This window comes from Antechinus flavipes, chromosome 4 (assembly GCF_016432865.1).
Source record: "Antechinus flavipes isolate AdamAnt ecotype Samford, QLD, Australia chromosome 4, AdamAnt_v2, whole genome shotgun sequence".
NCBI lineage: Eukaryota > Metazoa > Chordata > Mammalia > Dasyuromorphia > Dasyuridae > Antechinus > Antechinus flavipes.
In genome coordinates this window covers 218,050,651-218,122,739 of record NC_067401.1, presented here as the reverse complement: position 1 = coordinate 218,122,739, position 72,089 = coordinate 218,050,651, and the positions used below count along the sequence as shown (strand labels likewise).

The window sequence follows — 72,089 nt, the reverse complement described above, 5'->3', positions numbered from 1 at the left end:
TTCTATCTATCTATCTATCTATCTATCTATCTATCTATCTATCTATCTATCTTTGTGAATATCCTTCTTAACTATAGCCCCTCTATTGCAATTAATTGGGTCCCACACCTCCAATTTTACTTTTGGGCAAGGAAGGAGAATCTGGGGAAACGTGGTGAAAGGTCGAGGGAGAAGGGAGGGGATCGGGGAGAAACAGAATGAAGGAATGGGGAGAGGAGAGAGACAGGCAAGGAGATGAGAAGCGAGAAGGGGGAAGGCAGAGCCCACTGAGTCCCTACGAGACACAACATGGCGCTGGCAGTCCGGACTGCCCGCTTTTCCCAACGCTGGCCATGACTACAGAGAAGCAGCTGCAGCAGCCGCTGCGCCAGAGGAGTGACCCTGGTCCCTGCCCGCCCTTGCCAGGTACGCAGTGGGTGCCTGCCCCGCCCTTCTGGTTAGATCTTAGCATCTTCCCTTCCCCGGTAGTTCCCCGGTTCCCCTCAAAGCTCCTACATGAGACTCTACTCAGAGCTTTCTCACTCCTCACTCCACGCTGCATTTGCTTTGGCTAAAGGCTCTGGGCCACTGCTGCCTTCCTTCCCCGAGCCCCACCTGGTGCCAAGACTGGCTCTGTTCCACGCTCATGCTGAGGGACTTGGTTAATCCTTCCTAGAATGCCCACTCCACAGGGAGGGTTCCTCACTTCTCAAAATAGCAGGCACCGCAGCAGTTTGCAACTCTGGGCAAGTGACCTCACTAGGTCTGGGGGCTTAGTCCCTTTAATAAGCCTTCGAGTATGGGTATGGGGCAAGAGTGTGCGCCTACCCATGTGTGGTTGTTTGTCCTTGGGGGGACAAATGTCAGAGAGGTGATGCTACGGCATGTAAGTGAATTGGATTTAAGCGAGGGAGGGCTGGGCAGGGCCACCGACCTTTTTTCCCTCCAAAGCCATCTGGGTCCAATGGCCAGATATAGATCAGGAAAGGGAGGGTGTCAGTGAGGGGAGCCACAGGAACCATTGGAATTTTCTTGTCCTACTTTGTATTTTAAAGAATATTAAAAACGAAAACAAAAAGAAGCAAGCAAACAAAAAAACCTTCAGAAGCCCCTTGTGCCTTTGGTGGATAACTAAGTGATGTGATTTAACGAGATCCTGGATATGCGTTCATGTTTCTCCTGGTCCTTTGGGGAACCCAATGTTCTTAGGAAAGTGGGAAGAGAGGGAAGGAGGCAAAGGTAGAGCAAAATCAGAAGTGTGTGGATATGGATGGGGAAATGCCTGATACAGATATGTAAAATTTTGCTTTGGTGGAGGTGGAAAGTTTGGGTTCTGACCAGTCTTGGTTGTGGGTCTTCCAGTTAGGTTAAAAGGGCCTACAGCAAGGGGACAGCTAAGTAAGTCATGTTTGGAAACCTCCAGAACCAGACCCACTGAGGTGCTCTGTATTTTCTAGGATACATCTAAGCAGCTCCAGGTAGGCAACAATCTAAGCAGATGAGAGAAGTGCAAAGAGGAATGGTTTTTGATCTGTTTAGAAATCCACAATTAAAAAAAAGAAATTTATTCATTATTTTATTTATTATTTCATTCATTATTATTTATTTTATTTATTATATCATTACTAATTTATTTGTTATTATTTTTGAAAACCACAAATTTTTAATGCCAGAAGGCACCTCCAGAAATCTAGATCCTCACGAGAAAAGCTGAGACCAGAGCAATACGACAGACTTTATGAGCTCTGAGATGTCAACCTGCCAGCAACTTGGCTGAAAAATGATTAAAGAGGAAAGGGTGATGACAACCAACTTCACCTATTTATAGGGTGTGAACTTTCAGGAACAGGAAGGGTTTTTAAATCCAGGGCATAAAAATGGATTGTGGGATTAAAGAGTTGAATGAGGCAAAAAAGAATTTAGAAATGAAACAGTGCAGAAAATATTTCCTTCTGGTCAGTGGGTATAGAACAAGGAATTCTACTCAAAAGAAAATAAATCATGATGATGAGGATGATGGAAATGCTAATAATGAAGTTATTATTATATTATATTATTAGCATTTTAAGGTTTGCAAAAAGTTTTACATATTACTTTTTTGATTCTCAGGAAAACTCTGTGAAGAAGTGACTGCTTTATCTCAGTTAACCTCCCTAGGTCTGAGTTTTATAGATGAGGAAGTTTTATAGATGAGTCCATTTTATAGATGACGAACCTGAGATTCACAGAACAAAATAAGGTTATAACTAGTAAGTATCTGAGAAATCATGAAAACTCATGAGTTTCTGACTCCAAGACGATTTTCTAGCTATACTGGAAAAGTACCAGTAAGATGATGATGGTGGTGATGATGATGATGATGATGATGATGATGATAGCCTTTACTTCAAAATTTACAAAAGACTTTACAAATGTTATTTCATATACAACAACCTTGGAAGGTAGATACTATACTAGAAGGAAACTGAGGCTAAGGTAGTCCAGGGTCACATAATTAGATGTCTGAGAATAGATTTGAATTCAGGTCTTCTCAAATCTGGGTCCAGTACTTTATCCACTGCACCACCCAGCTGCCAGAACTTTACGACTATGAAAAATGAAGCTACATAGAGTAGAAATAGAATTCATTCTTTAAATCCTGAGGGTAAGAATGGGACTGATGATGGGTGGATGCAATTCTAGGAACTATGCCTAATACCCTAAGAACAGAGAAGAATTGCTAATCAAAATCCAAGTTACTGTATTGGTGGGGAACCCTGGTTAGAGTATTGGGTCCTAAAGTCAACTCATCATGTCAGAATACTTACTAGACTCAGTCATTTATCCTTTTTGTAAATTTACCTCATGTGTAAAATGAGCTAGAGAAGGAAATGGCAAATCATGCCATTATCTTTGCCAAGAAAACTCTAAACAGGGAAAAAAAGAATCAGATAAGATTGAAATGACTGAACAACAATAGCTTACAATTATCAAGAAGATGTCAAATAAACCTCATTATCTCCATCTCTTTTGCTGATACATAAAATGGTACTTAATATATCATGACATATTTTAGTCTAAAGAGCTAATATTTCCCAAATAGTTTAGACCTTACCTACAAATCAAATAGTATTATATCCATTTTAGATATCCATATATCATTCCTGAGACTAGCAGAGGGTTCAATTCACACCCTGAATTATTGGATCATAGCTCAACTTCCTCATTTTGCAGATGAATAAACAGGAAAGAAAGGTCAAATTATTTATCAAGCATCATACAACTACTAAGTATCTGAGGTAGGATATGAACCCAACCTTCTTTTTGCCAAGACTAGGACTCTATTAGTCACATCATACTCTCTCATTAAACATTCAGATTGAAGCTTTGTCAAGGATTCCTGTCTTTCCTTATTGAATATTTTAGCATTAATTATGGAATATTTAAGCTAGAAAGGACATAAAAAAATCGTTTGGTTCAACCTCTTTATATTTGGGTGAGGTTACTGAAGACCCAGAAAGATTATGCTTTGCCTAATGGTAACACAATTAGTAGCAATGTCTACAAATAGCACAACCTTTGTGCTCCTTCCCACTCCTTTTGCTTTGGGTATGATGTTCATCTGGAGCAAGAAATAGTACCAAGGAAAGGAATTGATGGGAATGTGGTATAGAGGAAAGAGCCTTGATTCTAGAGTCAGAAGATAATGGGATGTAGAGCAGGGGAGGACCTAGGAGGTCCTTGAAATCAATTCATTAAAAAATAATAATTTGTTATTAATATTTTCTATTTCTCATACCACTATGGTATCCTAATTATAGTTTGTGTCTCTAAAATTAAGCAGTTGGACAGAATGACTTTTAAGCCCCTTTCCTTTCCTAAAAGCTAATTCATATAAACAATGTTTTATATTTTTTTTTTGAGAGATTGAAGAGAGAAAAAGAGAGATAGAGAGAGGAAGGGAGGGAGGCAGGAAGGAAAAAGAATCTACATAATAGATTGTAATATTGGGCAAGTCTGGAAACATGTGCAATATATAACTTTTGTGAAGAGGTAGTTTGGGATTTTCATATCACTTCATTCAAGTCCTGCTTGATCTTTATGATTTTGTTACACTGACTTTTGACTTTTTGGTATGTGTTTTTTTTTTCTTTTCCATTTACATTGCTGCAGTTATTGTGTATGTTGTTTTCTTGGCTCTGTTTACTTCATGCTGTCTTAATTCATACAGGTATTTCCATGCTTTCTGTATTCTTCCTATACATTATTTCTTATTGCATAGTAATATTCCATTATATTAATGTACCAAAATTTGCTTAGCCTTTTCCCCAATCACTGGGCATCTACTTTGTTTTCAATTCTTAATTGTGATGTGATAAATATTTTAGAGTATGTTGAAGACTTTTTTATTGATGGCTTTCTTGGGATATAAGCCTTGGAATAAAGTCTCTGGCTCAAACAGCATGGACAGTTTTAATCACCTTATTTGCATAATTTCAAATTGCTTTCCAAAATGGTTGTACTATTTTACAGCTTTGCCAATAATGTATTAGTGTCCTTATCATCCCTCAACCTCTCTAACGCTGACTATTGCCATTTTTTTTTTTGCCAATTAGCAGGGTGTGGAGTCCAACCCATTTATTTTTATAGATGAGAAAATCAATTCTCACAGAGGTTAAGTGACTTTAATAAGATTACAAACATAGTAAATATCTGAGATAGAATTCAAACCTAGGTTTTCCTGATTCCAAGTCTAGCCCTCTATCTATTACATTAATATAGTCAAAGCATAATATAATAATAATAATATCAAAGAACCAGTGTTCAAATTCTACCTCTGCCTGTGTCATATTAAGAAAGTCATTTAACTTCCCTGGATTTACATTTCTTTATCTGTAAAATAAGGAGTCAGTGACTTGTGAAGTCTAACTCTATGAGGATCTGTGTTCAAATTCCTGTTCCTGATACTTATTACTATATAACCTTGAATAGATCATTTAAATTCTGTGTGTCTAAATTTCTGTGTCTTTAGAATTAAGCAGTTGGACAGAACGACTTTTGAACTTACTTTCAGCTCTATTTAGATAGTTATTATTATAAAAATATTCCTCTCGGCACTTCGTAGATCTGCAAGCATGTAGATCATTTAATAGTTTAAAAAAGATTTATTGATAATAGTCATTGGCAAACTGGAACTTATAGTTAAAAACCTCATTCCCTGATATAGCTTTCATTTTGAAAACTCCAGTCTCTAGGCTGCTCTTTTTGTTCAACTCTTGTGAAACAGGTGAAGAGAAGATATCCTGTCTTCTCACAATTGAAACCTAGTTAAAAATTCATCTAAGAACCTGAAAACAGATGTAAGGAGGTGACCCTTGACAGAAAGGAATTGTAAATATATCTGAGAAAAGCATGTTAGACTGGTTGGTCAAGTTTTATTATTATTTTTTTTCATCAACACTTCCTGATTTGGAGAATAGGAAGAAATTTCCTCTATCTTTTCGCTAGTATGTCTGCTTTTTTTTAAAGGACAGGAAAAGGGGGAAATGCCTGCTTATAAGTAGAATATTTAAAATAAGGAAATATCAGTGTGTGGAAAGGAAGGCAAGCCTATCAATCTGTTAGCCTATCAATTATGTCATTTACTTCAACTGTCTCTTTAGCTCTTTCAACAATGCCAGTAAGAAGATGGAAAAGAATATATATGTATTCACGAGGGTAGAGTTACTTTAATAAGGTTCAGTGGAAAACCAGTTAGCCCCATCCCAAGACTTCTGCCTACCTCACTTTTTATTGGGAGACAAGAATTAAGTTGCCCACCATCTAGAAAGGTGCTTCTCATCTCCAATGTCTTCTGTGACATCTAAATTCTATTTTATGGAACAAGCTCAGCAAGGTCTACAGCTTCTTACAGAAGCAGCCCTGCAAATGGCAGCCATTGCAGCAACTTTTGTAGCAGAGAGTGGGGAAGCTGAGAAGACTGTTGCTCTGGCCCAGACCATGCAGGCCAACCTGAATCAAGCCATCTTCCACACTCAGAGGACCCTAGAGCTCATCAACTCTCTGCTCACAGAACCCCAGATGCCTGCCATGTTCCAGTTGCTTGAAAGAAGAGTCCAAAGGGGCTCAGCCTTCCCCAGCTTCTCCAGACTCTAGAAGGATCTCAGGGCTGGCAGCCAGACCCTAGTGCTGCAGCAAACCTTCCTGATGTCTCCGGAGCTCTTCTATTACATCTGTGACCAGCTGGCCCTATATCTTCGATGTGAAGTCACCCATAGGAAGCTCCCTCTCTTGGGACCCTGCAAGGTAGCCATTGACTTGTACTGTTTGGCTTCTCCTGTGCTTTTTTGGTGTGTTGCTGAGATCTCTGGGGTGAGGAGATCTAGTGCTAGACATGCCTCTCATGAAGCTGTGGATGCTATTTATATGGGCTTTTGACATGGAAAACCAATCTGATCTTAGGAAGTTTGTGGAGATGTTCTGGGCTAAGTACAGTTTCCCAATGTATACAAGGACCGTACAAACACCCGTATTGAAGTGTGCTGCCTCAAATGATGGAAAAAAAAAAACCTAATGGAACTAGCACCATAATTTTTCATTCATCCTTCAGCTGGCTGATCCCAGATTCCAGTTCAGCATCTGGACTTTGTTAGTTGCCCAGGTTTCAGCTATGACTCCCACATGTTGAAAGCAAGTTGGATTTGCCAAAAAGGGAGACACGGGCATCCTCTTCCCACCCATCCATAAAGAAATTGGAGGCCTGTTCTGGTGAGTGATGAGACTTACCCTCTTGAGAATGGCTGATAGTTCCATGTCACTACCCAGAGGAAGCGCATGTTAATCAGAGGCTATCTATTACTCAAAGAACAATTGACCAGGCAGCTGAGAGGATGGTGGCAGTGTCTCTTGGCCAAAGTGCCTTTTCAGGCTGAGAGCATTGGGGAGGTTCTCGCTGGTGGCTCTTTACTTCACAATCTATATATTGATTGAGGAGAGGTCTTCCACCATGAGTGGGACAGGGGCTTCCATCCCTGATACTGCCTTGAGTGGCCCCAGACTGCAGAGTCGCCAGCTAATGATGAGACACAAAAGAAAATGAGGCAGAAAGTGCATCCAGCCATCATTCAACATATAACCCTAGAGGCTCAGCAGGATAGAGAGTAAAATCTCCTGCTCTGTCCTTTTTTATTTCTTTCCCTAGCATCTCATTAATAAATCTATGCTATTAATATTTACAACACTGCTGGTGAATAACCTTCCTCCCTCCTCCCCCATTCTTTTGAGCATCAAGAGTAGCTGCATATATAGTAAAAAAAAGGAAGTATATATTGTTTGATGTATTATTGACAATACTTGTAAAAATGGATTTAGGGAGTAGATTTATAGTTTACAAGAATTTACAGTTTATAGTTTCCAAGAAAATTACAAGAATTGCCATAATCATCTAACAATCTATTCATAGTGGAAAGGCTTGGTGCTTATTATTGCTTTTATCCTAAACTTCCTACCATCCTCACTCTTTTTTTTTTACTTGCAGGACAAGAATTTTGTTTTACAGAAAGATATATACATATATCATATTAAAATATGTATATGTATTTTGTATATGTATATACACATTTGTATTTATGCATGTATATATGTACAAATGTACACATATAAATAGGTGTACACATACACATACATGCATGTATGAATGAAAACATGCATGCGTACATAAATGTGTATTTGTGTCTACTGGACCTGTGATTTTATTGGCTGAAAAGTCCCATTGAAAAAAAATCCTTGCTTATGCACCAGACCTGAAACATAGTCTTGGAGTTGCCTGGGGCACTGAGAGGTTCAGTGATTTACACAGGACTACAGTGTGTGTGTACCCCAGGTATACTTGAAATCAAATCTGCTTGACTCTTAGACTAGCTCTTCCTATCCACTGTCATGTGCTTTTTGGTATATGTGTATGTAATAAATATGTTGCATGTGAAATATTGATAATTATATAGATATCAGTAATATATCATATATATATATATATATATATTCCTCCATATGTGTATATATGTATGCATACTTATATATCCACAGATTTGTGTATGAGACTTTAACTTACTCAGTTCAATACTACCTGAAACCTACACACACACACACACACACACACACACACACACACACACACACACAAAAGAATATATGTATGTGTGTATACACACACACAAAAATATATACCTGTATAGACAATATATGTGTTTTTTTATTGTGTAGTATTTTTATTTTCCCAATTAGTATTCCCAATTATATAATAATATATATATTCTCAGTATTTCTCAATTATATTTTAATTTGGTTGAAAATACTCAGGAGTTTTTTTTTTTTTAACAGTATTTTGTTTTTCTAAATACATGTAAAAATAGTTTCAACATTCATTTTTATAAGAATTTGTGCTTTAAACTTTTTTCTTCCTTTCTCCCTTACCTCTCTCCTCCCCGAGACAGCAAACAATGAAATAATGTATATATTAGACACATATATTTGTATATGAGGCTCTGACCTTGATTCAAACATTAATAGAAACCTCCAGCATTTCAGTATAAAGATACCACCTTCTTTCAGGTTTTATCTTTCTCCTTGTGCTCCTTTCACTTTGTAAAACACATGCACATTTTAAGAATAGGAACTGGATCCTAGATTTCATAGATGTTGAAACTGCCCACTGTGGAACATCTTGTATCAATGCAATGTACAATCTTAGAAAACTGCTTTGATGATAATTGTGGAAATATGTATAGAAGAATTCCATATGTTTAACATATTGGATTACTTGTGGTCTAGAGAAGGGGATGGGGGAAGGGAGGAAAAAAAATTGGATCACAAGATTTTGCAAGGATGAATGTTAAAAACTCTCTCCATATGTTCTGAAAGTAAAAAACTTTATTTAAAAAAAGAAAGAAAATTCTCTATGAGGTTGTGACCAACTTAGGGCGATGCAGCCAGTATATGTCAGTGATGGGTACTAAATCCAGGTCTTCAAGGCCCCGCTATTTCTCTATGCACATTTTACCTACAATTAACTAGAAAACTTTTTAACAAGGAGTAGAACACAATAAGTAGTATACAGCAGATTTTTAGGAAATGTTTATTGGATTTGAGAGAGATGATCTACAGGGACTGTGTATTTCTAAAGAGATTAAAATTATTTGGGCTGGGGAAGAAGGGGGAGGGAAGAGTCACTATCTAGCATTCCCATGACTATGAGGAAATGACATCTTGAAGAATATATGGAGTCTCAAAGGGGATTAAGTAGCCATCTGTTTGGAGCCCCACAAATGCTAATAGGCCACCTTGGGGGGAACCAGTATGAGCATATATGCAGAAATGGGAAAGACACAGGGTATATGTGGGTCATAGTGATGAGTCTTCACAGCAGAGGAAGATTCACTTTTGAAAGAAACGTTTAGAATCATCCCTTTCAACATTCTAGCATGGGTAGAAATGACCACTAGTTCTCATAGTAACCACTTCCTTAAAGTTATGATTGAGCCCCAGAGGGTCATAGCCTTTGCATCTTCTCTATTGGATAGTAGATCTATAGTCTCAGTCCTATGGAATTCCAGGAGATGTAGTTTGGAGGAGGGTTCTCCTTTCAATCTCCTTTTTGCCTTAAGTTCTTTTATGTCCTTCCTTCAACCCACCTTTCTCATCTTCTTCTTCCCCTCCCAAATTGAAGGTTGGATAATAGTCTATTTTCTCAGAAAGCTACAATGATCAGAATAGCCCTGGAGTGAAAGAAATCCAGATGTATTAGATTTCAGTAAGACTAGAATGGGTTACCTTCTCCGCAAGTGATAGCCCCCAAACCGAGCTTTTATTTCATTTGTTTTGTCTAATTATCCTCCTTCTTCAATACTTCCTTCCTGCAAGGTCCCTTAGCAATGAAAAATTATAGTAGACCAGGGTTTATATTTTTTAAAATATCAAACCCAAGTTTTGATAAAATGCTGTTTGGACAATTTGTTTCCTCGAGGATGAATGATGATTCCATGAAGAGAACTAGATTTGGAATTAGAGCTTTAGTCATGTCAGACTCTTAGTGACCCCATAGGCTATATTCTCCATGAGGTTTTCTTGGCAAAGATACTGGAGTGTTTGTCATTTCCTTCTCCAGTGTATCAAGGCAAACAGAGGTTACAAGATTTTCTCACACAGCTTTTCCCCACACTTTCACATAGCTAGGAAGTGTCTGAAGCTGCATTTGGACTCAGTTCTTCCTGACTTCAGACCCAGCACTTTATCTGCTGAGTCACCTAGCTGTCTTCTGGAATTGGAAGATCTGAGTTCAAATCTCTTCTCTCTTGCCAGAGGTCACAATCCTCAGAGTTACATCTTTGACTTCCCTTAATGGGTTAGAGACTATATTTTAATTTTTTAAAAATTTTCATAATAGCTTTTTATTTTCAAAATACATGCAAAATACTGGTTTTTTTGTTTTGTTTTGTTTGTTTGTTTGTTATTTGTGGGATCTTTAAACAAGGGACTTAGTATCTCTGGTTTCCATCTATAAAATGAATGGGTGGGATTAGATCATCTCTGAGCTCCCTTCTAGCTCTTATGTCTATTACTAGTAAACAAACATTTATTAAGCACCTATTATATATACATATGCCAGAGACAAGTGCTGAGAATGCAAAGAAAGAAAAAAAAAGACAACACTTAATACCAATTATCCTAAAACACAGTGTAGCAGGAACATAAATATACAATCAGAAATCTGGTGTTGTGGTAAGAATGCCTCATTTGGAGTCCAAGGACATGGGTTCAAATCCTGCCTTTACCATTTTCTACCTGTGGGATTTTAGTCCAAGGTCATTTAAATTCTCTGGAACAGAGCTTTCTCAAGTATAAAATAAGAGGCTTTAACTAAATGTCCTTCTCAAGTTTCTTTGTTTTAAAGCTGTGATCCTACAAAGTAAATTCTGGCGATGGTGAATATATTTTCCCCTCCCCCCCAAGCAAAAGCATTTATTAAGATAACATTGGAAAAACAATAGTAGTAAATCATTTTCCCTATAAACTTGGGGCAGGTTTTTCCATTGATGTGCACAATGTAAGTGAAGAGTGGATATACAAATCAAATACACTATTTGAGAGGTATATACATAAGTAGTATAGATATTCTAGGCAATTAATACTCCTGGCATTGCTGGGTCTTGATATCCTTTCCCTTTTTGAGTTATCCTTCAGAGTATCCCCTGCATCCACTAGGGATGCATTTTCTGTACCTCAGTTTTCTGATCTGTAAAATGAAGTAATTCAACTAAATCCCCTCCATTCTCTTTCTCTAAATTCTAAAAGGGATTTTACCTTTCCTCTCCGGTAGCATTTACTGTTTAGCAAATAATTCTGCTGTAAGAAGTCACAGCTAATCGAACAGGAGAGAGAAATCCCTTGCCTCTAAAAAGTGATGCTTACAGTCTACTTCTATAATTCTTTTCTTCTCTCTTGCCAGCGATCACATTCCTCAGAGTTACATCTTTGACTTCCCTTAATGGTTAGAGACTATATTTTAATTTTTTAAAAATTTTGATAATAGCTTTTCATTTTCTAAATACATACAAAAATAGCTTTCAACATTGGCGAAGATAAGTTAGAGAAAAGAATATTGAATTTGAAGGCAAACAATCCAGATCTAAATCTCAGATCTTACCATCTATGTGTTTTTAAGTTTTTATAGTTTCTGGTACATATTGGGCATCTTTAGTTCCCACTTGGCTGTACTCCTTTGAATTTCTCTATTATCCCCTGGTATCTGGTAAATTTCTCCCTTCTCTCCCATTCTTTTTCAGCTTCCTTTTCTGGAGAGTTTTCCTCCATTAGACTGTAAGCTCCCTGAGTCTTTTCTTTGTATGTCCAGTGCTTAACATAGTGATATATAGTAATAGTTTAATTAATATTTATTGACTAATAAGTGCTTATGGATTGATTGGTTTTATCATCTTCAAGAAGTCAATAGATTCTCAATTTTTAAAAATGTCATCTCATAGATCTAGGTGAAGCCATAGTAGATAGAGTGAATTGCCTGGAACCAGGAAGACACTTTTACTGTGACCTCAGGCAAGTTACTTAATCTATTTGTCTCAGTTTCCTTATCTATAAAATAGGGATATTAATAGCACCTATCTCCCCAGGTGATTGTGAGGATTAAATGAGATAATATTTATAAAGTGCTTAGCACAGTGTCTGGCACATAGTAGGTACTATATAAATGTTGGGGCATAGAAATATATCTTCTAGCACTTTGGATAAGTGGGAAGTATAAGAAGAGGTCAGGAAAACTGGGATACCAGATCTATCACTCACAATGGGATCTTAAATATATCTTCTAGCACTTTGGATAAGTGGGAAGTATAAGAAGAGGTCAGGAAAACTGGGATACCAGATCTATCACTCACAGTGGGATCTTAAATAAAGTTGTTTCCTTTCCTGTAAAATTAGATGATGTCAAAAGGCCTTTGTAATTCTGAAATTAAATATTTTCCAATATGTAAAATCTGGATCTTTACACATTCCCTTTTAGAATTTAGAGAAAGAGAATGGAGGGGATTTAGTTGAATTACTTCATTTTACAGATCAGAAAACTGAGGTACAGAAAATGCTATAACTTGCATAAGGTCAGAGAAGTTAATAATAGAGCTGGTTTCTCAACAATGCAGTGAACCAAGACAATTCCAGTAAGCTTGGAATTTCTAATGGAAAATGCCATCTGCTTCCAGAGAGAGAACTATGGAGAACTATGGGGATTGAAGTATCCTATTTTCACCTTTGTTTGTTGGTTTTTTTTTTCCTCATGGATTTTTCCATTTTGGTATGATTTTTCTTGACAACATGACAAATACAGAAATACATTTAAAAGGATTGCACATGTTTAACCTTTATCAGATTGCTTATTGTCTTGGGGAAAAGAGGGAGATAAAGGAGGAAGGGAGAAAAATTTGGAACATAAAGTCTTACAAAAATAAATGTTGAAAATTATCTTTACATGTATTTGGAAAAAAATGCTATTGAGGAAAAAAAATGGGAGGGCTGAGATTTTAATTCAGGACTTCTACTCTTGTTACTCTACTCCCTGTCCAAAGATTAGAAGAGAAATGGGGTATCTAAATGATGCCCAGAAATTTTTCCATCTTCTCCTGGAGAAAAACCTGCAAGCAAAAAGCAAAGAGGCAGAGCATTTATAGATCACAGAAGTACAGCTAGATGGGAATATAGGGGTCATTTAATCTAACTAAATTGTTTTACAAATGAGGAAACCAAGGCCCAGGGAGGTTAAGTGATTTATCAGAGGAAGTGGAATTTAACCTCAAGTTTGTTAACTTCGGTCAGTGCTGTTTCTACTGTTTGTTAGCATTGTTGAGTCATTTTCGTCATGACTAACTCCTTGTTGATCCCATTTGCAGTTTTCTTGGCAGAAACTGGAGTGATTTGCCATTTCCTTCTCTAGCTTATATTACAAATGAGGAAACTGAGGTACATTAAGTATCTGAAGCCAGATTTGAACTCAAGAAGATGAGTCTTCCTGTCCTTGGGTCTGGCACCTCATTTATTATGCCACCTAGTTGCCCCTTCCATTGTAGCCTAATTCTTAATTTCCTAAAAGCTAAGAGGCTAGGAATAGAGTCAGGGAAATTGTGGGGCATTTTGGAATGAGAACAGTTTTTGCCCAAAGATTGGTAGGGTCAATAGTTTGATGAAAGATAAATGGTCTTCATGGCAGTTGAAGAAATTTGGTCTTACCCACTGATAAAATTTGATATAAGAGTTAACATTCTAAATCCAACTTCTGTGAAATGATGTTTTGTGCTTTCCAGATGAGTATTTCTCTTTATGTTTTTATCTCTCACTGAGACCCACAGCTCCTAGACAGCTCCCCTTTCTAAAGGGAAGACAGGGATTGTTGAGGTATATGATGATAATGATGATGATGTGCATATGTGTGTGTGTGTGAGAGAGACAGATAGAGAGACAGAGCCACACAGAGCAGGGAGGGAGGGAGGAAGGGAAGGAGAAAAGGAGAGAGGGAAAGAGGAAGAAAGGAAGAAAGAGTCAAAGAGATCAACATAGAGATTTATGATTTTAGGTCTCACAAGAAATTTTTAAAAAGAGGTCAGCTATTTTTCAGTGGATGAAATTAATGTATAATTACTGTAACAATTACAATAAAATATATTACAACAATAAAAATATATTGTCCTTAATTTACTCCTTTGATTTCAAGGCAGCTCCTTTCCTGTCAGTTTCCATTTCTTGGGAATCAAGGTTGGAAGTAAAGATGAGAATAGGAATGAGTTGATGTATTTCAGTTGTGAAACTAGTGACATCTTTAGGAACACTGATGCTATTATGAAAGACATGATGGGATCAGTGACTTAGAGCCAGAAGGTACCTTAGAAACTATTGAATTAAACTTCTTCTTTTTATTTTATTTTTACAGATGAGGAAACTGAAGTTGTGTCTTGCCTAGAATCATATACCTATTAAATATCCCAGACAGAATTTGAACTCAAATTTTAAGCTCAGCATTGTGTTCAATGTTTATCCTCGCTGCTGAAGCATAGGCAATACTTTTAGCTCCCCATCCCCTTTTACTTTTTAGCTAGGAGGCAAAAGAATAAACTTGGGAACAGGAAGAGCTAAGTGGTACAGGGGATAATGTTGAGCCTGGGGTCGAGAAGACTCATCTTCATGAGTTCAAATCCTATTTATTAGCTGTGACCCGGGCAAGTAATTTAATTCTATTTGCCTCAGTTGCCTCATCTGTAAAATGAGTTAAAGAAGGAAATGGCACTCCAGTGTCTTTGCCAAGAAAACCCAAATGGGATCATCAAGATTTGATCATGATTGAAAAATTACTGAACCACCACAAAAAAGAACAAAGACTAATCTTTTAGTGCCTTTTGGTAAAAACCTCTGCAATCCAAATTTACTATAATCTAAACCCTCAGATATGATAGACCTTACAGATTCTCTGGCATAACTCTCTTGTTTTATAGATGAGGCATGTGAATCTCAGAGAGGGCTAGAACAAGTGATGTGCCCAAAGTCACACAGGTTCACTCTGCACTTACTTGTTGCTTGTTGGCAAGTGTAGGTTGTTTTAAGAAGGCTATTCAGCTTGGTGGGATGGAATAAAAGCAGAAATACACATCTAATATGGTCACACTCAAGCTTTTCTAGTGTCTAGTTATTCATCTCTGTTGCTGTTCAGTCATGTTTCTTCAGGACTTCATTTGGGATTTTCTTCACAAAGTTACTAGAGGAGTTTACATTTCCTTTTCCAGCTCATTTTACAGATGAGGAAATCAAGATAGATAAATTTAAGTGACATGCCCAAGATCACATAGCTAGTATCTAAATCTGGATTTGAATTTAAGACAGTAAGACTTCCTGACTCCAGAGTCAGTGTTCTATCCACTGGATCATCTGGTTGCCCTACTCATCCCTGAGCTCCTACCTAATAGAAACTTATTCCACGTTTGTCTCTTAGGCTGAAGTAAATCTGAACACAAAGAAACTTTGAAAAAAATACTCCCAGAAATCCCTTTTTATTTCATTGCCTCAAATCTTTTTGCCTTAATAACTTTAGTCTTGGTCCTCATGCCCTACAACTCCCTATTCTTCTGCTCTTCCCCAAGCTTTTCCATTAACTTTCTCCTGAAAGAAAATTTTTTTTCTCTTGTAAGGTAATAACTGAAAAAAACAAAACAAAATAGAAAAAAAAAGTCAATTCCCCCAAACTCCTTGGGATGCCAGATGTGCTGGATAATATGGGAAAGAGCCCGAGGTCTGAAGGACTTATTCCTTATGACCCAGGTAGTCAACAGAAGACCTCAATAGTTTTGCTACTCCTTCATGGACATCATCTGCAACATCTTGCAAGATAGCCACTACTTCTTGGTGCTGAGCATAACTGTCTTGTGCCATCTGAACCAGGGCTGCCATGTGTGCATTGTGCTGGTCCAGAAGGCACTGCAGTTGAGTCGCTGACTCCCGTGCCAGCTGACTGACCAGGCGGCGATTCTCGGCCATTTCGGAGGCAATCATGGCAGCTACTGTTTGGTGCTTCCTGAAATTGCGGTCCCTTGGTGGAAACTGGTGGACCCGGCCAGATAGTGTTCCATAGAGGATGGGGGTCACTACTGGGGCTGGTGGGCTTGGTGGTGATAGTATCTCCCTTTGGGACAGACTTTGGTCCGGTTTTCTCTGGAAACCTAAAGAAGTTCAAAAAAAAAAAAAAAAGAAAAAGAAAAAAACGTTGTTCTTATCTTCCTGCCTCCCATTCGTCCTCATCTTATTCTGGAACCACCTTTGTAAAAAATGCCTGAGTTTAAATACAGACTTGGATACCTCCTAGCTATATGACTTCTTTCTTCCTCAGTTTCCTCAACTCTATAATGGGTATAATAACAGCACCCAGGGGTGTTATGAGTATCAAATGAGATAATATTTGTAAAGTGCTTAGGACAAGGCCTGACATATACTAAGTATTTAATAAATGCTTGTTTCCCTTTTTTTTTCTTCTTTTCTTCATATAAGTAGTTATAATTCCAGTAGACACCATGTCAGAATGGAAAGAAGAAAAGGGTATAAGTATTTATATAAGGTCTACTATGTGCCAGATACTATGTTAAATGCTTTGTAGTTATTATCTCATTTGATCCTCACAACAATTCTGTGAGGTGGATGATGTTATTATACCCATTTTACAGTTGAGGAAACTGAGGCAAAGATTTCCAGGATCACATAGCTAGATTTGAATTCAGTTTTTTCTGACTCTAGACCTGGTGTTCCATCTACTGCTTCACCTAGCTGCTTAAAATGAGAGGATTCTGTCATTCTAATCCTTTAGTTATATTTACTTTTAAAAAAAATTAAGAAAACAAAACCCCACATCAAAACTCTAGAGCTAAATATCAGTATCATAAGTGTTGGGAGGGATTTTGGAGCTGATTTTGTCTAAAACAAAAGCACACCAAAATTCTAGGTCTAAATCTCAGGATCACAGAATGTTAATGCTTGGAAGGGACTCTGGAGGTGATTTCCTCTTTTTACAGATGAAGACTCTGAGGTCCTGTGAAGGGACTTGCCTTCATTGGGGAGTAAAGGGCAGGACCTGAATTGGTTCTTCCATCTGCGGGCATTGACTCCTTCTGTGGAGGCCTTCCAAGCTCTCTAGTTCTCCTCAGAGCATTCTCACCCTCAGGGGCTTCAGGACACGGGACTACTTACCAGTCTCAGAGTTATGACTGCTTTTGCTACAGTCATTTCCTGCCTCGGCTGGAGATTGGCTTTCTGGGTTTAAATCACCTGGCCGCTCTACTCCCTCGGCCTTAAGCAGATGCTCAGTCTCGGGCCGGCGCCGCGGCTGCTGCTGCTTGTAGGGCTGAGGTGGACACCCCTCCGGGACTCCCTCCTGCTCCTTCCTAGTCTCCCCATCTCTACCTTGCCATTTGGAATAATTCGGATCACCCTGCTGCTCTTGCTCCTGCTCTAACGGGTGCTTAGGGCTGGCAGTCGCGACCTGGGTCTGTAGCATCCGATTCATTTCTTCATAAAAGGGACATCCTTGAGGGGCCGTCCCAGAGCGCAAGACTGCGGCCTGAGCCTTCTTGTAAGCCACCTTGAGAGCCTTGAACTTGGTGCGACATTGGTGGGCGTGTCGAACATAGCTTTGTTCCTGGAGGCGCCGGGCCACGTCTTCATACACAGAAGTGTTACGGTGGACCGTCTTCAGGTGTCGCCTAATGGCTGGCTTCTAGCATCAAGGATTTAAGAGGAATGGGACAAAGTTAGGTGGGGAGAATTATTGCACACATCTCTGACTCCATAGAAGGCACTTTCCAAAATATCTCTAGGTAACAACAGTTCCTAAATGGGCCAGTGTAGCATCTGTCCATAAACTGGGCCAACAAACAAGTATCACAAGGCTTGTCCTAACATCATATCATGAGATCCAGGCCAGTATCCCACAAGTGAAATAGAGAATCTTACTTATAGAACGAGAAAGCATAACAACTAAAGTCCCAAGCCCATGATGAGATTTCAGAGCCCCAACCACTGAATCAGCAATCAGTTAGAGGTAAAAAAAAATGCAGAATGATCAGATAAAACTTGGAATGAGACATAAGGTCGTCCTGGGAGCATTTAAGGATGAGTTTGGAAGGAAGACAACAACCATATAAAAGATGTAAAAAATTTATAAATGTTATAGCAAAGTGAGGGGAGCTACTACATTTAGGTTCTAACATCACAATAATTAGCATCAATAGTCTTGAGGAAGATTTTTTATATCAAGTGAGGTATAAAACAGGAACATGTATGTTCAACAAAAATGTTCCCAACTGTTAAGAAGAAGGTAGAACAGAGGATCCAAGTCAAACAAGAAATCATTAAGGATGGTGAAGAGCTCTTCTCTTCTCCTCCTCCCTCTCTTCCTTTTCTCTCTTTTCACTCGCTCCCTCCTTCCTTCTTCTCTTCTCTTCCTTTCCTTTTTCATTCACTCATTTCCCTTCATCTCCCATTTTCCCTCTCTCTTTCTCTTTCCCCATTTCCTCTTTCCCTCTCTTTCTTTTTCTCCCTCCCCTTCTTATTTTCTTTCCTCCTTCCTTCTCTTCCTTTTCCCTTCCTCTTCTTTTTCCTCTCTTTTCCCCTTTTTGTCTTCCTTTTCCTCCTTCCTTTTCTTTTCCTCTTTCTTTCTACCTCTCCATTTCTCTCTGCCTCCCTCTTCTTCCTGGTTATATTTAAAGAAGGAGGCAACAACTATGCTAATGCTCTGGATGGGCTGAGAACTAACACTAGCAATCCTTTCCCCGCTTGAGTTAACCCAAAGTCATGAGGACACAGACCTGGTGTAGCTTGTGTCACTATTGTATTCTTTCTTTCCTTAACTGAAGAAGTATGGAATGGACCAGTCTATGAATCTGTGAGCTTTCAAAATTTAGAAGAGTGAGCTTCCAAAGGTCCAGAGATGGTCTGTGCCAGATTTTGCAGGAGCAAATGAGGAATAAGGCACAGAACAGCTTGACCCGGCAAAATAGTGAAGGCAGCCAAGAAGTGATGACATCAGCTATGTACATGGGAATGATCTCAGCTCATCCATTGGTTATGCTACTGCAATTGCAAGTGAATTTGGTGGCTTAAGGCTTTGTAGGAACCACTTTAATTTTGAGCCCACTCTCTCCAGGGATTGAAGAGTTAAAGAGGAGAGTGCTTTCTCCTCTGCCCTGCCCAGTTCAGAGACTGGTTTGTATTTCTGTTCCTTATAAATCTTTTCATTAAATATACCATTGTGAAAACTAATTCATCTTAATTGATTAAATGATACTAAGATGCTAGTCACTGGAGGGTATCAATGCTATAAAGGAAATAGGAACTGTAATTGATGGTTGATATTGGGAAGAACACACCAGAACGGAGGCTCCAGTTAGAAAACATTAGAAAGCCACTTTCAACTTTAGATCTACCATTGAGCCTTTGAGAGAGAGATGCAGCTGACCTTATTCTGGGAACCCACCTTCTGGGAACCTGCTGGTATGTATGTGTATTGGAAAAGTAAGTTCAGAGTCATGCTGCACACATAATACAAGTGGTAAAACTTAGTTCTAGGGAAGTTAAATGTTTTATCCAAAACTACATTATTTTCACTTCTACAGAAATCATGTAGTGAAAATAACTCAATTCAAATCCTGATTCTGACACTTACTAGCTATATGACTATGAATAAGTTACTTAACCTAGCCTTTTCATTTTTGAAATGGGGAAAATGATACTTGTATTTATTATAATTGTTGGAAGTATTTATGAGTGCTTTTAAATTCTAAAAGAACACAAATGAAGGTTGCTATTAGCATAAAGTATATAATAGTGCTTTGGGAAATATAAAGCACTATATATATACATATGTGTGTATAGATGTATATATACATATATATTCTATTAAAAATTCCCTAAGTAGTTATCATTTTATAATATTATAAGCAATATTATATATATATATAATAGTGCTTTGGGAAATATAAAGCACTATATATATACATATATATACATATGTGTGTATATATGTATATATACATATATATTCTATTAAAAATTCCCTAAGTAATCATTTTATAATATTATAAGCACTATTATATACTTTATGTTATTAGCAACCTTCATTTGTGTTCTTTTAGAATTTAAAAGCATTCATAAATACATAAAGGTTATTTCACTAGCCAACTAGATGCCCAGTTATTCTTTGATCATTTGGGAGGTCTCTTTCATTTTAGATGAACAAGATGGCTTTGAAGCTTGTAATAATAAGTGACTACTTGTAAATGCCCCTTCTCTGTGTGATTCTTTCTTCTGCCAGCTCTGAGAGATACAAGATGGACAAAAGCCAAGAAAATGTTCAATTTGAAGTCAAAATCAGATCAAAGATTTTTTTTTTTGTTTTAGCACCACATTTTTTAAAAAGTTAAATACTTTGGAAAACAGATAAACACTCAATGGTTAACCCTCCAGGCTGGATCCTATATAAAAACTATATATTCAGAAAGGCTATTGTTGTTTTCTCATTTTTCAGTTGTGTCCTATTTTTCATGAGCCATTTTGGGATTTTCTTGGCTAAGATACTGAAGTGGTTTGCTATTTCCTTCTCCAGATCATTTTACAGATAAGGAAACTGAGGCAAACAGGGTAAAGTGACTTGTCCAGTGTCACACAGCTATTAATTATCTGAGGCCAATTTTGAACTCAGATCCTTCTGGCTCCAAGCCTAGTACTCTATCCACTGCCCACCCAGAGGCCCCTTATTAGGTGCTAAACACTGTGCTAAGTGCTGGAGAAATAAATGTAATAGTAAAGACCATCTTTGTGCTCAAGAAACTTACTTTCCAATAGGAGGAAATTATATTTTATTACAGGTGACTTTTAGCCAAGAATAGATTTTCTGAAAGTTCTGAAATTGACAAGGATGTTGAGTAGGATGATAGCAGAATAGGTTGAGAAAGCCTTTCTCAGAGTAATGACAGAGTTCCAAAACTTGGGGGAGGTTTGGAGAAAAGGATGCAAGGACATGATTCCTTGGTGGTCAATTAGATGGCTGGAGAATAGGAAGCAAGATAAAACACGGTTAGAATCTACCTAAAATAATGGGACAGGTAGGGCAGTCACCAAAGGTTGGGAGGCAAAGAAATTATGGGGATTAAAGGTCAAAATAAGCAACATATCCAACTATCACTAGCTTATTGTTCAAAAAAATATAACTTTATGTTACTGCCTATTTGTGCATCCCTGGATTCAGATCAACACGTAATACGATATTGAAAGGCAGTGATATAGAATGTGAGAAGTTGGGTTGGGATTGGGAATGTCATATATATGTCATATACAGGAAAAGCTGAGATCTAGAGATTTCATCCCATCCCATGTCCCAAACAGATTCTCCATTACATCTATGTTGTCAAATGCTTGGTGGGCATCAAAGACAACAATGAAGCCCCCTACCAAAATCTGCCTTTCTCAAGATGCCTCCTGTAAACCAGTTTCTAATAGCATTATAAATATGGATTCAGACCTCTGAGACAGATGATATGGAACCACATTTGGGATCAGAGTTTAGTTAACATTAATATTCTGATTATCAAATATACTCTCTTTTTATTGTAATAACTTTATTTTTTAATACACATTGCTTTATGAATTATGTTGGGAGAGAAAAGTCAGAGCAAAAGAGGAAAACCATGGGAGAAATAAAAACATAGAAAAATGAAGTCAACATAGCATATGTTGATTTACACTCAGTCTCCTTAAATCTTTTTCTGGATGCAGATGGCATTTTCTGTCCAAAGTTTATTGGGATTGTTGGATCACTGAACAGCTGAGAACCAAGCCTTTCATAGTTTATCACTGCACATTCTTGCTGTTATTGTATATAATATATTCTTGGTTCTGCTTGTTTTGCTCAGCATCAGTTCGAGCAAATCTTTCCAGGTCTTTCTATAATCAGTTTGCTTTTCATTTTTATAGAACAATAATATTCCATTACTTTCATATACCACAACTTGTTTTAACTATTCCCCAATTGATGGGCATCCACTCCTTTTCCAATTTTTTGCTACCACAAAAAGAGCTGTGGGCCCTTTTCCCTCCTTCATGATTTCCTTGGGATACAGACCCAGATATGACACTGCTGGATCAAAAGGGTATGCAGAATTTTATAGACCTTTGGGCATAGTGCCAGATTGCTCTCCAGAATGGTTGGATCATTTCACAACTCCACCAACAATACATGAGTGTACCGGTATTCCTGTATCCCCTTTAACATTTTTCATTACCTTTTTCTGTTATTTTAGATAATCTGAGAGGTGTGAGGTGGTAATGATTTAGAACATTTTTTCATATAACTACAAATGGATTTAATTTTATGATTTGAAAATTGTGTATTTCCTTTGACATTTATCAATGACTTGTATTCTTATAAATATGACAAATTCTTTATATATTTTAGAAATGAGAGCTTTATCAGAAATATTGTCTATAAAATTTTTTTCTCAGCTTTTTCTTTTAACCTAGTTTTGTTTGTGCAAAACCTTTTTAATTTAATGTAATCTAAGTTGTCCATTTTGCATTTAATAATGTTCTGTAGTTCTTTTTTGGTCATATTTTCCCCAAGTTCTGATAGGTAAATTATCCCTTGTTTGGTTATGGTATCATCCTTTATGACCAAATCATATATCTAATTTGACCTTATTTTGGTATGGGGTGCAAGATGTAGGTCTATTTTTTAACATATTATTTTCTAGTTATCCCAGAGATTTTTGTCAAATAGTGAGTTTTTATTCCAGAAGCTGGAGTTTGGGCTTTTGTCAAATACTAGATTGCTATAGGCCTTGATTATTGAGTTTTGTCTCTCTATTCTATTCTACTGATCCTCTGCACTATTTCTTAGCCAGTATCAAAGGTTTTGATGATTGCTGCTTTATAATATAGTTTAAGGTTTGGTACTAAGCCACCATCCATTGTATTTCTTTTTCATCAATTCCCTTGATATTCTTGACCTTTTGTTCTTCCAGATGCATTTTATTATTATTATTTTTTAGTTCTATAAAATGTTTTGGCAGTTTAATTGGTATGGCACTGAACAAATAGACCAATTTAGACACAATTGTCATTTTTAGTATATTAGCTCAGCCTAGCTATAAACAATTGATACATTTTCCCAATTGCTTAGATCTGATTTTATTTGTATGAGAAGTGTTTTGTAATTGTGTTCATATGGTTCTTGGGTGTGTCTTTGCAGGTAGACCCTCAAGTATTTTATTTTGTCTACAGTGATTTTAAATGGAATTTCTCTTTCTATCTCTTGCTGATGGGCTTTGTCCATCTAATAGGCTCTCAATAATTAGAGTAAATGAAATAGAAGCAAATTCACGATGTTTTTTTCTTCTGGTTTGCATTTATGGTTTGAAATAAAGAAACAACTTTTTAAAAATATTTTCTTTAATACTGGACACAATTTTGAGCTACATGGCAAGATTGTATCCTTTGCCTGATTATAAAAGTTTACAGGGATGATCATGGGAACTTTCAGATCTACTAGAATGGAGAAACTCCTGTTCAACTAAGCAAGTCCGCTTGATTCTATGGTAAGGAAGGACACATATTCTACCTTTGCTAAAGGATAGGAATGATTGATGACAGCTAGATAGAATCCTGGGCCTGGAATCAGATCCAGCTTCACCAGCTGTGTGACCTTGGATAAGTCACTCAATTTCTGTCTGCCTCAGTTTCCCCACCTGTAATAATAATAGTTAATATTTACATAGCTTTTACTATATTCCAAGTATTGTGTTAAGTGCTCTACAATTATTATATCATTTGATCCTCACAATCACTCCTGAGAGGTAGATGCTATTTTCTCCCCATTTTACAGAATGAGAAAATTGAGGCCCAGGGTCTCATAACCAGTAAATATTTGAGACTGGATTTGAACTAAGGCCTTTCTGAATCCAGGATCCTCACTCTATCCATTGTGCCAGTTAGCTTCAATAAAAAAGTAACTATTGTAGGACCTACAGCCAAAGGTTATTGTGACAATTAAATGAGATAATATTTATAAAATATGTTGGGCACATTTGTTGTTCAATTGTTTCAGTTATGTCTTTGGGACCTATGGTGGGGTTTTCTTGGCAAAGATGTTGGAGTGGTTTGCCATTTTCTTTTTCATCTTATTTTACAGATAGAGAAACTGAGGCAAATGTGGCTAAGTGACTTGTCCAGAGTCACCAGTTAGCAAGTATCTGAGGTCAGATTTGAATTTAGGAAAATTAGTCTTGCTGACTCCAGGCTCAGTACTCTATCCATTGTACGACCTAGTTGCCTACCTGGAACATAGTAGGCATTTAATAAGTACTATTTCCTTTCTTCCTTACTTACTTCCATGATTTGTAGCCAGAGCCTGTTATTTAAAAATAACATCTATTGCTAATTTGGTTAGAACCTATGGTAGTGAACTCCGCTGCACAACTAGAAATTCATCACTCAGGATCTAAGAAGAATGGAGGGTCCCTGCCATATAAGCTAGTTGGACACAGGTAATTGACATTTGTTTCACGGACACCCAAGACATAAAAACTCAGAGTAGGAAAAGTCAGCACTCCTTAGCATTGACAGACTTACTACTACTGCTGTATACTCTTTTTATTTTATTTTTGTTTATTTATTTTTCAAGTATTTTATTTTTCCAAATATATGTAAAGATAGTTTTCAACATAAATTTTTGTAAGTCCTTGTGTTCCAAAATTTTCTCTCTCCCTTTTTTACCTCCCTCCTCCCCACTTGTATTCTTCTTGACCAGGCTTGCCATCATGACAAAAGTGGAAATGAGGGAATCTGTGTTACACTAAGTCAGTACTGTTTCAGTCATGAATCAACACTGTTGCTTATTCTTTCCATTCTATTATTGAATAAAATTCCTTTTGTCAAAGGTTTTGTGATCAACTGTTACCTCATTTTGCTTTAATCCTGAGCCTGAACCATCAAAACTTTTAGTATTGACAGCAGAAGATAGTTATAGAATGACCTTCTGAATTATGTGGCTGACTTCATGATTGAAGAAAGCAAAGAACAGTATGGAGAGAAGACAGTCTTGAGCCATAGTGTGATCTGACAATCTGTGGCCACAGTGCTTTTGGTGATATATGGCAAGCCTTCTCAATGGGACAGGAAAGAGATCTCCACAACTCTAACGGGGTTTTCTATGCAGGCTGACAGGATAGCTGACAAGGGAGAAAGATGTGGCCAGGGCTCATATTCTCTGGATGTCAATTCTTACACTTCGATTTAAAAAATCAACTTCAAAACTACAAGATAGTTACATAGTAGTTTTTCCAGGATAGGCATGAGGCTTTTTAGTGAACCAAAAATCAATCATTCAACAAACATTTATTAGTCACTTAAGTTTGACAAGGCATTTGCACATCCTTGTCAGGGTTTGAAAAGTGTGTCCCCTGTCTGAACATCTCTTAGAAGCTGTAATCCACGAGACCTTAAGTAATAGAAAACTCATAGATGCACTTATCAGATACAAGGGCTTGTTTCCATCCACTAAGAGCTTTTGTAGCCGCATGATGGGGTAGGGAATGAGATCAATTAAGAAATCACTAGGGGATCAGGAGAAGTTTCATCAACTGAGTCCTTAGCTACCAAAGGAGGGATAGAGGGGGAGAAATACATTCTAGGCTCACAAACATGAATCACCAATGGGATATGGCCACTAAAAATGCTAATGGTCTTATGTTGGTGTCCAAGAGTGGGGTGGACGGGTAGGATAGTCCTAGTATGTACCATCCTATTCAGATTGTTCTGGATCATTGTCTTTAGTTTTCAATGCATAATTTTGAGAAACACATTGGTGACCTAGGAACTCTCCGAAGAGGAAGGTGATCATACTATCTGAGGACTAGTTGAAGGAACTGGAAATATTTAGCCTGGAGAAGAGACTTAGGAGACTTAGGATACACATGATTGCTATGCTCAAGTTCTGAAGGGCTGTCACATGGAATAATAATAACAGCCAATATTTATATAAGCTTACTATATGCCATGCGCTCTGTTAAATGCTTTATAATTGTTATCTCTTTTTATTCTCACAATAGCCAGGGAAAGTAGGTGCTATTATTATTCCCATTTTACAGATGAGGAAACATAGTGATCACATAGTGAATATTTGAAGCTGAATTTGAATTCAGGTATGACTCGAGGATCATCTCCATTTGATACACATTTTTTTAAAAGTTTGATTTTTCAGAGCTAAAGTTCAAGAAATTATAAATTAAAACTTGACAGAACAAAAAATAAATAGTTCTAGCTTTAAAAAAACAAAATAGACACAGATTGTGTGACTCTGGGCAATTCAGAGCACTATACAGGTCTAGTATCCCTTAGATAGGAGAGATACTTGTTCTAGGCAATTCTGTAAGACTAAGGTGAAAATCAAGTACCTAAGAGGTATTTTTCTCATCTGGGAAGCTATACCCAGTTCCTACGCCTAGGCTTTCTCCTTCCCTGAGAACCCTGAAAAACAGGGTTACATTATCATCAATTTTCATGGTATCCACGTCTTCCTACTTAATATTGTAGGCCTTAAAATAAAGCAGATGATAAGAAATCATAAAAATGGAAATTGGGACATTTAGCAATACATTTTACTGTCCCTTCCTTTTCCTCTGGACATAATAATCAAATCAAGAGTAAATAATCCATTTCTGCCAGCCTGTTTCCTCATCTGTAAAATGGGGATAATAACAGTACCTAGAGTTGTTATAAAAATAAAATATTTTCAAAACACTCTGCAAACCTTAAAGTGATCTATAAATAAGTAGCAATGGCAACAGCATTGCTTCTTAAAGAATGGGCTAGTTAATTGCCCTACAGATGAACCCAATGTCCCTGAGATCATTTTCCTGACCAAAAGGTCCCTTGGCCATCATTGCCCTATGTGTGTTTTTTCATGATATTACAGGGATTCTTATACTTTTTTTGTGTCATAGACCCCTTTGACAAATTGGTGAACTTTATTGAACTTTTCTCAAAATGTTTTTAATATATTAAAATGTATGGGATTATAAAGAAATCCAATTATATTGAAGAAAATATCATTTTTTTCTCATCTAAATTATCAGATTCCCTGAAATCTATTCATAGGTCCTATAGGAGTTTGTAGAACTCAGGTTAAGAATACCTGCCCTATTCAGATATAAATTCCTTGAGATCAGAAGCTATTTCTCTCTTTATATATTTGTATCTCTAATGCTTCTCCCTGTTTCTGGCCCATGGTAATGACTTATGGTTTTTCATTCATCCAGAGTCTTACCTTGTATAAAAGTGTAAACAGGATCTTGATTCATGAATTGTTTTTGTTTTCCAGATTACAAATCAAGAACCCGGTTCTGGTTAAATTTTAGACTTTTAAACCATGTCAAATAGCAAATCAACAAGATTTCAAATATGTGTGCATATAGCAAAGTTTTTACATATTTTATAGAAATTGGTTCACAGGATCCTTACACCTCTATGAGGTACAATAGATATAATCTGCTGCTCAAAGGCCATTTAGTAGAGTTTTATGCAAATACCCTTCGAACCACAGGTTACACAGCTATTAGCCCCACTGACGTGAGCAAACTTTACTTAGAAGTTACTTAGGAAGCAATAGGTAGTGAGTAGCAGAGCAAGGACTTGATTCTGGTATCCTTTATGTTTGAACTTTGAAGGTCAAAGGTATTTATCAATATATAAATTCATCAAGACTGAATTTAAATTTAAATTTAATTTAAAATTTAATAAATTTTAATTTATAGATCTCAGAGCAAGATAATATTTGTTAACAGGGTATATTACCTGTCAATAAATGGATCAACAGATTGCCTCCATTAATACCAAAGACCTGGAGCAAGAGGACAGTTCTCTTTATATAGGGGAGTACAGAACAAAGAACAAATCATGGGATTAGGGCAATATGATTGGTCACAGAGTTGAGATGCAAGGAACATGATGAGTTGAAAGTTTGGCAATGGGGGCTGGAAATGATCTTCCCCATCCTCTCTCATGAAACTAAGAGTGCAATGTGAGATACTGGTCCAGACTTTTGGATAGCAAAAGCGTCCCTGAAGGTTGGCTTGGTGCAGGAAAGGTATGAGGCCCAAACTTCCTTATGTTCTCATATATTCACCAATATCAGTTAGATTCCTTGAGCTAGGAGAGCCATATTTCTAAACTCAATCCATTATGGACCAGCTGAACACTGAACTAAGTTCAGAGACAAAGAACTATGATATAATTATAGGACAAAATCGATTAATTATAAATAGTACCAATAAAAAAATGATCCAATATAAATTTTAATCTCCTTAATTTATAGAAACAAATAACAAGAAACTAAGAGAATGCATATTAATGAATCCAGGTATACAAAATAATAGCTTGCAACATCATTATTATCATTATTGTTAATAGCTAATAATAACTACATATAGTGCCTAATATATTTCAGCAATTGTGCTACATACTTTGTGAATATTATCTCATTGTTATTCAATCATGTTTGATTCTTTGTGATCCCATTTGGAGTTTTCTTGATAGAGATACTGGAGTGATTTGCTATTTCCTTCTTCCCATCATTTTATAGACAAGAAAATTGAGGGAAAAAAAGGTTAAGGGACTTGCCTAGGCTCACACAGGAAATGTCTGAGACTAAGTATGAACTCAAGAAGTTGAGTCTTCCTGACTCCAGCCCTGGCATTCTTTCCATTGCATCATTTAGTCCCTCATTATTTCATTAGATTGTCACAAAAATATAGCTGCACCATGGGATAGCTTTTTAAATTTCTTACTTCCAGAATTTATTTTTGTATGTTAAATACTTTGAAATCATAGATGTAATAACAATGACATGCATTTGTTGTTGTTTTCCCCTTGTTCTGGAAAAGGACCATGACATCTAGAGTAATGCCATGACATACAAGTTTATTGGATTTAAGTGAGGGAGGCTGTGCAAGGTCACCTGCCTCACTTTCTCCTCCAAAGCCATCTGGGTCCAGTGGCCAGATATAGATCAGGAAGATTGGAGATGACCCTAGATGCAGTGGGAAATTTTGGCTTTTTTACACTAAGTTGTAGTTTGATTAAATGCTTTAATAGTAGTATAGTGCTTTTAAAGGTTTGTAAAGGACTTACAAATATCATTTCATTTGCTCCTCACAACAGCTCTCAGAGGTAGGTTCTATTCTTAGTTTCGTTTTCCAAAAAATGAAACTGAAGTAGTCAGTAGTTAAGTGATTTGTCTTGGGTCACATAGTAATTTTTTGGCAATGGATTTGAAATCAGATTTTACTTGATCCTGTCCAAATGCGCCACCTAGCTGCCTCTACGTAGAACTGGGAAAGACCTTGAAGACGATTGATCTAATCCCTTTACAAATTCAGGTTTAGAGAATTTGTAATTTGCTTGTGTACAAAACTCCTAAGTGTTATAGGCAGAATTTGAATCTTGCTTTCCTTACTCCAAGTCCAGCTTCTTGTCCAAGACACTACAGAGAGAAGCTGCTGATAAACGTTAAAAAAAATATTTGTTTTGCATTGATCTTTTTAATCAGAATCTAGTGACATAGAGAAAGGAATTTCTACCTTTCTTATCGGCTATAGAACTATGGGCAAACCACTGAAACTCCCAATGCCCACTGAACTTCCCAATGAAACTCTCTAAGAGTGCAAATTATAGAAATATTGCCCAATTATCAAGTAAGGGGAGTGCCTAAAACACGAAATCCCAGGTGAAACAGGAGTGTGTTGATAAATGTTTCACAATGTATGTATAATGTACACATTATGCACTTTTACCTTAAATAGGCATTGTTAACATTTCCTCCATTACTTTCTTAATAAATCAGAGACAAAATAACAGACAAAACAATAAATCAAATCCTGATTTGGAGCATTTGTCGATTTCCAAGTTATAAATGCTCACAGTGAAAATATAATAACCGGCTCTTCGGGTAAGGAGTTCGCTCCAGCACACCCTTTGGGCCTGTCTACTTAATTAAAAAAAAAAAAAAAAACACAAGCAACAAAACCAAAATGAATCAATGGCCACGTTTTCATATCATCCGTTACTTCATCTGCAACGTAATATAACACCATTCCCTAACTATTATAAACGAAAGGCACAGAATAAGGGACTAATTTTCCCAACCACAAAGTGGGTATAAGAGAGACAAGACGACGCGACAAGAATGCTATTTTTGTATATTCCTCAGAAGGAAAACAGCTTTTTAGAAATCAGACCTGAACATCTAGCCTCAGGGAGCATGAGGTGCTCCAGACTGTTTGTTAGCGTTCTATCCTATGGACTACAATACCCAGAAGGCAAGGCGAAGTAATCTCCGGAGATGAAAGTCACAAGGCGCTCTGCTCATGGCACCTTCTTGATTGGCCAGGGTGCTCTGGAAGGGCGGGGGAAGTAGCGAAACATCTGTAAGTTTCCCGCCGTGGGAGATGTATCAGAACGCCAAAGGAGGAAGAAACTTCCAATTGGATGTCTGCTTTTGGCCTTGTAGGTCACAGCCAATCATAATCTAAAGTTACTTCCGGGAGCCCCTTTGGAGGTAACTTAGTGGCGGGAAAAGTGAAGTCGTTTTCGCGCCAGGGGAGGAGTCAGCGCAGGGTGATCCAAGAACTAGACTCCATTCTGCCGCTTGGAAGCATGGCTGCTACCACCGTGATTGACGATGTTGAGCTCCGGGAGGCTCAAAGAGATTACTTGGACTTCCTGGACGATGAGGTGAGGGTACTAGCTTCCTCCTTCCGAAGCTCTGGATGAGAGATAGAGGAAAGCCAGGGGGCCTGTTGGTTCCGGCTGAGGTGTGTGCTTGGGAGGAAGGGGGGCATTGATCCCTCTAAATACTGTCGGAGGAGAAGGAGGGTCCTTTTGTCCTGACTCTTGGCCGCTTTGGTTTATGGGAGCGAGGTCGGACTGTTAATAAGAGCCCAGGCAGATGGGGATAGGTGGGGAGGACTTGTTGGAGTTCCCGGGTGGTGGAGGTTTCGTCAGTAAGTTAGTGTCATGCAACTCACCTAGGACCTTGTCCTATATCGTGTCACTGTTAAAAATTGCTAATGGAACTAGCGTAAATTGGAGCTGAATTCTTGAACTTATATTGGTTCAGGGTTGTCAAGATATTTTAGTTTTCTTTGTTTTCTTGGGGGTGGGGGCTAAAAGGAGGGGACAAAGTAGGGCAACTTTGGAAAAGTTTTATTATAATTTTTTTTTTGTGGCAAAAGGAAAAGCACTTTTTAAAAGCCTTTACTAAAGTAGTAAAACATAATAAATGTTTAATAACTTTTGTTGAGTGGCTGAGTTAAATTCAAGTGGCATTTTTTTTTTTTTTTTTTTTTTGGCATAGACAGTTGTGAATATCATTTGGATGTAAGAAAGGAAGTATGGACAAATAAGATGCTGGTCTTATTTGCAAGGTTGTGAGTTTTTTTTTTTTTTTGCAGGGAGGCAGGGTTGAGGGAAAGATGCCTGTCATTGGCTGATCCCTTTTCTCTACTTAGTCCAGATAAATAAGAGCAGAGTGTGTATCTGTCAAGTTTGTCATATTATGATGGCTCCAGCACTTAGCCCAGTGCCCTGCACGTAGTAAGTGCTTAATAAACAACAGTTAACAAACTCTGTCTTCCTATGAGTAATGGAGTCTATTTGTTTCTCAGTAAGTTGACTATAAATACAGCCATTCTAAGAAGTTTAAGGTGGATTTTTGTAAGGATTTCTAAGGAGTATATCTTGATCCTAATACCCAAACCAGGGGATGATAAAATAAAAAGAACTATTGACCAAACATCAGTAATGAATATTGATAATTTTAAATAAAATTTTGGCAATGTATAAAAAATGCTATTCACTGCAATCAAGAATGGTACAGAGCTAAAAAAGTAATTATCATTCATATTTTAAAAAAACCCACCGAACTACAGGATTGTATGACTAGATACAGGAAAAACCTTTCTTGTGTAGCATTTATATATACTGAAAATTTTACAGATCATAGATAGATGTAGAAGGGTAATTTTTAATGATGAAAGCATGTCTAAAATTATTTGCAATGAAAAAACAGCAGAAACTTTATCAGTAATAAAAGAGTAAAATATTTTTCACTAGTGCATGTTAGATCTGAAAAGTATAATAAAAAAATAGTTATCTAAATTAATTTGCAGACTTAATACTATGTCAAAAGAGTTTACCAAGGTGATCAGAAGTAGGCAAAATAATAAAACTCATTTGGAGGAAAGAGCTAGAATCTCTTAAGACACCAGTGGGGGAAAAAATGAAGGGTATCTAGATTTCTGGTTGTACTATCAGCATTAATCATTGAAACTATTTGGTACTGGTGAAATTAACAACTAGTAATCTATATTCCTGAAGAGATAAATTACTTGGCAGAGAATTCCATATTCGACAAGATTTGTTGAGAAAACTAGAAAACAGATAGGCAGAAACTAAATCTAGATCAACATTTTATACAATAAGATAAAAGTGAATGTGCAACTTGAATTGAAAGGTGATACTATAAAATGCAAATGAAAGATAATACTATAAAAAATTTAAATGACAGATTAGGTACCTTTCACTTCTTTGACTAAGATGAAAGTTGTCTTTCCTCAGACATGGAAGGAATATAGAGGTGATCACATAACATAAAATAGACAAAACTTTTTGCACAAAGGAAATCAACATAACTCAGATAAAAAGGGAAGACAGTATGTTTGGGGAAAAGCCTTATCAGTAATGTAATAAAATATTGTAGATATGTAAGAAATGGGATGCAAAGAATGGGAAGGTTAGAATTTGAGAGTGAAATAAAACAGAACTAGTTAGTGAAATTATATCCATATACACATATAGACTTATGACAGTGTAAATGGGAAGAATCATAATTTAAAAAAAATTGAGTGCCACAAACCATAAAGATTAAAGTTAGCCCTAGATTGGAGATTAAAAATATATTGCCTCTGTTCTAAATAAAGATGGGAGACAATGAGTGTGGAATATCACATATGCAATCATATTTCGTGGGTGTGTGGTGTGTGGGTCAGTTTTTCCATTTTAAAATTCTTTTAAAAAAATAAATATATATTTTTTATTTTGTTAAATATTTCCCAATTATATCAGAAAACATTTTTAACATTTATTTCTTAAAATTTTGAGTTTCAAATTTTCTCCTTCCCTCCTCTCTCTCATCCTTTGAGAAGACAAGTAATATATTATTTATACATGTGAAGTCATACAAAACATTTTGTATATTAGCCATATTGCAAAAGAAAACACAAAAAGCTTCAAGAAAAATAAAGTTGAGAAAATGTGCTTTAATCTGTACTTGGAATTCATCACTTCTCTTTCTAGAATGGATAGAATTTTTCATTTTAGGTCCTTTGGAATTATCTTGGATTGTTGTCTTAATTGGAGAAGCTAAATCATTCATAGTTTATCATTGTTAATTTATTGCTGTCTTTTTTTGTTCTTTGTTATAAAGGAAAGATTTCAGATGGAAAAGGAGGAAGGTATATGTCATGGGGATTTTTTTTTTCCCTTGGGGATCTTGTTGTTAAACATTTATTCTGGTTATTAAAATTAAACAATGCATCAAACTTAATATGACAGATTATGTGCTATTTTCTACGTTTAGTCACTCACCTCTCCAGAAAAGGTAGAGTAGTTATTTTTATTGTTTTCATTTAGAATAATTTAAAAAACAAACTATTTGGCTGAGCTAATTAGTAGGTTTTGGCTATTTTGTAGGAAGACCAGGGAATTTATCAGAGCAAAGTTCGAGAGCTGATTAGCGATAACCAGCATCGTCTGATTGTCAATGTGAATGATCTACGTCGAAAGAATGAGAAAAGAGCTATCCGGTAAATATTTGGGTTACTGGGGGAGAAATAAAATGGAAACCTTCCTATTCCCATTCTTTTCATTATGGTATAGTCATACTCTCCCACAAAGGGAGCTGGATTGATACATAAGATAATATACATAGTATTAGTTCTGGAGTCAGGACCTGAGTTCAAATCCGTCTCTGCAATTTATCACCTCTGTGATTGTGGGCGAATCTCGCCTCTCCTCTTCTTTTTTTTTTTCTTTTTTCTTTTCTCCTTTTTTTTCCTCATCTTTTTTTCTTTTCCTTTGTTTTCATTTCTCCCTTCTCATCTGTTATATCTTTTTATCTTTTCTCACCTTTTCTTTTTTTCTCTTCTCTTTCTTCTCTCTTTTTCTTATGTCCCCAGCACCTTATTCAGTGCTTGGTAGACAAGTACTTAATAAATAAGAAAAATAAAATCTGTTGGATGGAAAGGGTTGGAGTTCTAGTTTTCAGTAGACATATTAAAAAGCTTTTGGTAATAAATTTCTGGTAGGCATTTATGCACCTAGAGAACCTTTGAGCACTGGAGTTCAGAGGAGGCCCCCTTCATTCGTGCTTCATTTTTCTTGACCCAACTCTCTCTATTCTAGTTGAGATGAGTAGGATTGGAAGCAGCATTGTGTGTGGATGAATATAGAACATTGCTCAAGATTCTTAATAACTGTATGGCTCTGGATGAGGGACTTAATCTTTCTAGACTTTGATTTGTTCACTTATTTTATGAATGAGCTTAGAGCGGGTGACCTCTAAAGTTCCTTTTATCTATAAATCTTTGATTTTGTTTTGATTCTTTTGGATTATATTTGGGTCAGTATTTTTCTAGGGATTTGGATAAGTGTTTTACTGGAGAGTTTGTTTCTCCCTTATTCAATTTTTTTTTCCTTGTCCCATCTGCAGGCTTCTTAATAATGCTTTTGAGGAGCTCTTCGCCTTCCAGCGTGCCTTGAAAGATTTTGTGGCCTCCATTGATGCTACTTATGCTAAGCAGTATGAGGAATTCTACATTGGTTTGGAGGGGAGCTTTGGTTCCAAGCACGTTTCTCCTCGGACCCTTACCTCCTGCTTCCTCAGTTGTATCGTCTGTGTGGAGGGCATCGTCACCAAATGTGAGGGGACCAAATAGCATTATTTGGGGACTTCCTGAGTCCACGCCTGGCACTTTTGCTACTGAACCACCCAGCATCCCTGTAATGCCCAATAAGTGACTTACCCTTCTAAAGCAATTTTAGTTTCTTCATCTGGAAAACAAGAATAATAATGAATCTCTCTTGCAGGGTTATTGTGAGGATCAGATGTCAGTATAATACAAACTGTTTTGCAAATCCTAAGATATTTTGTATTTGTTAGCTGCTGTTTTTGCTATTTCAATCAGTAAACATTAAGTATTCACTATGTGTCAAGCACTATGCCAAGTGCTGGTGATGCAAAAGGAAGCAGAAGAAAGTTCCTGCCTTCAGAGAGGTTATGATCTAATAGGAGAGAACACATGCAAACAAATAGATACCAAATAAGCTAAATACAGCATAAATAGGAAATAACTAATCGAAGGAAGGGACTGGAAGTAAGAGGGGTTGGGGAGCTCCCAGTTCTTTCTTATGATTGTATTCTTGAATCAGACAGTAGCTTCCTTACTGTATGAGACATTCAGAAAATTATCAGGGGACTTTATGTGTGTGAAAGCCATCATCCTTTGATAGAATTTTGGATAATATGAAGTTGATAGAAACTGGCTAACTTGAATTTAGACTGCTGATGAGTATGAAATCTACCTCCTTTGGTCTATTTTCCCCCATCTTTTCAGGAGCTGGTTGCCGTGTTAGGAGGTGAAAACGAAGAACTGATGAGGTTAGGTTGGGAAGAGGAAGTCATGCTAGAAGAAAAGGAGATTTCCCCTCTATATCATCTAGGATATCAGAGGGCAGAGGCCACCCGCCAGTCTTTATATAGCTTCTCTCCTTTCAGGTTCCCTGATTCGTCCCAAGGTTGTCCGCAGTGTCCACTATTGCCCTGCCACCAAGAAGACCTTAGAGAGAAACTACACTGATCTCACCACACTGGTGGCCTTTCCTTCCAGCTCTGTCTATCCCACCAAGGTAAGGGGACTGAGTTGACAGAATCTTTTGAATAGTGGAGGTCCAAGATGTGTCTTAATCTGATGTGTTAGAAGTATCAAAAGAAGCCCATAGAGAAAGCTAGCCTATGAATTGGGAGGGCTTGCCTAGTTTCAAGTCCTTCTTCTGAACACATCCTGGTTGAATAACTCTGGGTAAGGCAGTTGGCCTCTCAGTGTCCTTAGGCAATTCTTGAAAATTATAAATTGTAGAACAGGTAGTGATGTGCATTGTATTAAGTCAAGAGTTTCTCAGTGAGAGCTTCTTTTCCTCAAGAAATTGCAATTAACGAGAGGAGGGAAGGAGAGAGAGAGAAAGAAAGAAGAAAAGAGACTAAAAAAATTTAAGGTTGTATTTCTAGAAATTAATTTGACTTAATCCAGAGGAAAATGGACTGTTGGACACACCTTGAGCCTTTAACCTGGATAGTTTTTACACAGTACTTCTTATCAAATGGGAAATTTTTTTCCTGTTTTCTGATGTATTGAATAATGAATCACTGAGTTCCATTTTTCTGATTTTCCCTCATTTTACTTGTCTTTTTATTTATCAGTACTAAATGATTTTGATGGTAACTGCTTTATGTAATGTAGTTTGAGTTCTGGAAATGCTATCCTCTTTTCATTTCTACTTTTTTTTTCATTATTTCCCTTAGCATTTTAGGTTTTTTGTACTTCCAGATAAATCTAATTATTTTATCAAGTTCTACAAAGTAGCTCTTCTTTGATAGTTTGGTATGGAGAGGGAATAAGCATTTATTTTTCTGTTGTTTTTTTAAAAATTATTTTAAAAAGTCTTTTATTTTTTATAGTAACCTGTAAAAACAATTTTTTGAGTTCTAACTTCTTTTTCTATCCTCTCCTCTCATTGAGAAGGCAAGCAATTTGATACATGTGAAGTTATGCAAGACATTTCTATATTAGTTATGTTGAAAGAAAATAAAGTGCCCCCTCCCCCCCCCCCCAAAAAAAAAAGTATGATTTGTACTTAGACTCCATCAGTTCTTTTTCTAGAGGTACATAGCATTTTTTTTTCTCATGAATCCTTTGGAATTGTTTTAGATCACTATATAGCTGAGAATTCCTGTTCTGTTAGCTGAGAATAGGCATTCACAGTTGTATACATTACTGTTGTTACTGTGTACAGTGTTCTGGTTCTGTTCACTTCAGTTTGCATCAATTCATGTATATCTTTCCAGGCTTTTTCTAAAAGTATCCTGTTTGTCATGTGGGATTTCCCTATTATCACATCTTGGAAATGCTATTGCATTTTGTAGGTTTCTTTTGTAGCCAGCAACTTTGCTCAACCTATTTAATTGTCTCAAGTACTAACATTGGTATTCTACTTCTATCAGGCTTCTGATGCTTCCTGATAATAATTTTACAATCACAAACACAGGGGTAAGGGTAAAAAACACTAGAATTTGTATGGAGCAGTTATGATGACCTAATCATTTATAAACTTTATTCTCTAAGGGCAGATACATCCAGAATATATGGGGACATGACTAAGTGTGTCATTTGCCTGTTTCCCAGGATGAAGAGAATAATCCTCTGGAGACAGAGTATGGTCTTTCAGTGTATAAAGACCACCAGACCATCACTATCCAGGAAATGCCTGAGAAGGCCCCCGCTGGTCAGCTGCCTCGCTCTGTGGATGTTATCCTGGATGATGATCTAGTAGATAAAGTAAAACCAGGTGACAGGATTCAAGTGGTGGGGACTTACCGTTGTCTCCCAGGAAAGAAAGGAGGATACACTTCAGGCACATTCAGGTAAAACAACCGTAGAGATTCAAAGGATTTGGAAATATTAGGGTTAGTGGTCCTCTGCTTTTTGTCATCCTTTGTCATTTGGAAAAGTAAATCCTGTAATATCTCATAGGTAAAAAACTGAATTAATCTGATTGTCAGGAGAGCTGACTTTTTCTCAACTCTTGGTTCCATCTCTGACTTGTAAGGAAAACTTCTTGAGTTCAAAGAACTAATTCTCCCCACCAGTCAGAGAAAACCCAGCTTATAGCTTTTGATTGATGCACATTCATCCTTCCAGTCAATCAATTAATAAACTTTTATTGAATGCCTCCTAGGTGCCAGGAGATTCAAAAAGAGGCAAAAGCTAGTTCCAGCCCTAAAGGAACTCTAATGAAGGAGACAACATGTAAACAAGTAGATATAAAATAAACTACATATAGGAAAAATAGCAAATAATTATCAGGGGAAAGGCATTGGAATTAAGAGGAGCTGTAAAATGGTTTGCCGACTTCCAGGTGCTTCCTTCATCCATACCAAAGCTTACTTTACAAAGAAAATGTAAACCTTTAAACCCCTATATAAATTATGATTACTATTAACATTAATAATAGTCATCATCAGCAAAAGGAAAGGTGGCTTTCTTGACATGCTATGGGAATAGTTAGCCTATGGAAGGCAGACATTGGAAAAGATTAATTTCTAATTCCAGAAATCAAAGGATTAGTTGATTTTGAATTGGAAGGGATTTTGAGTCCAACCTTCTCTCTTTTTTTTTAATAATAGCTTTTTATTTTTCAAAATACATGCAGAGATAGTTTTCAACATCAGTCCTCGAAAAACCTTGTATTCCAAATTTTTCTCCCTCCTCTCCTTCTTCTCCTAGACAGCGAATAATCCAATATAGCCAATCCCCTCATTTCACAGGACTCAGAGGGGTCAAGTGATTTTCCCAGGGCCACACAGTTCATGTCTTAGGCTGGATTTGAATCTAGATCTTACTGGCTCCAAGTCCAGTGCAGATCCAGAACTACCTGAAATCAGGATGGTCCCAGTCAGTTTGCTAGGTCAAGGAATGAAGGCATTTTCTCTTGAGAAATACTGCTTATTGAACTGATTGGCCAGAAGATGTGAGTAGAAGATGAGGCTCTAATGCTCTGTATTCATAACTATTATCCTTCTTTCAACCATTTTCTTCTCCCTAGGACTATTCTGATTGCCTGCCATGTAAAACTTATGAGCAAGGAGGTTCAGCCTTTGTTTTCTGCTGAAGATGTAGCCAAGATTAAGAAGTTCAGCAAATCTCGCTCTAAGGTAGGAAAGAGCTTTGAGATAGACTTCCACCTTAAGTATTTTTGGAAAGAATTAAGAGAATTTTGGGTAAGAAAAAAGTCTTTGGGTAGCGATTTTCCTTGGAAGTTGGGGGAAAACTAGCTCCATTTCTCTCTGGATCCTTTGACTTATTTCCAATATTTTCCATTGAGTAGTAGGCTTTCTAGTACCTTTATGGAAATAGTTGCTATTTGTTGGATTTGGAGGAGGCCAAGGAATGTAAGCTAAGTAGGTGTTGGTTAAAGAAAAAGAAATTCTGAGGAAGTCTGGAAAAGGTAGAGAAGAGTTTTCTTTATAAATTTTTTTTATTTTTAAATGGCAGGTATAAAGGAATTGAAACATTATTTTTTAAAAGACATAATTATAAATTCTTCTTCATTGAATACAAATAAACAATATGTATTTGAAAATAGGAAATATTTATTTTTTTCACATTTTAATAGTATTTTATTTTTCTAAATACATGCAAAGATAGTTTTTGACATTTGCCTTTGCAAAACCCTCTGTTCCAAAATTTTCTCTCTTCTGTACTCCCTCTTTTCCAAGACAGCAAGGAATTCGATAAAGGTTAACTATGTGCATTTCTTTTAAACAGGAAATATTTACATTTTGATGAAAAATATTAACTTAAATAAAGTTTCTTTTTTGGAGAGCTAAACCTGTTATTTCATTGGCATGGTGAGTTCATAGTTTCTAAAACAGCTTGGTGTGTGGAGGTAGAGCCTTCAGATCTATGTGACTTAGGACAAAGTCACTTACCTTTATATTTGTCAAATGAAAATGATAAATAGCATCTTACTTTTTGAGTTGTTTTGAGGATGAAATGAGATAACATTTACTGTTCTTTGTACACTTAAAGTGCTATGTAAATGCTACATATTATGTTATTTACTAGATAGCTCTCCACCTTCTTTGCAATTATCTTAGAGACTGGGGCTCTGAGAAGATATTTGATTTGCCTAAGGTATACTGCCAATGTGTCTCAGTTCAGATACCTATAAAATAATACTAACAAATTATTTGATCTTTGCCCCTTAATAATTTTTTTTTCCTGTCCATTTTGGTGCCCTTTGTTATTTTCCCCCTATAATTAGTTTCCTTGTACATTTTATACTCCCTGATTTATATTATCTCCCCTGACTCTATTAATATTTCTTTGTATTCTGCATTTTGACATTTTTGTAGTTCAATATCATTCCATCGTATTATTGATAGACTATAATTCAGTTATTCTCCATCACTGGAGAAAAAAAAAATTGATTAAAATTCTTGGGATTTAATTCCAGCAGTGTGGCATTTTGAGGTCTAACTGTGGGATCCATTTAGTAATTCTCATTGTATGAGGCTACATTGCTCTCCAAAAACTTTGTATCAATTTATAGTTCTCCTGACAATGTGAAAGTGCCTGTTTTCCTGGAAGGCTGCCAATATTAACATTTTATAATTTTCAGTTGTTTTTGCCAGTTTGTGCTTGTTAGAAGGTTATATCCAAGTTATTTTAATTACATTTCTGATCCTTAAGAGAATTTGGATAACTTTTCTCATAGTTATTAACAATTTTGCTTTCCTTTTTGAATTATTGAATAATCACACAATTATATTATTGTATAATTGAATTATTCATGCCTTTTGACCATTTTGCTGGATCTTTGATTTAGCTCTGCATAGGACCTTAGAGGTTATTGAGTCCAATTCTCATTTTACAAGTGAAGGGACTGAGGCCTTAGAAAGGTGAAGTCACATAGTATTTGAGGCATTCTAATATGAAATTAATATTATACTTGTTGTTTGTCATTTGTCCTTCATTCTCGAAGAGGGCCATTACAACAGGGAGGTGATATCATGACATGCAAGTGAATTGGATTGAAATGAGGAAGTTTTTGTCCTCCAGGAGCTATCTGGGTCCCGTGGCAAGATGTAGAACAGGATAACTGGAGATGACCCTGCATGCAGTGGAAGACCTTGGCCTTTTTAAGCTAATATTTTTAACAAGTCTCAGTTTGACTGAAGCAATTGTCCATTCAGTGATTAAGGTTAGGTAAGAAGGAAATGAGGCAAAGAATGGCCTTTTTTATTTAGTCAGAAAAAAAAGATAAAGAATCAATCTGGGAGGATTAAGACCTTCAGGGTTTCTGGCCAAAACTGCAGAAATTGCTATTTACATTTATTCTGAGCCAATCTAGATCAGAAAAAAATATCTGGTAGTCTTCGTCTGGGACCTTTTGTGGGTCAATCAAGTAGATTAGATTTTTTTTTTTTTTTTTTTTTTTTTGGCAAGGCAGTTGAGGTTATGTGTCTTGCCCAAAGTTGGATTTGAATTTAGGTCCTTTTAACTTGAGGTTCGGTCCTCTATCCACTGCACCATCTAGCTGCTCAAGTGGATTAGATTTTGAATGTCAAATGTTGTCTTAAATGTTCTTCCTGTTCTCTCATCTGTTTCTCTTTATTTTGGAAATATCCCTTACTTAGTGTATAGGTTCTTTTATTTTAGTGTATTCAACTCCATCAATTTTGTCTGTTAGCCAATCAACAAAAATTTATTAATCACTTGATATGTGCTAGAAACATCCCTTTCTAACTAGGATCTTTTCCAATAGTGAAAATATTTGTTCTCTCTTTGGAAGAGACTTATATATTCCTTTTTCTTCCAAGTTTGTAGACCAATGAATCAGATTGGTTTTATTATAATAGATAGCGTGTTGTGTTTCTAATCTGTCTTTTTTTTTTTCTTTTGCCATTTTTGTTTTCAAGTTTTATCATCAGTTTTAATGGAATAATGTCCCTAATGTTTTTTGTCTTAACTTTATCAATTGCAAGTCTTTTATTTATACTAGTTTCAATTTTTGGATTCTTTATTCCATTATAAGGATCTGGTTTTTGTTGTAGGTCTTTTGGCTAGTAAGACACTTTTTAAATAGCATATTTTGAACTTGGCTAAGATGAGACCCTTTTCAATTAAGAAAACAGTTCTGTTTAAAAATAATTTAAAGCTTAGGATTTGATGAAATAGTATATTAAGAAAAGTAGCCTTATAGCAGTATCATATAAATCTGGGCCATTCTGTCACAAATACACAAATCTGCATGGTCAGATCTTCCAAAGTTGAAAGGCAACTCATATATTACTGATGCTGCAGAACTGCTGCTTTTCTGATATTGCCTTTGTACTGCCATTACTGGTCTCTGAAGGATAAGACATTTCTGCTATTCACATAGCCCTTGCTCACGTAATCACTACCAGTTGTTGGTTCATCCTCATAAGAAGAGTGGACACTGCCATGTTCCTTTAATCGAAGCTAGAGATGTTTTGATAGTAACCATCTCTTCCCATGACCAACAAAAAGCCTTCTTTTCAGAATCTTTGTTTTTGATTTCTCCTATAGAAAAGGAAATAAAAGTTTTTCTTAATTATCTGGGGTTTTTTCCACATTAATTTTATTATGCTCTTATTGAATCTTACAAAATAGCCCACTGGTATTTTGATAAATATTAATTTGTTATATTTTAAATCTTTTTAATAATTTACCTTTGTTTTTGGCCAGAATTTTTGTTTGTCCTTTCATTTTAAGGAAGAAAAATTGAATTTTACCTTCTGTTTATGCTGCTTCCATCTCTAAAAGGCAATTTCAGTTATCTTTAATGTCGTCGTGTTGGAGAATGACATTTTTAGTGAATTTTTTCTTGAACTGAGATGAATAGTTAAGGGAGAATATGGAAGATTTTTTGTGGGATTAAGTAAGATTTTATCTGAAGAAGGTAGGGAGATAAATGGAATTAGTTAATGTCTCAGAGTCCCTGTTAAGTGGACTTCTTTTAAAATTATATTAAAAATTACTCTTGTAAATAATGTGGTATTTTAAAATTTTAAGTGAATTTTTTGGAGGTGAGTTAGAGCATGGAGAGAACTCAACTCTTGGTCTTTTACACTCCCTCTCTCTGTATATATATGTCCTGGTCTGTGCACTTAATTTTAGAGTAGAATACTGTGAGGTCAAGAATCATTTCTTAATCTCAATTTTTCTTTAAGCATAATTCAACATCAAGGAACCAAAAGCTACCCAATTAAATCTATCATCAATCAGTAAAGCATTTATTAAGTGCCTACTTATTTAATGCTTATGATACAGAAGTGAAAATGACAACATTCCTACCCTCAACTAACATATTCTGTTGGTAATTATTCTTTTTACTTTCCCCATTCCATATGTCTCTCTCCCTAGGATATCTTTGATCAGTTGTCTCGGTCATTGGCTCCCAGCATCCACGGACATGAGTACATCAAGAAAGCAATCCTGTGCATGCTCCTTGGAGGAGTTGAGAAGGTCCTAGAGAATGGGAGTCGCATCCGAGGGGATATCAATGTTCTTCTGATAGGTGAGGAATTATCTTACAAGAGCAATTCTCCAAGTATAATATTCTCAGTTCCCAGATTGGGAATTCTTGCAATTCATAGATTCATGTTAGAGTCTACTTTACATGACCCTAAACTTTTTTCCCCCTACTCCAAGTGATTAGTTTTTTACTGCTATTCTTTTCTCAGTGGGTATTCCTTTATTCTGAGATTTAGAAGAAACATCTGGAAAGGTTCTTAACATCTAGTCTAAACCTGTCATTCTATAGGTGAAGAAATGGAGATCACAGAGGGGGTGGAGTTCAAAGTTCAGTCATACAGGTAGTAGTAGCAATAATAATAAAAGTAGTATTTACAAAGCAGTTTAGGATTTGCATAGTTCTTTATAGAGTTTCGCATTTGATTCTCATATAAACTTTGGGAGGGAGTTCCATATTTTATACCCATTTTACAGATGAGGAAACTACGGTAGACAGAAGTAAAGTGACTTGGCCAGTGTAAGTGTTTAAGCCAGATTTGAACTTGAGGCTCCCTGACTCCAGTTTATCTTTATCCATTGTGCCACCTAGTTACCTCTTCCTTGGGTCATAGCAGAGGTCTGATTTAAACCCTTCATCTCTGCTCTGTCAGGATGGCTATAGTACTATTTTAGATCTGATGCATCCCCTTCATCCTGGCTCCTAAAAAAACAGTGAATGATGATGGAAGAAAAAAGTCAAAAGTCAAAAGGCCAGAACAGTTAAGTCTTGGCAGTGGGTGTGGGAGACTTCCCTTTTGGTAATATCTGTTGACTTATCATCTGAATGGTAAGGTTCTCAAGAGGCAACATAATATAGGGAGGAGAGGCCTGGATTAGGGAACCAGGGAGAACTTGGTTCCCATCTTTGGTAGTAAGCAGTAGGGAAGTTATTTAACATATAATATATATACTATGTAAATAAAGAGGAGGGGTGGGCAGGGAGAGACAGGAAAAGAATATGGATGGAGTTGTCCCTGGGGCTACCTTGTTCTTGGTGGTCTTTTGGGCATTTGGGTAGTTGGTGTAATAATCTGAACCCAGACCTGGGCTTATTTAACTCTCAGCCCTTTCCTTGGGTTTCTCTGCAGTTCCCAAACTGAACTTTAATAAATAGACTTGTCCTGGGCTGTGAGACCAGAAAGAACACCTAAAACAACGAGGCTTCCCCATGGCGATCTTGGCCAGTATGAGTCCTTTTCAGAGCCAAGATTTTGTGATTTAAGAAATGAAATAACTCAGTAGTAAAATATAGAGTGCAGGGTGTGCGATGTTAGTGACAAAAAAAGCTGAAATCTAACTTGATCTAGCTAACTCATTTTCAGATGAGAATACTGAAACACAAAAGGTTAATGATGACTTGTCTGGAGTCATATAACTAGTGAAATTCTGAAGTAGACTATGAATCTAGGACTTAATGATTCTTAGTCAATCCAGTGCCCTGTCCATGCCATGGAGGTAGGAATTACAGGAATAAGGTTTATGGCAGCCAACTCTTAACTTCTACTTGCTTATGGGACTGTAATGAGAATCAATGAGATTAGGTCAGCTTGGCTCTGAGAGATCCTATCCATATAAAAATGATGACATAAAAAATATGACTCTTGGAGGGTACTTGGTATTCAGGGGACTCTTGACAATCCTAGGATTATAAGAACAGATGGAAGAAAAGGGAAATTGTTGGGAAATAGGTTGTATTTTTTTTAAAGTAGGTTTTTATTGATATCTTATTTTTATACCATCTATATTTTCTCCACTCCCCTCTCCCCCAGCCATTCTTTATAACAGAAATTTTAAGAGGAAAAGGAAAAAATAAAGCAAAAATTAATGAACACATCTCAAAATAATGTTACTGTATATCTAATGTTCAGAACTGTCAATCTCATTTACCAAAAAGAAAGAGGAGGTGTCTTATTATATCTCTTTTTGGGGGCCTATCTTGTTCTTTACAATTTTATGGCATTCTTTTTTTTTAAATTACAGCTTTTTATCAACAGAACATATGCATGGGTAATTTTTACAACACTGTCCCTTGCACTCACTTCTGTTCCAACTTTGATATAATCAAAATTTTCTATTTTGTGATCAGTGATGGTCTCTAGTTCATCTTTGGTCACAAATTCCTCCCTCCTCCACAAGTCTGAGAGGTAAACTATCCTATGTTCCTCTAATTTATTTATACTCTTGTTCTTTATGCCTAAATCATGGACCCATTTTGATCTTATCTTGCTGTACAGTGTTAAGTGGGGGTCCATACCTTCTGCCATACTAATTTTCCAGTTTTCCCAGTAGTTTTTGTCAAATAATGAATTCTTATCCCAAAAGTTGGGATCTTTGGGTTTGTCAAACACTAGATTGTTATAGTTATTGACTATTTTGTCTTGTGAACCTAACCTATTCCACTGATCAACTAATCTATTTTGTAGCCAATACCAAATGTTTTGGTGACTGCTGCTTTATAATACAGTTTTAGATTAGGTACAGCTAGGTCGCCTTCATTTGATTTTTTTTAATTAGTTCCCTTGAAATTCTTGACATTTTGTTCTTCCAAATCAATTTTGCTGTTTTTTTCCTAGGTCATTGAAATAGTTTTTTGGAAGTCTGATTGGTATAGCACTAAATAAATAGAGTAGTTTAGGGAGTATTGTCATCTTTATCATATTTGCTCAGCCTATCCAAGAGCACTTAATATTTTTCCAGTTGTTTAAATCTGACTTTATTTGTGTGGAAAGTGTTTTGTAGTTTTGCTCATATAATTCCTGACTTTCCTTTGGCAGATAGATTTCCAAATATTTTATTCTATTGACAGTTATTTTGAATGGAATTTCTTTTTGTATCTCTTGCTGTTGCATTTTGTTGATGATGTATAAAAATGCTGAAGATTTATGTGGATTTATTTTATATCCTGCAATTTTGCTAAAGTTGTGGGTTATTTCCAATAGTTTTTTAGTAGAATCTCTGGGGTTTTCTAAGTGTACTATCATATCATCTGCAAAGAGTGATAATTTGATTTTCTCATTACCTACTCTAATTCCTTTAATCTCTTTCTCAACTCTTATTGCTGAAGCTAGCATTTGTAATACAGTATTGAATAGTAATGATGATAGTGGGCAACCTTGTTTAACTCCTGATCTTATTGGGCATGGTTCCAGTTTATTTCCATTACATATGATGCTTACTGATGGTTTTAAGTAGATGCTCCTGACTATTTTAAAGAAAAGATGCTCCTGACTATTTTAAGGAAAAGCCCATTTATTCCTATATTCTCGATTGTTTTTATTAGGAATGGATATTGGATTTTATCAAATGCTTTTCCTGCATCTATTGAGATGATCATAAGGTTTTTGTTAATTTAGTTATTGATATAGTCAATTATGCTAATAGTTTTCCTAATAATGAACCAGCCCTGCATTCCTGGTATAAATCCTACTTGGTATTGGTGTATTATCCTGGGGATGATTTTCTGTAATCTTTTTGCTAATATTTTATTTAAGATTTTTGCATCAATATTCATTAGGGAGATTAGTCTATAATTTTCTTTTTCTGTTTTCAACCTACCTGGTTTAGGTATCAGTACTATGTCTGTGTCATAAAAGGAATTTGGTAGGACTCCTTCAGTCCCTATTTTTTCAAATAGCTTATACAGCATTGGAGTTAATTGTTCTTTAATGTTTGGTAGAATTCACATGTAAATCCATCTGGCCCTGGGGATTTTTTCTTAGGTAATTGATGAATAGCTTGTTCTATTTCTTTTTCTAAAATGGGACTGTTTAACCAGTTTACTTTTTTCTCTGTTAATCTGGTCACAGCATTCATTTTTGATGATTTCTATTTACATTGTTAGAGTCACTGTGTATATACTTTCCTAACTGCTTGTATTTTGTATCAGATCATGAATCTGCTTCTTTCCATCCATCTATGAATGTATTTATCATTACTTACAGCACAGTAATATTCATTCATGTGTCATCTTTTATTTAGTCATTATTTAGTTGATGGGCCTTTAGTCTATTTCCTTTTCTTTGCTATGTATATTTTAACAAATCTCCTGGGATTCACCACCTGTCCCATTCTTTTTTCAGGAGACCCATCAGTTGCCAAATCTCAGCTTCTGCGTTATGTACTCTGCACAGCTCCCCGGGCAATTCCCACCACTGGCCGGGGGTCTTCTGGGGTTGGTCTAACAGCTGCTGTCACCACAGACCAAGAGACAGGTGAGGATTAGACAGACTGCTTAGTGGACGTCCAAAAAATGGGATGTAGGGTAGGAGTTTATGGGGGATTGTGGATTGATCTCTTATGCTGAAAGTTTGTTTGGGAAGAGTGACTGGTAGAGAAGTTTGGATCCACTCATGGTAGATCAAGTCTTGTGATTGATCAGTTGCAATAAATGAATTAATTTTACCTTCAGAATGGAATATTTGCTGGCCCGGACCACTCTTGGAATAAAGATTTTGAATAGAGTTTGGAAGACACTTGTTAGAAAAGAACAAGCTAAGAAAATTGAAGGAGAAGATGATATAGGAGGAATATATATTTATATATAAATACTAGCAAAACAAGAGGAGTGAAAGAAGGGGACAGGTTAGGATTTGGATTGGACTTGTGACATCATTAATATACTCTATCAAACTTAGATTTTTGCCTCAGCAAAAAAAAAAAAAAAATCAAAAAAAACTATTGAAGATTTTGCTCTCAAATGGTTTCTTCTTTTCTATTTTGTTTAGATATATTTATTTTGTTCTGCTAAGTTTTTTTTTAAATTTTTATTTAATAATTACTTTGTATTGACAGAATCCATGCCAGGGTAATTTTTTTACAACATTATCCCTTGCACTCGTTTCTGTTCCGATTTTTCCCCTCCCTTCCTCCACCCCTACCCCTAGATGGCAAGCAATCCTATATATGTTAGATATGTTGCATCCTAGATACAATATATGTTTGCAGAACCGAATAGTTCTCTTGTTGCACAGGGAGAATTGGATTCAGAAGGTATAAATAACCCGGGAAGAAAAACAAAAATGCAGATAGTTCACATTCGTTTCCCAGTGTTCTTTCTTTGGGTGTAGTTGCTTCTGTCCGTCATTTATCAGTTGAAACTCAATTAGGTATCTTTGTCAAAGAAATCCACTTCCATCAAAATATATCCTCATACAATATCGTTGTCGAAGTGTATAATGATCTCCTGGTTCTGTTCATTTCACTTAGCATCAGTTCATGTAAGTCTCGCCAGTCCTCTCTGTATTCATCCTGTTGGTCATTTCTTATGGAACAATATTCCATAACATTCATATACCACAATTTACCCAGCCATTCTCCAATTGATGGGCATCCATTCATTTTCCAGTTTCTAGCCACTACAAACAAAGCTGCTACAAACATTTTGGCACATACAGGTCCCTTTCCCTTCTTTAGTATTTCTTTGGGGTATAAGCCCAATAGAAACACTGCTGGATCAAAGGGTATGCACAATTTGATAACTTTTTGGGCATAATTCCATATTGCTCTCCAGAATGGTTGGATTCGTTCACAACTCCACCAACAATGCATCAGTGTCCCAGTTTTCCCGCATCCCCTCCAACATTCATCATTATTTTTTCCTGTCATCTTAGCCAATCTGACAGGTATGCAGTGGTATCTCAGAGTTGTCTTAATTTGCATTTCTCTGATCAATAATGATTTGGAACACTCTTTCATATGAGTGGTAATAGTTTCAATTTCATCCTCTGAAAATTGTCTGTTCATATCCTTTGACCATTTATCAATTGGAGAATGGCTTGATTTCTTATAAATTTGAGTCAGTTCTCTATATATTTTGGAAATGAGGCCTTTATCAGAATCTTTAACTGTGAAGATGTTTTCCCAGTTTGTTGCTTCCCTTCTAATCTTGTTTGCATTAGTTTTATTTGTACAAAGGCTTTTTAATTTGATGTAATCAAAATTTTCTATTTTGTGATCAGTAATGTTCTCTAGTTCATCTTTGGTCACAAATTTCTTTCTCCTCCACAAGTCTGAGAGATAAACTATCCTATGTTCCTCTAATTTATTTATAATCTCGTTCTTTATGCCTAGGTCATGGACCCATTTTGATCTTATCTTGGTATATGGTGTTAAGTGTGGGTCCATGCCTAATTTCTGCCATACTAATTTCCAATTATTCCATTCTGCTAAGTTTTTTGATTTTTATGTGATCAGATCTTAAATTTGGCCCAATAATTTGGGTATTTAACTGATAAGAAAAAGATAGGCTTTTTTTTTTTTTTCCAATTCTTTTTCCCTTCTTCCCATTTTTCTGATTTTAAAAGATACCTTAAATCACTGACAATGATGATGGAAGAGTGAATATCTCAGGAAGTCTTGGAACCAGTCTTTTTTTTTTTTTTTAATTAAGTTAGTATTTTATTTGCCTCCCAATTAATTGTAAAAACAATTTTTAACTTTTGTTTTTAAAATTTTGAATTCTAAATTCATTCTCTTCCTGTCAACTCTTCTCATTGAGAAGATAAACAGCAATTTGATACAGGTTATACAAGTGTAGACATGATACATAACCAGAGTTTTTCCCAAGTAGGACAAGTAGAATAATGTTAAAATAGCAAGGAAGGGTTAGACTTTTGGTGGGAACCTTTAAGTTACTGGAGGATTTTCTTAATTGTTCCCTAAACAGTTTGGTGGTTAAGTGTCTAGTAGATTCTAAAGAAGGCCACATTTTTCCCCTCGTTTCCTGATTGGTACTTTTCCCCCATGCCCTAACGCTTGGTGCTTGCTTTATTTCCTCCCTTTTTCCCCACTGTCTAGGGGAACGCCGCCTGGAAGCAGGGGCCATGGTGCTGGCTGACCGAGGAGTTGTCTGCATTGATGAATTTGACAAGATGTCTGACATTGACCGTACAGCCATCCATGAGGTGATGGAGCAGGGCAGGGTCACAATCTCCAAGGCCGGCATCCATGCTCGCCTGAATGCCCGCTGCAGTGTGCTGGCAGCTGCTAACCCCGTCTATGGCAGGGTGAGTAGGAAGGTCTTGGGCCATCTTAAGTTAAAAGGAAGGAAATAATCATTAAGGGCCTACCATGAGCCAGACACTATGTTATTTGCTTACAAATACTGTCTCATTTGGTTCTCACTGGAGAGAGGTGCCAATATACTAATTTTACAGTTAAAAATACTGAGCCAAATAAAGCTAAGTACTTACTACCTGGGTCACGCATCTAGTAATTGCCTGAAGCTGTATTTGAATTGAGGTCTTCCTGATTCTAGGCCTATTTGCCACCTCGCTGCCTCAAAGTAGGACAAGGAATTTCTCAGTCATTATTATTAAGCGTCAACTACATGCTGGATCAGGACTTCTTAATTTTTTTTCCACCCTCAACTCCTTTTTGCCCAAGAAATTTGTATGTGACCTTAAGTACCTACATAAAATATGTATACAAATCAAACATTTACTGATAATAAATCATTTCATGATCTCCTCACTCCCCTTACACACAGTTAAGAGACCTCACATGGGGTTACACATTACCAATATAAGAAGCCAGATGCTAGGCCATAGTAACATAAATAATGAATGAATAATTCCTTGCAAAGAGTTTACATTTTAACTAGCTTTGGAGATCTTTGTATCTATTTGTCCATTGTTGGGGGTCCCAATGGAGGAACATTATGAGAAATGAGACCCGTATCATAAGCTCTAGTAAGTTCTTTGTCTCCTGTTATTTTTAGTTTACTTCTTAAATAGGAACGTATGCTTATTTGGGAAAAGGGACAATGGCATATTTTATATATAAGGATGAGAAGGGAGCTGGGGTTGAGACACTTTGTGATTCAAAAATAGTTTATTTTTGATCAGACTTCTATTTTTGTCAGTGTGGGAAACTTCAAATATGGAAATTCCCTCCTACAATGTAGATCAGCCATAAATTACTTCATAACTTAAAATGTCAGAGTATTGCCTTAAGTACTGAGAGGTTAAGTAATTTGCCCAGGGTCACAATGCTAGCATATGTTAGAGTCAAGACTGGTACCTAAATCTTGGTAACTCCAATATGTCACACAGTCTCTCAATTATTACATAGTCATCATAATTATTAGTAATTATTTACATGACTGCCTTAATATAATCTTTTTTCTGAAATCTGTGATAAACCTCCCTTTTGACTAAGCAGTGTAGTGAATAGAGCTCTGAGGGAAAGCTGAATTCAAATCCTGCCTCATTTACTTACTAGCTGATGGTGAATCAGGTCATTTAAGCCCTGCCTGCCTCAGTTTTCTTACCCATAAAATGGGCATAATAATAACATCTGCATCTCAGGAATTGTGATGATCAAATGAGATCATTTTTATATAGTGCTTTTTAACCTTATAAACGCTAGCTTCTAATATTAAAAGTCAAAAGTATAGAATGGGTTGGGAGCCCTGAACTCAAAGAAATAAGATTTCCCATTTTAATGTATAACTATAAATAATGAGAGTTCATATTTATAAAGCTTTTGGAAGATTTATTACAGGCCTTCACATTAATGGTATGACAGAGGTAGTAGAAATATTATCACCTTTGTTTTATACAGAAGTAAACCAAGGCTAGTGTTATTTCTACTACTGGTAGCCACCATTTTGGTAGGCTTCTTTTTAGTCAATCAGTAAGGCAATAAACATTTTATATGCTAAGTGCTAAGCTTTTTTAAGAGCTGAATAGACATAAGAAAGCAAGGAACAGTCCCTGCCCTCAAGGATCTTATAATCTAATGAATCTTGTCATTTGTATTAGTGCCTGTATTGCTAGCTTCACAGGGTTGTGATGATGATAAACCATGAGATTGTGTCTGTAAAGCCCTTTGTAAATCTTAAAAGGCTATGATTTATCATCACCACCATCTTCAACCACCAACACCAGCTAATAATATTAAGTTTGACCATTTTAACAAGTTTAGTTAAAATTTTACTCACTAATTTGTTATTCTGAATAGAAATTGAGACACAGATTTATTCCTCAGTATCAGTTTTGTCTTGGCAAAAAAAAAAAAAGCAGATGAAATAAAGTTTGGGAAAGGGGGCAGCCTTCAACCCCTGCTTGGTCTGACTATGCTAGTGGCTTAGCTGTGTTTAGATGCTAACTTGAGGTGTGGGGGGAACATTTCAGTGAAGTGAATGTAGTTGTTTGCATGTTGTAAGTCCCGTTAGAGTATAAGTTCTTTGAAACCAAGAGTTTTTTTTTTTTTTTAAATTTATTTCCCCCTGTTTTTATGTCAGAGTTTAGTGTGAAGCTTAGTACATTTAGCTTAATTGCTTAGTCAGGTCTGATTTTTCATGGCTCTATGGCCCATAGCTTGCTGGTATTGTGCTGAGGGTTTCCTTGGCAAAGGTGATACAGTGCTTGGCCTTTTTTTTTCCAGGCAAAGTTAAATGACTTGCCTGTAGGGGAGGGGAAGAGGGGGATGGAGGGAAAATTTGGAACACAAGGTTTTACAAGGGATCAGTGTTGAAAAATTATCCATGCATATGTTTTGAAAATGAAAAGCTTTAATAAAAATAAAATAAAATAGAATCACCTATTAAAAAAAAAAAGTTAAATGGCTTACTCAGGGTCACCTAGCCAGTAACTATTTGAGGCTCAATTTGAACTTAGGACTTCCTGACTCCAAGCCCAGCACTCTATCCACTGAACCCTCTAGCTGTCTCCATTGTAGTACATAGTGCATTTAATAAATACTGGTGAAATTTTTCTCGTTTTTATCCTAAGCCATTCTCTTCTCACTGCCATACCCCTTTACATTCCCCTTCTAACGTGAGAATCAACAAAGCAATTTCAAAGATTTGTGATGGAAAGTTCCATCCATATCCAGAGAGAGAAGTATGGAGACTGAATGTGGATTGAAACATAGAAGTGTGACCTTTTTTTTTGGGTTGTTGTTTGTTTGCTTTTTTTTCCCTCGTGTTGTTTTTCCTGTTGATCTGATTTTTGTTGTGCAGCATAGTGAATATGGAAATATTTAGAACAATTGCACATGTTTAACCTATATTGGATTGCTTGCTATCTTGAGGGAGGAGACAGGGAAGGGAGAAAAATTTGAAACACAAGGTTTTGTAAAGATGAATGTTGAGAGCTATTTTTGCATGTATTTGGAAAAATAAAATACTATTAAAAATAAAATGAGAATCACTAAGATAATCCATTATAGAATAAATGAATGAAAAAAAATCAATGAAAAATCATTTAGTCAACTCTTCTCATGTGCCTGGGTTTACAAATAAAAAAATAAGATGGTGCCTGCTTCAGGAAGCTCATACATCTTATATATCAAATCATATATTAATATAATAAATATTATCATTACATATTACATAATATCACAGTTGGAGGAGATAATATATATGGAAATGAGGAAGAAATCCAAGCCTATTGCCCTGAGAAATAATATCATAAGAGTGGAAAATATGCTCAATTTGAACTCAGAATCGGGGTTGAAAGCCTCGTCTGTCACTTAGTAGCAGTGTGAACTTGAACAAGTCCCCGAAATGCGGGATTTCTACCATTTTATTTATAAAACAAAAGAGTTGAACGAGATGTGACTCTCGGGTCCCTTTTAGCTCCTTTATCTGATCCTGTTATCCTCTCAGTGACACATTCTTCTCTTGTTTTTCTTTTCAGTACGACCAGTACAAGACACCCATGGAGAACATTGGACTACAGGATTCTTTACTGTCCCGATTTGACTTGCTTTTCATCATGCTGGATCAGATGGATCCTGAGCAGGATCGGGAAATTTCAGACCATGTTCTCAGGATGCACCGATATCGGGCAGCTGGGGAACAGGATGGTGATGGTGAGTGAGGAGGAACCCTGTCTTTTGTCTCTTGTCTAATATCAGAACGGGATAGAGACCAGGAGGAATCAGTGAGCAGCTTGGAGTTTAAATAAAAAGAAATAGAAACTGTCTGAATGAACCTTCCTAATTTATTCAGTCATTCCCCAATAGATGGCCACTTTCTTTGTTTCTAGCTCTTTGTCATAACAACAACAACAAAAAAACCCCCTGCTACTTTAAATAATTTTGTACATAAGGGTTTTTTCCCTCTTGTAGGGATTTTCTTTTTGACTTGGATTAGATTTGCTGGATCAGAGGGCACACGCAGGTTAGTTAGACTTTATGGACATAATTTCCTAATCATTTTCTGGGTTTTCTAGCCATGCCTTTGGGTAGCGCTGTGGATATCCTTGCAACAGATGATCCCAACTTTATCCTGGAGGACCAGCAGGAGACGCCAATTTATGAAAAGCATGACAACCTCCTTCATGGAACCAAGAGGAAAAAGTAAGCACTATAATTAATCTTTGCTTCCTAGATTAATAATAGCAGCAATAACAGTAATAGCATATAGTACCACCTATGTGCTGGACACTGTGCTTAGTACTTTACAAATATCATCTCATTTGGTCCTCTTTTTTTTTTTTTTTTTTTTTTTCCTTTTATTTCTCTATCTTTTTTTTGTGAGTGTTTGTGCTCACTCTTGTCTTTTATCATCAATCCTTCCCCAGGGTCACCCTTTTTTCCCTTCCAAGATTCTCTTTAACCCTGAGAGTTTAAAATAAAGGAATTCCTTTGTTGCCTTTAGCACGTGCTTTCTGCCTCTGCTCTCTCTGGACCTTAGAGCTTCTAACAGGATTCTTTCAGGGCCATATCATTCTTTCGTAGTCATCTCTACAGTTCTCAATCTGAATTTGTTAATAAGCTCAGCATCAGTCTTTTTTCCTTCTCATCTTTATCATTTCAACTTAGGTCTTGTCAGAATTTCATTCTTGAGAGTTTCCCATTTTTTTTTAGGGCTGAATGTTCCCTCAGAATGTTCATCCTCCCAAACCTTTAACATTTGCTCTAATGAAAATTGGTGTGCATATTAGACTGAAGATGACTTTCCTCTCCTTCTGTATTGTAGTCCTGATGATGGGAAAGTGTTTTCTGTATGCCAGGTGGTAGGAATACTGATATGACCAGTGAAATGATCCCTGCTGTCAAGAAGCATAGGTTTACAAAGTTGTCATTTCTACTTCATCAACCAGTTTCCTCTTTTATTTTGTTCATAATCCAAGGCAAGGATAAAAATCTCTTAGCTCCTGCCTCTGTTTTTTGAATGGTGTAATCATCATTAAGAGAAATCACACTTACCAGCCCATCTGCTTTTGGCAGAGAGAATGTCATCAGGTGTCTATGTGATTGAAGTCCTCATCATCATCAGAGGCAGCACAGCATGGTGAATAATAGTAGTAGTAATGACAGAAATAATAATGAAAATAACATAATATGATGGTGATGATGATGATAATAATAATAATAATAATAACTAACATTTACATAGCAGTTACTTTGTGCCAGGCACTGTCCCAACTTTATAATAATTGATCTTCACTTGATTTTCACAACAATACTAGGAGATAGATGCTCTTGTTATTCCCGTGTTACATATAAAGTAACTGAAGCAAACAGATTAAGTGACTTGCTCAGGGAATAGAAAGTCTTAAAGCCAAAACCTGGTTTGAAGAGCTTTTACGTGCATTATTTGAGTGTCTCTGGGTGAGTGTCCTAAACTAAGTTTCAGAATGGGTGCCCAAATGCATTGGAAGAAGTGTTTTCCCCACCTGAGTGATCTCTATGCTAGTGAAATCTCAATCCTTATATCATATATCATAACCATATTTGTGAAAACCCTTCATTTAATTATTTTGATTTCTAATATATCCCTACCACAGTGTTGTATTTCTTTTGATCCTACCCAAGTTAATCCTCATTCAGATAACCTTTTATCTCATTTTTTCCCCTTAGGTTTCTGACCCAACACAAAAATGGTTAAGAATCTGCCCTATAGGAGGGGCCTCCTAATTCTTATTGGTCTACATCAGTCATCTTTCTTCTTTCTATTCCCTTTTGTACCCTCCTACCATTCCCCTTCCTGCCATAGGTGCTATCTTTCCTCTGCCTCTTTCCTTCCTTATGATTTGTTCCTCGAAGTCCTTCTCTTCTTTCAGAGAACACATATTTTCTCATAACCTGGAAAGTACATAAATATTCCCCTAGTCCTTTCACATTATCACCTAAAGCAGAAACCAGTTAGAATTGTGTATTTAAATGGGTATTGTGTGGTACTGGTAGGGACATAAACATGCATGTTCTCTGGGGTTTACATTAAAATTTTTCTTGCCTACTATACTTTTTGTTTTGCTTGGCCAACTCTTGTGACTACTACCTCCTGTGGCCAAACAGCTTTGTGTGAGGTGTGAGATTTGACACTCAAGTATAACTGTTCTGGGCACATTCTTTCATGTGCTGAATTTGTTGTGTATGGTCTATGGAAAATTAGCAACAGATATTTAAGGTCTGTTGATCATGTGGACCCCCAAGGCTCCGCTGTTCTAGGGTTACCTATGTTACAGAGATAAGCACAGAATCCTGGGGCATTCCGCTAGAGGCCTCCTTTCAAGTGGAAATTGATTCTTTGAATTCTGGTTTATCTGAATTTTCAGACTGATCTCAGATCATTTGAGGACACCTGTAGAACATTTATAAATCAAATCCTGGCTCAAAGGTTGATACATAGAACTCTTTGCCTGTCTAGTTCATAAGTCCATTTGAGGTAGTAGAGGATACACAATGCTTTCCAAACTAAGACATCTGTCATCTGTCATCTTGAATCTTGACTGCTATGATCTGTAATTCTAACTGGTCAGATCTTTTTTTTTTTCTCTCTAAGAGGATGGTAAGCCTGCTGCCAACACAATTTTTTAAAGGTAGTTGCAAGGAATAATAGGCACAGGGTTGTTTATAGGCAAATCTTAGATTAAAGGTTCATTCTTAACTTTTTTTTGGTCTCATGGATTCCCTTGACAGTTTGGTGAAGTCTATAGGCCCTTTTCCCAAATAACGTCTATAAATACATAAAATAAAGTATAGGGAATGGCAAAGGAAACCATAGGCTAATAAAAAAAAAAAAGTTGTAAGTATTCCCCTTTTCTCCCCTTCCCCCCCATCCAAGTCAGTATCCTCTCTGAAATCTATTCATGTACTCCCTTAAGGGTTCTTAGATCCCTGGTTAAGAACCTCTGGCCTCCATGAATAAGGGTGAGGGTTGTCTCACTAGTGTTTTTGTGGGGTTCCAGGGAGAAGACAGTGAGTGCAGCCTTCATGAAGAAGTACATTCATGTGGCCAAAATCATCAAGCCTGTCCTGACACAGGAAGCAGCCAGCCACATTGCTGATGAGTATTCACGCCTACGCAGCCAGGACAGCATGAGCTCTGATGTTGCCAGGGTGAGTGAGCCTACTTCAAGTTGGGGGTGTATAGTGGGTAGGACCCACATAGTCCTATGTGAGGATGTGAGTGGGTTAGGGATGTTACCCATAACTGAAATATTTTTATTTCCCTGGCCTTCCTGAAAGTTTGAGGGACTTACAGGATATCCATCTTACAGGATATCTTCTCTATTTCTCTTTTTAGAGTAATGGCAAGCTGAGTTGGACCCTTAAGTCTATTTAGCTTAGTTTTTCTTATCTACTTAGTACCAAAAGACATATTGTGATAGCCTATAGATACTTCCCAAACATACTTTGCTTCTTTTATGAACTTATCCTGTTCTAGCCAGGATTTTTTGAGCTCCAAAGCAACTTAGGGCTGGCTAGCTCAACATTTTTATTTTGTGACATAAATCATTGAATTGGAATAAATTACTGTTTTTAGAATTTTATTATTTATTTTAACATTCATAAAAAAAATTGAGTTCCAAATTCTTTCTCCTATCTCTCCTCCACCATTAAGAAGGAAAATAATATGGTACCAGTTATGTATATGAAATCATGAAAAACATTTTAGCCATGTTGTAAAAAAAAAAAAAAGTAAGATAAGTAAAGAGAAAAAAATTGCCCTTCAATTTATACCAATTGTCTCTGGAGGTGGGTAGCATAAATCCTTTAAAATTGTTTTTGGTCATTGTCTTGATGAAAGCAGATAAATTTTTCACAGTTGATCATTGTTACAGTATTACTGTTACTGTGTACAATGTTCTCCTGGTTCTGTTCACTTCAGTATGCATCAAATCATAAAAATCTTTTTAGGTTTTTCTGAAACCAGCTCCTTCATCATTTTTTATCTCACAATGTATTCTATCACAATAGTATATTATAACTTGTTCAGTCATTTTGCAATTTATAGGAATCATTCAGTTTCCTATTCTTTTCTTTTCCCTATGTTGGTGCCCTTTTTGACACATCCAAAATTCTGAATTCTCTGCTGAAATCTGCTACTGGCTTCCCTTGGGATTTCAAGCAAACAGTCCTTAACTCACCTTTGTTATTATATTTATACATGGAAATGATGACTACCTGCCCAGAGGTTAGGAACGTAATGACCAAAATTGACTCCTTTTTTTTCCCCAGACATCTCCAGTCACAGCCCGGACACTGGAAACTCTCATCCGCTTGGCTACTGCTCATGCCAAGGCCCGGATGAGCAAGACCATTGAACTTCAGGATGCAGAAGATGCTGTGGAACTGGTCCAGTATGCTTACTTCAAGAAGGTGAGTAACAGGGGTAAGATGAAGATAAATTGAACAAAGAGCACAGTTCTCAGGGTTTAAAACTACCTGAAATCTGAATATATAGTTATAGGGACTCTTCTTTAAATTTTATTTTTGTTTTCAATGAACAAGAATTTTATTTTCTCTTTTTCCCAAACTCCATTGAATAAAAGGAAAAAAAAAAAAACAAATCTTTTAATAAATAAGCATAGTCAAGCAAAACAAATTTCCAAGATGACTGTGGTCAGTTTATATCTTATTCTGATTATTGAGTTTATTATCTCTTTTATCAAGTGGTGGGAAAGCTTCATTATTAGTGCCCTGGAATTGTGATAAATCATTCTGTTGCTGAGAGTTATGTCTTTCCAAGTTCTTTTTACAGTGATGTTGTTAGTGTATAAACTGTTTTCCTGGTTCTGCTTAATCTTCCTAGTTTCAGAGAAACTATCCTTTTTATTATTTCTTATGCTGTCTTGTCAAAGGGTGGAATATTCTGTCCATGGTAATTTGAAGGTCCAAGTATGATGTGGAATTGTTTCTTTGTCTTCATTTAGGCTGTATTGAGTTCCCTTCCAGGTGAATTTGAACTGCTACTAGACATATACATGTCCAGTATGTGTACTGGAAAACTGAAAAAGGGTGAGCATAGTTTAGTAAGAGTAAAGTAATTTTTAGCTGTATTAGGAATGATGGAGACAGTCGTGTCCAGAATAGGTACCTAGAAATGGCATAGGAATTAAATAGCAGAGTTCTTACATAAAGAAAAATAAAGAAGTTGTCATCAGAGACTGACATGGCTGTTTTAAGAGTTCTTATACCAATGATATATGGTCCCAATGAACAGTTCTTTGCTAATTTAACTTTCATGACTTTCAAGTAGACCAATACTTTTTAAATGATCTCTCCTGGATCTGTTTTCCAGATCAGTTGTTTTTCCACTAGAAAATTTTTTTTGGTGTTGCTTTATTGTATCTTGATTTCTCATGAAATCATTAGCTTCCACTTGCTCAATTCTATTTTTTAAGGAATTATTTTCCTCAATGAGCTTTTGTACCTTCTTTCCCAATTGGCAAATTTTACTTTTTTAAGACATTCTTTTCCTCATTAGCTTTCTGTATTTTCTTTTGCACCTCTCTTAATTCTTTCCCTAATTTTTCCTCTCTCCCTATTACTTCATTTTTGAAGTCCATTTTGACTTCTTCCATGGCCTGAGCCCAATTCTTTTTTTTCTTGGAGGCTTTTGTATGTAGGAACTTCAACTTTATTATCTTCTAAGAGTGTGTTTTGAACCTCCTTGTCACCATAATAACTTTCAGTAGTCAGAAACTTTTTTGTTTTTTGCTCATTTTCCTAGCCTGTTTTTCAGCTGTTAACTCTTTCTTAGAATAGGGCTCTGTTTCCAAGGTGGATGGTGCACTAGCCCAGGCTTCAAGGCTTTTGTGCCCCTGTTTTCAGAAATCCTTCTAGGAATCTGACCACGAGCACTCTTTTCTACCCTAGGGCTGACAGGTGTGTTCCACCCCACTGTAACTATACTGGACTGACCAGGGCTGTAGCTCCACTGACTCAGGCTGTGCTAGGACTGTACATCAGACCCTACCCCATTGCTACAGATCCTCTCATTAACCTTCCTAGTCCTCCCTGATGTCCCCAAATTGAGAGGTTCAGAAGCTTCCAGCACTGCTGCTCATTCAGAAATCCCACCTTGCTGATGTTGAAGTCTGGGCTGGGGCTGGGGCTGGGTCTGAGCCTGTGCTGGGATTGTGGGGTAGGCCCCCACTCTGGTCCCACAGACCTTTTCTGCTGACCTTCCAGGTCCTCTTTGGTGTTTCTGGGCTGAGAGGTCTGGAAACCACAGTACTGCTGCTGATCCACAGGTCAGGCCAGGGCCTCTACCCTGTACTGGGCCTGCACACTGGACACTGTACACAGACCTTTTCTGTTGAGCTTCTGAATTTACTTTTGGCTGGAAAATGTCCTACTCTATCTTTTTGAGTGTTCTGATGTTCTAAAATTTGTTTAGAGTCATTATTTATTTATTTATTTATTTTTTAAAATTTAAATTTTATTTTATTTAATAATAACTTTGTATTGACAGAATCCATGCCAGGATAATTTTTTACAACATTATCCCTTGCACTCGCTTATGTTTCGTTTTTTCCCCTCCCTCCCTCCACCTCCCCTCTCCCCCAAGATGGCAAGCAGTCCTATATACGTTAAATATGTTGCAGTATATCCTAGATACAATACATATTTGCAGAACCGAACAGTTTAGAGTCATTATTTAAAGGAATTTGGATTACTCTGGGGGAGAGGTTGGGGAGTTCCTTGCCTTTACTCCACCATTTTGGCTCTGGCTACCCGATGTTTCTTTCTGCAATTTTTAACACAGTGACTCTTTTTCCCCCACACTAAAAATAATCTAAGAGTTTGCTTTTGTCTGCTTGGATTCAGATGCAGATGTTATAAAAATCTTAGGGTCCTAGTTACATAATTTCTTTTCTTTCTTATTCTTATCCTCTCAAAAATGCACAGAAATATAACTTTGAGCTCACTAATATTCCTCTCATTCTACTTAAGGGTGAAAAGCTTTTGATTCCCTTCCCATCTTTGGCTGTTATTTTAAATTTACTGTTTCCTGTCTTAGTTTTGTGGTTTCTGGGTGTGAAGGAGAACTAATTTAATATTTCAGTGTCTTGAGAAGAAAAAGTGCCAAATGGTTTTAGTAACTCATGTTGCATAGATAGTAGTCTAAGTAGTTCTCTAACATGCAAACAAAAGAAACAGATGATAAATTCAGTTTCCTTGTACATCCTGAGACCATACCACAACAAAGAGTTGGCTATTGTGATCAAAAAGCACTTGAAGAGGTAAGAAAATAGAATGAATTTAATAATGATTTTTAAAAGATTTATAGCTTTAGTTATTAACCTAAATCTTTTTGAGAATAAAAAATAATTATTTCTAATCTTTTTGTTACTTAAACAGTTACAAATGTGTGATCACAAAGAATTGAAAAAAGAAAAGTTTACCAATTGCTCTTTTTAACCAATTTATGTTTTGAATAGCTGGTTAAAGAATAAGACAGTATAGAAATAAGAACTTTAACTAGGAGAAAATATACAGATATATTACAGACAAAAAATTAATCTCTGTTAAGTCCTAATGTGAAATCTTTTTTGCCTTTTACTAATTTCTAGGAGACAACAAAAGCAAAACTGCTTTTAGTTTATGACTGACTGAATTTGACATGCAGAATAATTAGTAAGAGGGAGGGAAAGGAAATGGAGGGAAGGAGAAAAGAAAAAGGAAATCAAAATCTTTTAAAAATAAATATTGAAAATGATATTTACATATAATTGGGGAAAAAATAGAATATTATTAAGTGGGGGGATAAGAGGGAAAAGTAAATTCCATTTAAAAATCCTATCTAAATAATACCCTAACTGGCTGTTGTCTACCTAAACTGAATAAGTGAGTTCCTTATTCTACACTAACTGTAGCATGTGCTTAGCAATTTTATTCTTTTGGATCTTCTACTTTACATCTGCTTTATGTGGAATCATAACTGCTTTTTAAGCCACAACATTATTGACTATTATTATTGTAACTTAGTGTCTGGCTGCTAAAGCTAATTTCCTTACTACACCTGTGATCTATAGCAAAGAGAATCCTAACTACATCCCTATTCTCAGTTGCACTTAAGTTACACTCAGTGTAACAAGATAACTAGCTACTCTAACCAGAGTGACCAAGCAGTTTATAGTACCTTGTAGATATGGAATCTATTGTCTTGTTTCTTGGGTTTGACCTGCCCTCAGCAATCTGTGTATGTGGTGTATCCCATGTCCGTCTCTTTATGCATAGTCACATTTCCTTCTCTACTTTAACTCAGGAATCCTAATCTAAATTCTCATCTAAAATATAGAAATATGGAAATCTGGTTTCAGTCAGATGAAACATAGACAAACAGAACCATGCGTGAAACATTTTTTTTTAAATTTACTTTCTAATCATTTTCTGTCTTTCCCATCTTTAAATTTTCCTTTTCCCGTTTGAAAACCAAAAGAAAGGTTTAAGTACAGCAATAGCTCAAAATACAGAATTTTTTCAAATCACTTTTAGAATCTTCCATCACAAATTTTAGTCTCACTATTTATTATCTGTTTTTTTGTCTCTTCATGCTCTGATGTGGCCAGCTTTGGAAATAGAGAAAAGAGAGACTTAGTTTCTATGAAGAATTTTTGAAAAACATTTTTTATAGCCTGTTTCTTTTTGTTTGATCAAGCCAAAAGAAAAGGCAGAAGTGAAAAACACCTGTTTAGTTATGGGTCTGTACAAAATAGCATGGGACAGATATTTACATACCCTATTAATTATTTTTGAAAAAAAGAGAAGTTGCAGAGATTACCTAGTTTCTGATGCTACAGAATCCTTTTCCACACTTAACTTTCTTTTTAAGTGGAAACCAGAGAGAGATTAAGATGAAAATTTTATCAAGAGAAACAGAAAAGAAAAACGGGATATTCCTAAGATTGGAGGCTGACCTGAGCTCAGGGAATAAGGGATCAGTGAGGGAGAGGAGTCGGGTTCAGGATCTCCTGGAGAAGGAACCAGATCTGCAGTCCCTGACATATTCACTGGAGGGTCCATGGAGCTGGATTCTAAATAAGCTATGGTCCTTTTCTGTCCCCTATGAGATACCATTTTGTTAAAAAAAAAAAAAAAAAAAAAAAAAGAAAGAAAGAAAAGAAACCAGGAAGCTTTTTTGGCCAAAGAAACCAAACTTTATTAAGAAAAACAAAAATGGGGTCTCCAGTCTGCCTGGTATGTTCTGGGACCACTGAGATACAAAATTCACAGTTATGCTGATTCATACAATTTTGCAGGTCATCACATTTTAATTTTTTACATTCTAATTTTATTCTTTTCATAATGTCTCAATTAGCTCTTTACAGGATTTTCTTGTTTTTATCATTTTAACATTAATATATAGTTATGATTGTTATGGTCACATACTTAAGATATATACTAACTGATACATACTAACTGTATCTGTAACTGGAGGACAAATCCAGTTTCCTGGAACTGCATTGTAATTTAGTTAACACCCAAGATTTTAAAAAATTGGCCTTATGTTCTTAGCGTAAATCACAGTTATTTCTTTTCCTTTTTTCTTTTTTTTTTTTAAGCTATACAGTAACTTATTATCTTAATGATTATAGCTGATCAAAGATCAGCCAGGCAATACAAAGCAAAACATGCAAGGCATTGATTATTGATCTTTTTCCTTTCATGACCTGCTGACTCTGATGTTTTTGATTCTCTGATCACTTGAGCCCCTTCATTTTATTGCTAAGGAACTAGGTCCTTTGATTAAGGTCATTCATCCAGTTTGTGAGGAAGAGCAATACCCTTCTCCAGCATACTTAGATCTACTAAGTTTGCATTTCAGCCCCAGCACTAACAGTGTGACCAGGAGCAAGTTACTTAATCTCATTGAACATTGGTTTCTCATTTGTAAGGTGGTAATCATTAGCAATACTTTCAACTCAGAAGTTGGTGTAAAGAAAGAACTTTGTAAATTTTAAAGAAACACGTACATGGAAATGTGGTTATTAGTAGGGAGACTGTCTACCCTTTTCTCTCAGTCCTCAATCTCTCTACCATAAGCCAGGACAGAGATCTCATTTTCTTCTGTATGGAGATTTCCATGTAGGAGAATAGTCTGTCTCTGACCATTCTGTGAAGGGAAGTGTGTGGGAGACCCTGGGTGCTCTCCATGATATCAGCCTCAAAAGATCAGGGATTGATCATCATGAAAATGATTGCGGTAATGATAATTTACATATCATTAATCTTTTATAGCCTCAAGGAAAATCTCTGGTAACATATACGCATATTTGTGTATATATATATATATATATATATATATATATATATATATATATATATATATATATAATACATATATGCATATATATGTGTATACACACACATATAATACACAGAGATACATGGTTAATTCTTTATAATCTCAAAGAAGTCTAGTATTACATACAATAACACAGACAAAATATGTGCACATGCATGTACAACATGTATATATCATATATTATATATGTAACATGTTATGTGTGTGTAATATAATATATGTTGGAAGGTATAGATACAAACAAATATGTATACAAACATATACAAACAAATTTATATCATTTTATATTATGCTAAACATGAAAATACGTTATAGATGTATAAACTTGCATAAATGCATATATACATATGTGTGTACATGTTTTTATGTACATATATATGTATGTATGTATGTAAATGTAAATAACTGGTTGGTACATTAGTTCAGAGCCTTTGTGACCTCTTAGATCTTAGTTCAGAGCCTTTGTGACCTCTTAGACCTAGAGTTAAGACCTGAATTTCTAGTTCTAGCTGAAGTACTTACTAGTTGTGTGATCTGAGCAAGTCATTTAATCTCTATGTACTTCAGTTTTCTTATCTGCAAAATGGAGATAAGTAAATAGCCTGGAGTTGTGAGGATCAAATGTACTATTTGTAAAGTGCTTTGCAAACTTTTAAAGTGATATAGAAATACTAATGTGTATACAAGTATGAATGTGTATATGTATGATATGCATGTGCATGCATGTGTATTACATATATATGCATATAGCAACAACATTAAATATGTAACACTTATGTGCTGTACTATTTCTATCTCATTTGATCCTCCTAGCAGACTTCTTAGGAGATAGGTGGTGTTATTATTCCAATTTTTATTGATGAGGTTACTGAAGCAAACAAGTTAAGTGACTTGTTCAGGGTTATACAAGGATGGATTTGAACTGGTCTCCTGGATCCAAGGTCCAGTGTTTTATCCTAGCTGTCCTGAAGTAGTATTATGTATATAATTATACATATATTGTATATGTGTGTGTAAATAAAACATTTCTTCTTAGAATATGATTTTATCAGTGTAAGAAGTTCCTCGTTGAAGAGTCACTAAATATTATAAATAAACAGAAATCGGGGCTTCTTTACGTTAAAGCTTAATCTCTATCCACTGTGTCACGCTGACTTTCAGACATTTTATATGCATTATTTTGTTTGCTTACAATAATGCTTTGAGTTAGATGCCATATAAGTATACTTTACCTTGTTATAAATATTTGGAGAAAGATACTGGGACATAGAGAGATTGAGTAGTTGGCTTTTAAGGATTAGAATAACGTTATCCTCCAAGTAGGATCCATGCATCTGTTCTGTTTTTAATTCCCGGGTTTGACCCTAGGTCTTAGAGAAAGAGAAGAAGCGAAAGAAACGAAGTGAGGATGAATCGGAGACAGAGGATGAGGAGGACCAAATGCAGGATGGCCGTGAGCAGAGAAAGAAGAAGTGAGTAGAGTAGAGGAATTGGGAGGAGAAAAAGGCTTTTTTTATTTCCCTCAGGGTGGGGTAATGGGGAATGTTTAGTTCCTTCTCCTTCCTTGGAGAAAGCTGATCTTGACAGGATCTCAGGCTGAGGTTACCAGAGAAGGAAGAAAAAGGACTTCCTTTGATGCAGCAAGCTCAGGCCAGGTTAGGATTCTGCTGCCTGTGTTTTTGTACTAGTAGAATGATGAATTTTTGGAAGCTCAGTTATTCTCTGAAAAGATAAAAGCTTCAAGGAGTAAATATATGATCCAAGTCTGTAAATTTAAAAGGAGATTTAGGGAACTTAGGAAAGTGGGATTGATGCTTTTAACAAAATTGTGTCAATACTCTAGGAGGAAAGTTGATGCCTCAGAAGGGAAAGAAGGGGAATCTTATGATCCCTATGACTTCAGCGATACAGAAGAGGAAATGCCCCAGGGTGAGTATCCTTCCCTATAGTTTGGAGGCCAGGCTGTCAAGCTTTGGCCCTGTTACCAAAGTTCTTGTATCTGGAGGACAAATCCTTTGCTATCCTTCACCTCAGGGTGTGCTCTGATGTTTGTTCCAGTCTTGTTTTTAATATCCCTAGATATATGCTGATCTTCCTTGATTTCTTTCTTTTTTTAATTAATTTTAAAGTTAAATGCAAAATAAGAGGGGGGGCGGGGATGCCACATGCACAGCAGAACATAAGAAAGGATTCAAAATATAAACCAGTGAATTTCCATTTCAAGAAAGCCTTTATAAAAATGTGGCAATATGTTTAGAAGAATTGTATATGTTTAACCTATATTGGATTACTTGCTGCCTAGGAGGGGGGGAGGTAGTGAGAAAAATTTGGAACACAGGGTTTTGCAAGGGTGAATGTTGAAAATTATTGTTGCATGTATTTTGAAAAATAAAAAGCTGTTATTATTTTTTTTAAAGTATATAATACCACATGTTGTGTTTAGAATTGTCCAGCTTTTATTTGCTTCCTTGTAGGTTTTCTTTTGTTTTCTGCTTTGCACTTTTTACTTTACCTTTCTCACTTCTCTTCCCTAAAGCAACTACAATTAAATGTAGATCTGTTTACACACACACACACACACACACACACACACACACACACAAATATCTGTAATCATACTCATATATGCATTTATATTCATATGCATATATGTAAGAGTGTACTATGCTTATCTCCTATCATCTGTTTTTCTGAAGATGGATATCATTTTCCTTCATAAGTCCAAGTTGTCCATATTTTTTAAATCCATTAGTTCATTTCCCTACATCACTACAGTAATATTTCAACTTTATATTGTCTAGTTATTTTAAGTAGTCTAAATATCTTGATTTCCCCTTGCAGAAATTTTCCCCCCTTCCCATGTTGAACATTGCTTTATCCTTTAAGCTGAATTTCCTTTGATTCTTTCTTGTGTTTTGCCTTGTATCATGGAAACAGCTGATGTATTGGGACCTCTTGCCCATTCAGCAAAACCTCTATATTGAATTGGATTTTGTAGAATGTGTTTTTTTATTATCGGTTATAAATTTGGCTTTAATTTGTTATCTTTCCTGCAACCCTTCTTCCCGCCTCCCCTCCCCTTGCCCCTAATTATGGATTCCCTGCAGTGCATACTCCAAAAATGCCTGAACCACAAGAATCCAAAGAGGGCCAGAAGACAGAGTTGACTGAATCCAGGTGAGAGATTGTAGGGAATCATTATATCTGTTTTTTCTTAAGTTGTCTGTTAGTCAATGAATAAATCAATTCAATGTTTATTCACTTGCTACTTATTTCACTGAGGTGGTGATCTTTTCCTGGAATCATAGATTATTGGAAAGTCACACCTGGAAGGAAGGTGACACATCCTATAGTAAGGCTCATAGAATTGGAAAAGGGACCTTGGGGGCCATGGGCCCCAACCCTCAGGTGATGTCACTGAGGATGGGAAGTTTAAGTGCTTACCCAAGGTTATATAGCTAGAAACAATTCCCTCTTTTTGCAGTTAGAAAAATTAAGGGGAAGGAATTTGTCCAAGATTACGTGGTAAGCATTAGCGCTGCCCGTTACGTTTATTATAAGTGTGACCTTGGACAAATTACTCTTGAGTCTCCTATTTCCTCATCTGTAAAATGAGGAGATTGGTCTAGATGTTCCCTAAAGTCTCTTACAACTTTGAATCCTTGGATACTTGGTAAGCTCTTGAAGAATTCTAATGTACTCCAAGAAAGATCCTGTGGTGGGGATATATAATCATAAAAGACTCAAAGCAGGGATCTCCCAATTTATTGGTTCATTCATCCCTTGTGAGATAATGGGACATCCTGTGGGGAGAAGAGCTTGCTTGGGGTCAGAGCTCCCTCTTTGCTGGAAATAACCAATGATTTGCCAGGACTGCCTCAGTTGGGTGACAAAAAACCTCACTGTAGAGCAAATTAGTTAACTTCCCTAAAAGAGGAAGCTGGCTAGGGAACTACTTACTAGGGGCATTCCTGTGTGTGTGGCGAGAGATAGACACAGAGAGAGATGTGATGAGAGAGACAGACAGACTTCATGCCCTCAAATCTACATCTGACTTTGATGAATTTGGAGTTGAAATTTATACTAGAACAGTTGTATTGTTACTTCTTTTTTCTTTTTTTAACATCATAATCGGTTCTTTTCTTTTGTATATAAATATGTATAAATAGTCATTTATAGATATGATGAGCCTCTCTTACTTCCTGGTCCTTGATGAACCCACTTTTGATTAAAAAAGAAAAAGTAATTAAGCAAAACCAATCCATTGATGATTATTGCCAGCAGATTATGCAACAATCTGTATCCATAGATCATCAAGTCTAATGAAGGGAGGCTCTGCTCTGCACTTAAAAAAATGTATTTTCAATTTCTTTTTATTAACCTTCATTTCTAAAATATTTTTCAGTTGATTTTTATTGCCTTGTTTCTATTTCCCATGCTCTCTGGCTCTCAACAAAAACTTCCAGGTCCAGCCCTACTTACTTGGTTTGGACCCTGTTTACCTCAGAGTGAATATAAATAGCAGTTTTTTCTGTTTTGGCCAGATAGCCTGGGTCTTTCCCTGCCAGACTGATTTTTTTTTTTTTAATGTAGATTAAAAAACACCATTCTTTGCCTCATTTCTTTTTATACTAGCATTAATAACAGAATGGGTAAATGCTTCAGGCAAATTGAGACCTGCTTAAAAAGGCCAAGGTCTCCCATTGCATCCAGGGCCATCTCTAATTGTCCTGATCTGTGTCGGGCCACTAGACCCTAGAAGCTCTGGAGGGAAAAGTGAGACAAGTGACTTTGCACAGCCCGTCCTCACTTAAATCCAGTTTACTTGCATGTCATGGTATTGCTTCCCTGAAGTCATGGCCTTCTTTGAGAAAGAAGGGCAAATAGCAACAACCTTGCACATTTGTAAGGATAGCTTGATCTATAATTTCCTAGCCTTTTATCTCCAGATTATCATTTTATAGTTGCCTAGAGAACTAAGAGAGTGTTCATCTAATAGTGTCAGAGGTGGAACCCAGGACATTCTGGCTCCAAGTCCAACTCCATCTTTCCTCTGTAATAGAATAAAAAAAGGCAGGAGGAAAAAAAAAAGGCATTTCTTTAAAAATAATCAGCACATTATCCAAGCCTGAAAGTACATGTAATCTTCCACACTTTGTCTCCCATGTCAGCAAAGAAAGGACGGAGGTTTAGCTATCCACTTTAAATATTCCTCCATGCTACTCATCTGCATTCTGCTAGTAATGGTTTATTGTGTCTTGGGCAGGTTGAAGGCATTCAAAGTTGCCCTCCTGGAAGTGTTCCGGGCAGCCCACGCCCAGTCTGTGGGTATGAATCGTCTTATAGAATCCATCAACCAGGACAATGAATCGCCATTTTCCCCAGCTGAGGTCCAGGCCGCATTGAGCAAGATGCAGGACGATAACCAGGTCATGGTCTCCGATGACATCATTTTCCTCATCTGAATCTGCTGTCTCCTAGACAAGGGGGGACTTATCTTTAAAACTGTTTTTGTTCAAGAAAAGTTTTTCCCATCCCTTCCTCGCTTCCATTTCCTCTGTTTGTATCTGTGCATATCCCTTCTTCCAACCTTCCTCCATTGACTCATTATGTTGCCTAAGACTGCTGTACTGAAATGGAGAGCCTTGATGGGTCCCGGTGAAGTCAAAACTGGACTTAGGAGAAAAGCTTTAAAGATGGAATCTCTTCCTGTTACTGTGGGGCAACAGGAGAGGAGTGGAAGAAAAATACTGCAGCCCTGAGTTCTTAAACAAGCTACTTCGTCTCATTAAGGGAGGAAAAAATCCTCTGGCCTTTGTTCTGTGGAAGTCAACGATGTCACCAGTGATGCTTGACTTATTGATGGAGCTCCTGTGTTGGTTGTGATCCATTTCTATTGAAATCTGCTGGTTGGGTTTTTAGACTTTATCTAAATTAAATGCACTGACTGCCCCTGCACCACATTTAGGTTGCTGTCCCAGTTTGAAGACCCAAGAAATAGTACAAGAGATAGTTTCCTAAGTTAGTTGGTTCAAGCATACTTCCAAAACAATCCTGTAGTTTGAGAGCAAAAATACATTCTTTTTTCCTTCTCTGGAATGATCTAGTTGAATCATTTTGATAATGACTTACTTGTAAATCTGAATTACTTGTAAGCTCCCTTTTCCTCCTTTCACCCTGATGTGTATGTGCCTATGCATTGTTTTTCCTTTCCAAAAAATTTTTGTGTTGAATTTACTGCTGCATTGGTTGCTGAGGGGCACCGACACAAAACCACCACAGGGTGGCGACAGGTGGCTTTGCATAGGACCAGCCAGCTGGGGAGGGAGGGGCAGTCAGCTGGGTTCAGGCTAATCTCCTGAGGTATATGTTTGAGCATTTAATTAGTATGGATAACAAATCAAACCCAGTAGGGAGGGATACCCTTTCCCTGGAGCCTAGAGGTAGCCACCTAGCTAGAGGAAGCCCCGTTGCTTAAGGAATGAAACGTTCCAGAAGCCATTTCTAGAAAAGAATTGATCAATTACTGGTTTTTGGCAGGACCAAGATGGAATACCTGCTGAAGATAGATGAGCTCTGAATTTTGAAGCAAAAAGTGACCTTTCATTTTTCAGGCCTTGGTGAAGCTACACTCATCTGATTATCCCACAAATTTAAGGTCCTTATTAGCCTTTTCAGGCTGTAGATAGATACTGCCTATTAGATTGAATGGAAGATAGGTCGTGGAATTTCTTGTTACTGTAAAGTATAAATGTTGTTGGTTTGCTAGCCTTTGCAGAGGTTTTTTTCCTTTTTTATTTTTATTTTTTTTTAACAACAACAACAATAAAACAAACCTAAAAGTTCATTTGAGAATAGCTCTTCTAAATTGGACATTGGTCCTAGGTTGGCAGGCTATAGAAGAAGGAGTCAGATCAGTTCTCAATCAATCAGTAGTAAACAATTACTATGTACCAGGCACTGCAATAAATGTTGGGGATACAAAAAAGTAAATCGTACTCTCCAAGGAGCCTCAAATCTAATGAGACCAAACAAATCCAAACAAGCTCTATATACCATAACTAGGA

At 36.5% G+C, this 72,089-nt stretch overlaps 2 protein-coding genes across 3 annotated transcripts; one reads left to right on the top strand and one right to left on the bottom strand.

The window, feature by feature from the left end:
• Nucleotides 1-15,804: 15,804 nt before the first annotated feature.
• Nucleotides 15,805-19,576, bottom strand: LOC127561460 (myb/SANT-like DNA-binding domain-containing protein 7). The gene is made up of 3 exons (XM_051996697.1): nucleotides 19,505-19,576; nucleotides 17,239-17,764; nucleotides 15,805-16,220 (listed from the first exon to the last, which is right to left on the bottom strand). The coding sequence occupies exons 1-3, from the start codon at nucleotides 19,574-19,576 to the stop codon at nucleotides 15,805-15,807; spliced, it is 1,014 nt and encodes a 337-aa protein (XP_051852657.1).
• Nucleotides 19,577-30,711: 11,135 nt separating this feature from the next.
• MCM3 (minichromosome maintenance complex component 3) lies at nucleotides 30,712-71,869 on the top strand. Of its 2 annotated transcripts, XM_051997144.1 has the most exons (17): nucleotides 30,712-30,828; nucleotides 33,847-33,959; nucleotides 34,865-35,073; nucleotides 35,930-36,060; nucleotides 37,614-37,852; nucleotides 39,034-39,142; nucleotides 43,380-43,533; nucleotides 47,609-47,740; nucleotides 50,325-50,533; nucleotides 54,173-54,347; nucleotides 54,710-54,836; nucleotides 57,674-57,824; nucleotides 58,947-59,087; nucleotides 66,391-66,494; nucleotides 66,866-66,951; nucleotides 68,130-68,199; nucleotides 70,289-71,869. In XM_051997144.1, the coding sequence occupies exons 1-17, from the start codon at nucleotides 30,751-30,753 to the stop codon at nucleotides 70,485-70,487; spliced, it is 2,427 nt and encodes an 808-aa protein (XP_051853104.1). In that variant the 5' UTR covers nucleotides 30,712-30,750; the 3' UTR covers nucleotides 70,488-71,869. The 2 variants fall into 2 exon arrangements, with proteins under 2 accessions (XP_051853104.1, XP_051853105.1); XM_051997145.1 differs by lacking the exon at nucleotides 33,847-33,959 and having other exon boundaries at nucleotides 30,776-30,828.
• The last annotated feature ends 220 nt before the right edge of the window (nucleotides 71,870-72,089 follow it).

Bases quoted from the DNA above. Each gene is read 5' to 3' on its own strand.
- LOC127561460 (XM_051996697.1), bottom strand. From the start codon at position 19,576: ATGACTCTGAACTTACTTTTCCAATACACATACATACCAGCAGGTTCC. The intron at 17,765-19,504 runs GTCAGCTGCATC...CCTTGATGCTAG, and splicing joins AGGTGGGTTCCCAGAATAAG to AAGCCAGCCATTAGGCGACA. The intron at 16,221-17,238 runs GTAAGTAGTCCC...GAACTTCTTTAG, and splicing joins CAGTCATAACTCTGAGACTG to GTTTCCAGAGAAAACCGGAC.
- MCM3 (XM_051997144.1), top strand. From the start codon at position 30,751: ATGGCTGCTACCACCGTGATTGACGATGTTGAGCTCCGGGAGGCTCAA. The intron at 36,061-37,613 runs GTAAGGGGACTG...CCTGTTTCCCAG, and splicing joins GCTCTGTCTATCCCACCAAG to GATGAAGAGAATAATCCTCT. The intron at 66,952-68,129 runs GTGAGTATCCTT...GATTCCCTGCAG, and splicing joins AGAAGAGGAAATGCCCCAGG to TGCATACTCCAAAAATGCCT.